General features: G+C 44.3%; 2 protein-coding genes across 3 annotated transcripts in view; both read right to left on the reverse strand.

Annotated features, from left to right (window-relative positions):
- The window catches only part of LOC120380559 (ubiquitin-conjugating enzyme E2 variant 1), a 20,309-nt gene extending 9,610 nt beyond the window's left edge, over positions 1-10,699 (reverse strand). Inside the window, exon 1 of one of the 2 annotated variants that reach the window (XM_039498372.1) lies at positions 10,556-10,699. In XM_039498372.1, coding sequence (XP_039354306.1) covers positions 10,556-10,577 — 22 coding nt within the window. In that variant the 5' untranslated portion in view covers positions 10,578-10,699. The remainder of the gene's footprint in view (positions 1-10,555) is intronic. The other variant, XM_039498373.1, reaches the window with a different exon arrangement.
- A 14,185-nt stretch (positions 10,700-24,884) lies between these two features.
- LOC120380558 (plasmanylethanolamine desaturase-like) lies at positions 24,885-58,008 on the reverse strand. Its single transcript, XM_039498370.1, has 6 exons — positions 57,670-58,008; positions 51,539-51,658; positions 28,372-28,463; positions 27,506-27,650; positions 26,489-26,701; positions 24,885-25,030 (listed from the first exon to the last, which is right to left on the reverse strand). The coding sequence occupies exons 1-6, from the start codon at positions 57,971-57,973 to the stop codon at positions 24,909-24,911; spliced, it is 996 nt and encodes a 331-aa protein (XP_039354304.1). The 5' UTR covers positions 57,974-58,008; the 3' UTR covers positions 24,885-24,908.
- Positions 58,009-72,089: the final 14,081 nt, after the last annotated feature.

Genomic DNA, 72,089 nt, shown 5'->3' on the forward strand with positions numbered 1-72,089 from the left:
TGTATTAAGAAAGAAAAATATGCTTCCAGGCAGATATACGAAAGTCCTAGTTTGAAAAAGGGTCTTAAAACATTCCAAAATTCAACTCCTAGCAAACCACTTAAATACAAAAAAATTAACAGGGCATATGTTAACTCTTAGACCTCTTGCATCTTGTCAGGCTGAGGTACAGTATTACAAGTTAGAGCACAGAAAGCCTTGATACTTTAAGGGCTGGTCTACACGGGGTGGGGGGGAAGGGGGAGAATTGATCTAAGATACGCAACTTTGCTGAAGTCGAAGTATCTTAGTTCGACTTGCCGCCGTGAGGATGGCCAGGTAAATCGACTGCCGCGGCTCCCCCATCGACTCCACTTACTCCTCCTGCCGAGGTGGAGTACGGACATCGATTCAGGGATCGATTTATCGCATCTAGATGAGACGCAATAAATCGATCCCCAATAGATCGATTACTACCCACCAATTCAGCGGGTAGTGTAGACATGGCTTAAGTGTTTTTAGTTTAATTAAAAACACTTAAAGTAGTTCAAATAAGTCACACAAACAAATGTATATTTGATGAAGAAAAAAAAAATAAAGTCCATTACTCTGCTTTTCTGAGCTTTCCCAACTTAAGAAATTTCAGTTATATAATTTAAATGATACCAGATTCAGAACTTGTACAACCAAATTGAAGCGCACAGTATGTTTTACAGAAGTAAAGACTTTTCAAAAACAGGGTGCATTTTGGAAGCACCAAAGTACTTTAGCAGCGCTACTAGGTTCTGATACAACGAAATGGTCAAAATACTTTGACGGACAGATGCTGTACCCTGAAAGTCAAAAGGCGTTTTACCATTGATTTCAATATGCACAGAATCAAACCTTCAGAGTAAAGAGTTAGTTTTACATTGGCATGACAATGAAAGATTACATCTCTGGCTTTTCTTTCTACAGAGGAGTTAAGATACAAGCATTTATCTTTTGGCACATACGGATTTATTTCAACTGTAAGGGATAAAGCACAAGAATTTATGGCTAATATATTTCAGTAATTAGGAACTCTAACAAAAACAAGTCCTTGTTCTGTCAAGGATAATTTTACGTAACTAATTTAAAAGAGGAAACCTATCAGATTCTGATCTCTCATACCAATTTTAACTTTGACATCAGTAATAACTCCAGATTTAAACTAGCCTAAGTGAAATCACATCTTTCAACCATAACTTATCTTTTGTACCTAAATACACAAAACAGCTAGCAAAAAAATGTTTTAAATTACTTTCCATGTTATGTTTGATATTACAGCCTTAATTATATCTGCTCCAAGTATTCTTTTGCAGTTCTTTTTTGGAACTATTTTTAAATGCTAGATTTTCCAACAATCACACAATTAAGTACTCTTTTAGATGCAGAAGTTTGTCCTCAGAATACTTTTGAAGTGATGCAATATTTAGTGTTTGATTAAAGGCTTTTGGTTATGACAAACTGTAAGAAGCCAGGAAATTTAAAGTTCATATGTTGCCCTTACATGTCATTGTACTCAAACAAGACAACAGAAACTGACTTGTACTGAGATATTTAACCAGTCCCCAAACCCTATGAAATACTTCTGAATAAGATAAAGTGCTAGTTGCATAATTTTATACTAAAGTGCATTCCTTGCAAATTAGACTAAGGACTAGCCCACACTAGAAGCGCTACAGTGGTGTAGCTACGCCGCTGTAGCGTGTCTGGTGAAGACGCTCTCTGCCGACAGCTCTCCTGGAGGCATAACAAAAGCACCTCCCTGAGAGCCACTAGCCCGCTGACGAAGGCCTGGTCTACACCGGGTGGGGGGTCGTGGTGTGTGTGTGTGTGTGTGTGAAAATCGATCTAAGATACACAACTTCAGCTACAAGAATAGCGTAGCTGAAGTCGACACCTCTTAGATCGACTTTGATTGACTTACTTCATGCCCTCACGGTGCGGGATCAACGGCCGCCGCTCCCCCGTCGACTCCACTTCCACCTCTCTCCCTGGTAGAGTTCGGGAGTCGACAGGGAGCACGTTCGGGGATCGATGTACTGTGTCTAGACGAGACGCGATACATCGATCCCCGACAGATCGATCACTACCCGCCAATCCGGTAGGTAGTGTAGACATACCCATACTGCTGTCTACCCCAGCGTTTGGGTTGGTGTAGCTTACGTCATTCTGGGGGATGGCTTACTGACACCCCTGAGCAACATAAGTTATATCGTAATAACCTGTAGTGTACACAAGCCCTAAAATTGCTTAGAGACTTGCATTTCCATTAAAGAGGTCTCAAACTAAAGAAAACTTTGTAGTACAAATTAGACAGTGGCAATGTCAACATTGTTTCTTAGTTTTTAAACTGTGAAACAAGCCATAACAGCTACAATTTATTATACTAAAAAAAGTCATTCAAAACTAATATTTTGGGGAAAATACTTACACCAACTCTTATGAGACAAAAATATTTGTTTTTAATATGCAACAAGAATATTGGTGATGTTGAGTTCAACATTCTCTCTCAAACTTCCACTTTCCAAAAAAATATATATATATTTCCTTAAGTACTGCTAGAATTTCTGAAATTAATCCCTTTGATTAAAAAAAAGCTTCTAAATAGCTGATCCTTTTGTACTCAATTATAAAATAAAATGCAAGTGTTATCTGGATATTAAGATTAATTTAAAACAGCAGGAAGTTCACGCCAGCAGATTAGAGCAAATATGATACAAAACTTAATTTTTAGCTAAAATCCTGTGTCAGTTTAATATCAGGTTTCTTATAAGCACACAGGAACTGCCATACTGGATCAGCCCAAGGTCCATCTAGTTCAGTAACGAACACCAAATGCTTCTGAAGAAGTTGTAAAAAACCTACTGTAGGTAGATGAGGGATAATTTGCTGTCCATGCTAGATCTCATCTTGCTTTCTAGTAGTTAGAGATTGGCTTAAACCATGAAGCTCAAAGTCACTTAGCATTAACTATAATAATTCTGGATATTCTTGTTATCCAGATACATGTCTAATCCCTTTTTGAATCTTACTAACTTCTTGGCATCAGCAACATCCAGCGCCAATGAATTCCACAGGCCAGTTATGCATTGCACAAAAAACTCACTCTCTTACCAGTTTTAAATTTGCCATCTTTGGATTTAATTGAATGGACCTTAGGTTCTTGTGTTACAAGACAGGAAGAACAGAAGCTACCAACCTACCTTCTCCACACCCCTTTTTTATGTACATTTATTGTGTCCCCTCTTATTCATTTCCTTTCTTTTCAATCTCTTCATATGAATTTTTCCACACCCGTATCACTTGTCATCCTTCACTAACTCTGCAAAATCCTTTTTTGAGATAGTATTCCTATCACACAGTACTCCAGATGAGGCCACACTATTGATTTATATGATAGCATAGTATTTTCGATATTATTCTCCATCCTATTCTTTATGCATCCTAACACTTTGATTTTAACTATAGCAGCGTATTAGGCAGAGATCTTAACTGCCTTAACTCATCTGCAACGAAGTCTAGAATCCCAAACTGTATTAACTCAGGAAAATCAGAACTTTGTAAGCTGTATGAGTAGTTTATTTTTTCCCCTCCAGTGTGTATTATTTTGTATTTAGCAATGCTGAACTTCATATGCAATCTTGGTGCCCATTCACCTAATCTGGTTAGCTCCCTCTGAAGTGCTGCACAGTCCTCTCTGGTCTTGACTAGACTAAGTAACTCTCTATTATCTGCAGATTACCTCCTTTCTCATCTCATTAATAAGTTTACTACATGACACTGGACCTAAAAATGGAACCTTGAGGTACCCTGCTGTTAAAATTTTTGCTATGATGAAAGTTGGCCAATTAATCCCAGTGTTTTCTGTCTAATAGCTAGTTTTTGATCCATTATAACACTTTGCTGTTCTCCTCATGACTTTTTCTGTAGTCTCTTATGAGGGACCTCGTCAGAGGCCTTTTGAAAGTCTAAAAATAAGTCTCTACGCAAAAGAATAAATGGACACAAATCTGACATCAGGAATCATAACATTCAAAAACCAGTGGGAGAACACTTCAACCTCTCTAACCACTCAGTGACAGACTTGAAGGTGGCAATTTTGCAACAAAAAAACTTCAAAAACAGACTCCAAAGAGAAACTGCTGAACTTGAATTAATATGCAAACTAGATACTATTAACTCTGGGTTAAACAAAGACTGGGAATGGTTGGGTCATTACACCAATTGAATCTATTTCCCTATGTTAAGTTCTCCTCACACCTTCTATGGGCCATCTTAATTATCACTTCAAAAAGTTTTTTTCCTCCTGCTAACGATAGCTCATCTCAATTGATTAGACTCTGCCTGTTGGTATGCATACTTCCACCTTTTCATGTTCTCTGTATGTATAAATATCCCCTGTCTGTGTGTTCCATTCTATGCATCCGAAAAGTGAGCTGTAGCTCACGAAAGCTCATGCTTAAATAAATTTGTTAGTCTTTAAGGTGCCACAAGTACTCCTGTTTTTTTTAAAAATAAGAAGTTCAACCAGTTATTCTTTATTCACACATTAAAAAAATTCTGAGATATAAAAGTGTGTCTTCCTTTGCAGAAACCATACTGGTTAGACCGTATTATATCAAGATATTTCAGAAACATTATTATTCAATTTTTAATTACTGTTTCAACCTATTTCTTAGATGTAGATGTAAGGCTCACTGGTCTGTAATTCTTTCAATCACCCCTGGAGCCTTTTTTAAATATTAGGTACAATTGCTACCATCCAATCCTCTGGAACAGTGCTGTCTTTAGATGAGAAATTGGGTATTTTTGTTAAAGAGGAAGTGGCTGGTCTCCTAAGTTCTTTTACTGAAACACTATATGCTACAGATATCATTCAAAGATATCCAAGTGCTTTACAAATAAACATGCATACCTCACAAGGATTTTGTGAAACAAGTACTAGTAAAGTAGATTTTGTAATAAGATATAAGTTGCTTGTCAAAAAGCCCCATGGTAAATCAAAAGGAAAAAAAAACAAACAGAAAACCCCAAGAGACTCATTTCCCAGGTCCTTGTTGTACCCTTAAGACTACACTTATGAAGCTTCCGGTATCAACTGTGTACATTACCAACAGTATTACAGTGTCACTGTAACATTACTGAAAATGAGTCTAAAAACTGCATTGTTGGCCACATGGCAGGATCTATTACCAGCAACAAACAGTTGCTTCATTTACCAACTGAACAAAGCCCAAAGTTGTATTTAAATTAAGTTGTTGGCCTATATTCCAAGGTTCCACAATTAGAGGTTAGGGCAAAGTCTCGGAATTCCCATACCATGTTAAAAAAGTTACATACGAATTTTAAGAGTTTTTGCCAAAAGTAGTTAAGGTACACAACATCCTACCAGCAGCAATTTAAACTTGAACATAACCATTAGTACATGCTCTTTACTGACATGCAAAGTTCCTGCACCGTTTTTTCCCCCTCTAGCCATATATTACCTAAAGTACAAGCGCTCCACTTTCAATACCACAAGAGCCAATAAAGCAGAGCTTTTAGAACAAACTACAGCTCCCTGACCCCATCCGGCCCACCAGCCGTTTTAATCTGGTCCTTAAGCTCCCGACTGGGAGCGGAGTCTGGGGCTTGCCCCGCTCCGGCACTCCAGCTGGGGAGCATGGTCGGAGGCCACTCCATATGGCTCCCAGAAGCAGCAGCATGTCCCTCTCCAGCCCTACGCATAGGGGCAGCCAGGGGGGTCCACTCGGCACGCTGTCCCCGCCTCAAGCACCACCCTTGCAGCTCCCATTGGCCAGGAATCACAATTGGGAGCTGCAGGGGCAGCACCTGTGGACGGGGCAGCGCGCAGCAGAAACACCTGGCTATGCCTCCGCGTAGGAGCCGGAGGGGGGACATGCTGCTGCTTCCAGAAGCTGCTTGAGGTAAGCATCGCTCAAAGCTTGCACCCCGAGCCACACCCCTGCGGCCCATCCCTGATCCCCCTCCTGCCCTCCAAACCCCTCGGTCCCAGCCCAGAACACCCTCCTGCACCCCAAACCCTTCATCTCCAGCCCCACCCCAGAGCCTGCACCCCCAGAGCCTACACCGCCCTGCCCCAACCCCAAACCCTCTCCCGCACCCTGAACTCCTCATTTCTGACCCCACCCCAGAGCCTGCACCCCAGAGCCAGAGCCCTCACACCCTCCCATACCCCAACCCCAATTTTGAGAGTATTTATGACCCGCCATACAATTTCCTTACCCAGATATGGCTCTCGGGCCGAAAAGGTTGTCCACCCCTGTTTTAGAATTACATGGAGATAGAACGTGATCCAGAAGAAGCAACATACCCATTATCAAAACACATTCTACTGGTTAGTTAAGATTGTTCAGGTCTGGCCTACAGTGCAATGCCATGTCATGTGGAAGCCAGGTACCAAGGAAAGTTTTAGACTTTGTTTCCATGAAATGTTGGTTGCATAGCTCCTACTGCATCTCTTCATGCACAACCCCTCATGTCCACACAGACAGTGAATTTATGGATCTGCACTTGCTTCAAAAGAAAGCCACTTGCCTTATTCTTCCAGATAAACATAAATTGAAAAGTCAGCAGCTGCAAAGGATTATTGGGAAAATATGGCTGCCAGAATGAAGTGACATGAGAGAGCCTGATGAGGTCATATCACAGTTTCATGTTTTATACTGAGTGTTCCAACATGGTCTCCTGAAATATACAGCACATTTGTGGCAGAACAGAGATATCATCAGGATTATGAGAACTTTTATATACAGATGCATAAAATACAAGCTTTATGGCAGTAGCTACTGCACTGCTATAACATCAGGGTTTTCCCCCCCTTTAAATCTTGATTCTTACAACCATTGTTCTTATAAACTTTAAACTGTCTTTGGAAATAGGCTACCCCAAGAGAAAGATCTTAAGATTTGTTCATTTGCTACTTCAAAGGGGAATGTCCTATGATTACATATCCTATGGATATGTAATTTTACATTTTAACAGAGATTTTAAACCAACTATTCTCATGCAACATTTGAAATCGAACACTGGAGCAAGAACCTGAAAGTGAAACTGACTTTATTATTCAACTTGAAGAAACTAAGTAGACAATGCCCGTAGAATCTGTAACTAGATTTTGAATATTCTTACAGTTTTAATGTAAGGCATTTAGTTACGGATGTAAAGAAGTTTATTTACACTAAGAGATAATGCTGGTAGAGTTTGTTTAGCCTTTCGAATCAGATTAACAACAAAATTAAAAGCCACAAAATCCTCAGTCTTTGAAATATATTAGGCCTGTAAAGGACATTATGTCAGGCCCTCCCTGTGAAGAGCTATGCGCTGCAAAAGTGAATACAAAGACATCTAATTTCATCTAGACAATACCAGTTTAGCCCAATAAGTGACCAAAATGATTTGGGGGTTTTCAGGTCTCACTACACAGCATTAGACAGAAAAAAAAGAGTGTTCAAATATGTAGCGACCTGCAAGACATTGCTTCATCAACAAAGAAAAAGCAGGGCCCAACTCACATTGTTATTTTATCCAGTTGCCAGTGTCTGAAGCCTCATTTTAAACTTTTACCCCAGAATTGAGATAATAAGTACCTGATAAGTGAGAACAGACAAAGGCTCAACCTTAGGAGAGATGCACTATTCTGGTAGGCATAACCAATGACAATATAGACAGCTTTTCCTTTATGAACTGCTGAAGAGATGTCTTCTTGAGTTTCCCCACAAAGATTTCAGCTGACTCAACATTCTCCCCCAAGTCAATTTATATAGCTTCTGTGAATCGAAGGGCTGAGCTACCTTAAAATGCTGCAGCAGCACCCATATAGCACTTCACTGAACATGCTACCTATGCCACATAGGTGGTACTCCTTCATGAGAAGTGGTAGTTATGTTGAGGGGAGAAGCTGTCTACACTGGGGGTTATGTCAGTTTAGCTGCATCACTCAAGTGTGTGGATTTTTTAAACCCCAATGCAATGTAGTTATACCGACCTAATTTCCTAGTGTAGATCTGGTCTCACTCATGGTTGTTCTTACTGCACCCAAATACACAGGATTCAGTTCAATTCAGCCAACACACATCTCCCTTCCTCTATTTCTCCCACCCCCTTCTGTGCTGTAATTTGTCATGTCTCAAAGTATATTTATACTTAAACCACTGTGGCTGCGCTACTGTAGAGCTTCAGGCCTAATCTACACTAAAACATTAGCTTGGTTTAGCTACGTCAGTCAGGGGTGGGAAAACTCCACACTGCTGAGTGGCATAGTTAAATCGACTTAAGTCCTCATATAGGCAGTGCTAGGTTGATGGAAGAATTCTTCTGTTGACATAGCTACTGTCTCTTGGAAAGGTGGATTAACTCCGCCAATGGGAGAATCCCTCCCATCAGTGTAGGTAGCGTCTACACTGAAGCACTATCGTGGCGCAGCTGTGCCACTGTAGCATCTTAAGTGTAGACAAGTCCCTAGTGTAGAAACTACCTACGCCAACAGGAGAGGTTCTCCCATGAGTGTAGGTAATCCACCTCCTAAGAGATGGTAGCTAGGCTGACAGAAGAATTCTCCGGTCAACCTAGCACTGTCTACACAGAGGGTTTGGTCAGCATAGCTAGGTCTCTTGGGGATATGGATTTTTTTTTTTTTTTTTTTACAAGCTGACCAATGTAGCTATGCCAATATAAATTCCCAATGTATACCCTCCCTTAGTAACTTCAGATTTACTCTAATAACCCTGTTAATCAGGGAACAATATCATACTCAGAAGTGATAAAAGAGTAGGATTGAATACTTGAGAAAGAGAAATCACGTTGAGGATAAAGGAGAAGCAGCCAAGAACATCCTCACAACTTGGAACAAGGCATCCCCATTCTCCTCCAGCCTGGTTTTATCAAGGGCATACCATCTTGACATCCCACAGCCTGGTACCCCCAGAACTCTACTCCCCCAAAGACACCCATCTTGGTACACAAGGCACCCCTCCTCTAGCCTACTAAACCCAGAATGCCCCTCCTCTCAACAACACCCCATCCTAGCACGCAAGGCAGCCCCTCCTCCAGCCCAGCACCCCCAGAACACCCTTCCCCCCCGGGACACACCCTAGCACACAAGGCACCCCTCCTCCAGCCCAGCACCCCCAGAACACCCTTCCCCCCAGGACACACAGCCTGGCACACAAGGCACCCCTCCTCCAGCCCAGCACCCCCAGAAACCCCCCCTCCCGGACACACACCCTAGCACGCAAGGCAGCCCCACCTCCAGTCCAGCACCCCAGAAACCCTCCCCCCCTCCCGGACACACACCCTGGCACACAAGGCACCCCTCCTCCAGCTCGGCACCCCCAGAACCCCTCCCCCCCAGGACACACAGCCTGGCACACAAGGCAGCCCCTCCTCCAGCCCGGCACCCCCAGAACCCTCCCCTCGGGACACACAGCCTGGCACACAAGGCACCCCTCCTCCAGCCCGGCACCCCCAGAAACCCCTCCCGGACACACACCCTAGCACACAAGGCACCCCCTCCTCCAGCCCGGCACCCCAAGAACCCCCCCTCCCAGACACACCCTAGCACACAAGGCAGCTCCTCCTCCAGCCTAGCACCCCAGAACCCCTCCCCCGGACACACAGCCTAGCACACAAGGCAGCCCCTCCTCCAGCCCAGCACCCCAGAAACCCCTCCCGGACACACAGCCTAGCACACAAGGCAGCCCCTCCTCCAGCCCGGCACCCCAGAACCCTTCCCCAGGACACACAGCCTGGCACACAAGGCACCCCTCCGCCAGCCCGGCACCCCAGAACCCCTCCCCCAGGACACACAGCCTGGCACACAAGGCAGCCCTCCTCCAGCCCGGCACCCCAGAAACCCCCTCCCGGACACACCCTAGCACACAAGGCAGCCCCTCCTCCAGCCCGGCACCCCCAGAACCCCTCCCCCCCAGGACACACAGCCTGGCACACAAGGCAGCCCCTCCTCCAGCCCGGCACCCCCAGAACCCCTCCCCTCCCGGACACACACCCTGGCACACAAGGCAGCCCCTCCTCCAGCCCAGCACCCCCAGAACGCGCCCCCCTCCCGGACACACCCTAGCACACAAGGCAGCCCCTCCTCCAGCCCGGCACCCCAGAACCCCCCCAGGACACCCACCCTAGCACACAAGGCAGCCCCTCCTCCAGCCCGGCACCCCCAGAACGTGTCCCCCCCAGGACACACAGCCTGGCACACAAGGCAGCCCCTCCTTCACCCCGCTACCCCTCCACCCCCCCCAGCGGCGGCTCCGCCTTAAGCCCCTCCCCCCGGAACCTCGCCCGCCAGCACGGGGGCCCCCAGCAGCAGCTCCCCTCACGCCGGGGCCCCCGGCCTAGCGCCCCCAGCCGCCGCCCCTCCAGCCCCAGACACGCCCCGCCGGCGAACCCCCGCTCACGGGAGCCCGCTGGGCCGAAGCCGGGCACCCCCGCGGCCTCCGGTACAAGCTGCTCCCCCCGCCTCCTGCGGCGGCGAGTCCCTCCTCCCCGGCCCGGCCACCCGATCCCCGCTTACCCGAGCCCGTGGTGGCCGCCATCTTGCGCCGCTGTCGCTCCGACTAGCCCGGCCCTGCCGCCCACGTCACCTTAACGCGGGAAGTGCGGCGGTAAGCGAGTCCGGGGGCTGGCGGACGGGACGCGGTGCAGGCGGGCGCAGTAAGAAAGGGCCTGAGGGCGGGGCTGACCAGGGGGACCTAGACAGAGAGATTTCTAGATGCAGATATCTTGTGTGGGAAATTAGACCCGCGGGCGGGCGGGCCGTGTGTGGGTTTCTGAACAATGGACGTTAGATGAGGAAGGGGAGATGAGAGCACTGACAGTAACTAGTACGAAAAAACAAAACAAAAGGAGGAGTCCTTGTGGCACCTTAGAGACTAACACATGTATTTGGGCATAAGCTTTCATGGGCTAGAACTCACTTCATCAGCTGTATGAAGTAAAAGATACAGGAGCAGGTATAAATACAGGAAAGGCTGTGGGTTGCTTTGCCAAGTGTTGTCAGTCTAACGAGCTAAATCAATCAACAGCAGGATACCAAGGGAGGAGAAATAACGTTTGAAGTGGCAAGGGAGTGCATAGGGCTACATTCAGTGCCTTGCATGGTGACAGGTTTCAGTGGTAGCCAGGGAGCCTGGAGCAAGTATAGAATCTATAGGGGAGATGACAGTACCACAGCAGTATACCTGGGATGAAAATAGTACCCCTAGTGGCATCTGTAGGCAGTGGTGCTGGAACTAGGGGTGCTGCTGCACCCCCGGCTTGAAGTAGTAACAAACACCAAATACACTGTTTCCATGGTTTCTGTCATCAGCACCCCCACTATAAAAACTATTCCCGCACCCCTGTCTATAGGGTAGTGAAGCTGGCACATATAGAGGAACAAAGCCTGTATCTATAGGGCACACTAGGTTATCACAGTGCCAGTATCTCTATCAAGAGAGTTAATGATGGTTATACTATTGTTATGTATTATTTTGCACCCCCCCCATGTGTCCTATGTGCCTATACCAGGGATTAAAAACATAAGCTCCCTGTCCGATAGTGCTTACAACTGAATTTTAGACACGACACAGCACAGGAGGAAGTAACAAACTAATAGGGTAGAAGACAGGTGGTAGCGATAAAAGGATTTGGTAGTCAGGTAAGCCATGTGCACATACATGATGCACTTCATATGGGAACAATGCTGGTATCTGGAAGCCAAATATGAGAGATGTGCAGGCCACACATCTGTAAGGTAGCAGTGACCTTACACAGCAAAAGAAGGAGAAGTTACAGCACCTCTGGAGGAGGAGCTAAAGCTGATCTATAGGAATAACATAGAGGGAACAATGTTAGTGTCTCTAATAACCATTCAGTATCTATCAGAGCACGTATTTTAGAGTTACACTATAGTCAACGTTGCAAAACAATTTCCATTATAATGCCTGTTTCCTTGCTTTCATAACTGCTGCAATATTGTGCCTTATGGGTGGATATTGTCCATGTCTCTACCCCAAGGAGAATGGTTCTGAAAAGTTTCAGCAAACGTGAACTTTAATGTCACACCCATCGACCCATGGCTTCTTCAATACACATCTTTTCCAGCAGGGGCCACCACACATCTATGGAAAGATACAGCTCCTTGTGCGTTTCATGGTTCACATTCAGGACCTGTTTCTAGGGAAAGGGCAAAACACCTAGATTGAATGCCAGGAAGGACCTATAAACATGACAGACCATTACTCTGCACTGGTGTGGTCCTGTTGCTGCTTTCTTCATGGTCATTCTTGCCTTTTTCAGAGCAGCTTGAAGGCTGCTCTAACATACACTGGGCTGCAAAGGGCACAAGGAACTGAAGACAGCTGAGGGTCAGCATGATGCAGAGCAATCTGGGCAGTGACCCCTTTTCCCAGTTATGCTAAGCTAGTAGCAGGGAAGGTGTGTAGCGTAAGCAAGCCCACCAGCAGCTCTACACCAGCCCTTCTCAGGCTGTCAGCAGGACAGGGTTTGGGTGGGTGCAGAAAACTCTGGCTTTAATTTGTTTATTATTTACATTATAAAAAATGCCTCTGGCTGGCTGGAATTTCCACCAGTGCTTCCTCCAACAGCCTTTCGGAGAGCCTGCAGCCACTGAGCAAGGCCTCCCAGTGATCTTCCAGCCACCAGGGCTCCAGCACGCAGGCCAGGGACACTGCTTTCTCCTCTGCCCTTACTGCTGTCCCCCTTCTGCCTTACCCAGCTTGCCTGGAGCTGCCAGCACCCATCTGCATACTCACCTAAATGCCTTGATGACATGGAGGTGAGGATATGCTTGGACAGGGCACCATAGGGGTTGAGCTGAAGGCTGAGCAGGGGCTCATAGTGGAACAGACTGAGGGGGACTGCAGACAGTAATGTGCTGGGGGAGGAGGGAAATGGACAGGGAGCTCAAGGGGTGGAACGCTGGGCTGGAAACATAAGACTGCTCCAGGTTGCCCCAAACAAATATTCTCCAAGGCTCCAGTATCCCACGCCCCAGCTGCCCCAAGCTCATCCCTTTCACTGCAATGTGTCAGGGAAAGGTTACTTATACCCTCACTCTAGCATTTCACTAGTATACATGAATATCATCTCCAGCACACATGAAATTGGGACCTGAGCTCATTTGCCTTGATTATAAAAGTAGAGCATGATGGTAAAATACTTGAGAACCTCTGACTCTATCCCACTGGACAGACAAGCTCTGGTCTAGCAGCCTGGGGTCAGTTATGCTCTCTCTATAGCTAGATTACACTGCTGGTGTAGCACAGAGCAGCCAACAGCAGTGGATGAGCTTGCCATCACGTACCAGGGGGATTCAGGTGCAAACTGGATTCTGCTTTCTCTAGGGTTCACTGGCCAAAAGCCATCACTAGATTTTACATTAATCAGAAAACACTCTGATTTTAGAAGGGATGTGTGTGTTTCCATTCCAGAACATTCACACCTAGGTTTTCCCATCACCACATATCACACTTGTCCAGTCAGAAAAACAAAGAGTGAAAATGTTTAAAAGTATATATTAGAAACCTGAAGTTTTTAAATCATGATTTGAAGACTTCGGTAACCCAGTCAGAGGTTAGGGGTCTATTACCAAGGCAGGTGGGTGAGTTTCTGTGGCCTGCAATGTGCAGCAGGTCAGACTAGATGATCACAGTGGTCCCTTCTGACCTTAAAGTCTATGACTCTAAACATACCTTTCCTCCAAGTGGTATACATGGCTGGATTATCTGAATTAATTTAATATCCAACCCACCCTTTCCTGAGGGCAATAATCACAGATGCTATAACATTGATATTTCTGATTATAAAGTTACGATGCACGAATCCAGAATTTTCATTGAGATCTTAATTTCCAAGACCATGCAAATGCTGTTTAGGTAGATTACATTGATTTGCTTTGTTCTTTCACATTTTGTTAGGGGAGGGGGGAGTTGTTGGTATCATTAAAACTCAGGAACATTGTCCATAATTTTTTGTTTGTTTTAGGCTGAGAAGGACTGTAAGATTTAAGGTAAAACAATACAAGCAAGAGTTAAACTGGGTTAAGTGGGTCTACATTATGGGCTTTCAACCGCTTAACTAGGTAGTTTTAAATCAATGTAGTTAAACCAGTGCATTTGTCTAAAATAGGCAAGAGCCGAAGTCTATATGCTGATATGTAGGGATGAGTTACAGCACTCTTGGGTTCTGGCCCTAGCCCTGCTACTGACACTTTGAGACCTTCTGTAGGCCATTTAACCTTAATACACCTCACTAACTATTTGTAAATGTATGTAACCCTCACAAAGGTATTGTGAGGCTCAGTTAATTGGCTTTAAACTGTTTTGAACTCATCAAATAAAAGTGCTATAGAAGATTGCAGTGTTGATGGAGCTGTAGCCTGTGTTGGTCCCAGGATAGTAGAGAGGGTGGATGAGGTAATGTCTTTTATTAGACCAACTTCTGGTAGTGTAAAAGACAAGCTTTTGAGCTACCCCAAGCTCTTCTTCAGGTCAGACCTTGTCCCACTGCTAGAGAAGTGAAAGGGACTAATAAATCCAGAGAGACCTAGGATTTCATTGTTGCCAGCACACTATGCATCTTCACCACTTATAACTTCACGCTAACAACAGTAGGGATGAAACTTGGATCCAAACTACTCCAAGAGCACAGGCCTATGACACACAGCTGTAATTCCATCCTGGAGAGGGCAGCAGTAGACAGGCCTTAGCCCGTTCAGACTACACAACACAATGGCTTGGGATCAAAGTACTTGCAGCAATGTGGAATGGCTTTAGATTCTTGGCAGTAATTATCATTGATTTTAAAGTCTTGCTCCTATATTGTATAATGCAATTTAGGTGAATAGATAAGGAATTCACTATTGGACATGTCAAGGATAGGGAAGGTAATTATCCATCCCTCTGACCGCTACCCTCTATGCTGCTCATCCACATGGGCACGAATGATACAGCTGGTATGACCCTGAGCAGATCAGCAGTGACTACAGGGCTCTGGGAGCAAGGGTGAAGGAGGCGGTGGCACTGGTTGTGTTCCCATCCATCCTCCCAGTCAAGGGTAAAGGCCCAGACAGGGACACACACATCTTGGAGATTAATTCAGGGCTACGCAGATGATGTAAACAGAAGGCCTTCTGCTTCCTCACCTGAGATGCTGTTCCAGTAAGGACAACATCTGGGAAGAGGAGCATCTTTGTTCATTGACTCCCCAGCCTCGTGAGAAGAGTTTTAAACTAGGCTCCAAGGGGGCAGGTGAAAAAAGCTCACAGGTAAGCATAAAATAAAAGGTTACAGATGACTAGATGTTGGGGGTGGTGAGAGGTACATGGAAAATTACAAGAGGATCATAGAAGCAACAAGAGGAAAACCATTAGGTGAATTTGCTCAATATCTTATATGTCTACACATAAATGCAAGGAATATAGGGAATAAATAGGAGGAATTAGAAGTAAACAATGAGCTAAATTATGATTTAACTGGCATTACAACTTGGAGGGATAAATCTCATGACTGGACTATTGGTCCAGAGTGGCAAGAAAGAGTATGCAAGGTGAAAAAAGGGAGGAGGTGTTGCATTATACATCAGGAGAATGTCTCTGAAAAGATAAAAGGGGGAAAAACAGGGGTGAACTCATTGTAAGGGGCCTACTGTAAACAAACAAGAAGAGGAGGGGGATGAGACATGTCTAGAACAAACAACAAATAGCCAAAACACAAGGCCTGGTAGTAATAGGGGACTTCAAATACCCAGACAGCTGTTGGAAAAGTAAATATGGCAAAACACAAAATTTCCATAAGTTCTTGGAATGTATCGGGGATAACTTTTTGTTTCAGAAAAATGGAGGCCATAACCAGGGGGACAACTATTTAGACTTGATTCTGACCAACAGAAGTCTTAAGGTGGAGGGCCATTTGGTTGAAAGATCATCAGATGATAGATTTCATTACTGTAAGGAAAGGAAGGAGTCAGAGCAGCAAAACAAGGACAGTAGACTTCAAAAGAGCAGAGAACTGGTAGGTAAGCTCCCTTGGATAAAGGAAAGCTGGCAGTTGCTCAAGGTGCAAACTATCCTGATGTGAAGGAAAAATTGTCAGAGGTCAATATGGCTCTATGTGGAGCTCTTCAGGGACCTGGAAATCAAGAACAAATATGGACAACTTGTTGAGGAGCATAAATGAATAGCAAAATCAAAATCAGAAAGGTTTGTCATTTTGTGCCTTAGCCTATCAAGGGACATAAGGTAACAAGGTTCTTTATACACATCAGGAGCAAGAGAAGGATAAACAATACGGGTCCTCTATTTGGCAGAGAAGGTGAGCAAATAACTGGTGGCATCACAAAGGTTGAGGTGTTCAATACCGGTTGTGCTTCAGTCTTCCCTAAAAGGGTTAATGGTAACCAGACACTCACTGTAAATATTAACAACAAGGGGGAAAGAAACACAAGCCAATGTAGAGGAAGAGCAGCTAATGAATATTTAGATAAGTTTGGTGTATTTAAGTCAGCAGGGCCAGATAAAATTCATCCTAGGGTATTTAGGGGTGTATTAATAGGAGTGTCAAATGTAAGACACCGGAGGTAACTCTCCCACCCTACTTGGCATTGGTGAGGCCTCAGCTGGAGAACTATGTCCAGTTTGGGGCCCCACACTTTAGAAAAGATGTAGGAAATTGGAGAATGTCCAGAGGAGAGCCACAAAAATTATGTTTAGAAAACTTGACCTAGAAGGCAAGGTTAAAGACACTGGGCATGTTTAGTCTTGAGACTGAGGGGAACCTGATAACAGCCTTCAAATATGTTAAGTACTGTTCTAAAGAGGATGATCAGTTGTTCTCCACATCCACTGAAGGTAGAACAAGAAGTAATGGGCTGAATCTGCAGCAAGGGAGATTTGGTTAGATATTAAGAAAAGCTAACTAGAAAGGTAGTTAAGTTCTGGAATAGGCTTCCAAGGGATGTTGTGGAATCAGTGTCACTGGAGAGTTTTAAAAATAGGTTAGACAAACACCTGTCTGGGATGGTAGGTTTACTTGGTTCTACCTCAGCACAGGGAACTGGACTTGATGACCTCCTGAGTCCTACATTTTTAATGTAAGCATAAGATGGCCAATTTGACTATGCTTTTTGTGATCTAAAAGTACCAACTCATTTCACATAGGTCAAACAATTGCTAGCTGATACAGACAGTCATTACTGCTCTGTAAAGGCAGAAAAAAAAAGTTAGCAAAGCCCTTTAGTATTTTTAGGGTTAAGATCCTCAGCTGGTGTAAACTGTCATAGCTCCACTGAAGTCATTTTTGTATTGGTTTCAATGGAGCTATGACAGTTTACACCAGCTGAGGAACTGCTCCCCAAGGTGCTGCTCCCTAGAAATGTTAATCCTATTATAAACAGCAGAAGGATTGTGTTGTTGCCATCTCTATGAGCACATATATCCACATACCAAAATAAAATCCCACAACTGTCTATGGGTTGTTTAATTCCACTGGGACTCGTTCACTTCCATTATTTTATTACAGAGAGATTGTGTGTGGTTCCCAATAGAGGGAGGAAATGGTATATTCCAGTCAGGTCTAGCCAACAAGCAAAGTGTGTGTCTAAATCTTGAAAGTTATCCGCCACTGTTAGTTTGAACTACTTAGCTTCAAAAACGGACAACAGGTTTTGTTCATGTTACCCAGCTACTCAAGCCTATGAACATAAATACACCCCCCCACACACACACTTTTATGTTAAATTGCTGCAGAACAGAACATTTCTAGTTGGTAAAGATGAGTGAAAAAAGAACCTCAGTCCCACCTTCAAACTGGGATTTGAATCCTTGCCTCATTCAAAGCCCCTTTTAGAGACTTGGTTCCATGTCAGATGCAGAACTGGAAGAAGTCTGTTTTGCAGATTCTGTATGGATCCAGCCACTATATCATGAGAACAAGTATCTACAGGCAAGATTTCTGCCCTAAATGGCACACAACTGCCACCATTAGCAGCTGAAATAATGTGAGAAGAGCGAGAGATTTTGGTACCCAGGCCCAAGTTAGTCTGGAACTGTTTCCAGGTTGTCTCCTCTTCAGCACCTCTCTATTAATAGAAAGCTTACTACTAGGACATAGCATGAGACCAAGATAACACTGCTTCCTGTACCAAAACGTCAAAGCAATGCTCACATTCTTAAGAAAAATAATTGTTGAGATGAACCCAAGACTTGTTCATACAAGTAATGCTTAGCATAGTGATTTTTATCTTCAAAAGTACTGTTCAAACATTAACCACCTCTGAAGCAGCAAAGCAATGGAGGTGCTCATTCTATTTGTTCTTTCAGACAGCCCAGTTTGTTCCTTCTATAAAGTGCCTACCACACGCAGCTCGTGATCTAGGGCCCGATGACTAGAGTCCTCTTGAGTTTTACCTTTTCCAACTGAAACACTTGGTTTTATGTAACTTCACGTTTAGAGAGATGTTTGTTTTTAACTGGAGGAACCTGTAAAACTCGTTAGGGAATAAACAGCCAGTATCAACTGACAACCTGCTTGGCTGCAAACCTTTCATAAATTGTAATGATAAATACCTAGATTTAAAGTATTTCTGCTATAAGGCTAAATAGATACCAGAGTAATTGTAGAGCTTCAGCTCTAAAGCAGCTAATTAATCTTGCTCTCGCAAGTCTGTTTACACAGGAACGTGACTATGTCAACCCATTTTTACAATATCCTAATGCACTAGTGGACAGTACAACCCTACTTAACTCACTACTACAGGAAAGAGAAGAGAAAAAAAAGGCAGGAAAACTCAAAAGTTTTAGGGCTCATTTCTGCTCACATGGTCATGTGTGGAAGCAGGACATGATTGAAATTTTGTCTGTACACACAAGTCTCTCTCAGGTTTAATTCAAATAGCTTTTTTAACTGATTTAGTTAAACTGAAATTGATTTAAAGGGAGTGGCTTCTTCCAATTCAGCATTATCTTAAATTGATTAGAGACAGGATAAACAGATAAGCTATTTATATTGATTTAGGAGCACCCTCACAGCCCCATTTTGCACTGGTGAAACTAAATTGATTTTTAAACCCATGTGTATTTAATCTGGTGCAACCATTTGTAGACAGGCCAAAAGGAAAGAGACTTGAGAACAGAACCCATTTATTAACTGACATGTAGGGAGTGGCATACCACCAGACATCACTAGTTTACTCTGCACTTATTACTCCTGGGGGCATTCTGCACCAAACAATTAAAAATTCTGCACATATTTTAAAATTCTGCAAATTTTGTGGGTCAGTCACTCCAGTTTCAATTATTTTGGTAATTTCTTTTAAAATATCAGCAAGTATGTCTGTAACAATACGGACACACACAAATGTTCCCCCAGGAGTAGAGATAAAGAAACCCCACAACCCAATTCCTGTTTCTCTACCCCTTTCCTCTCCACCCCCCACCCAGAGCCAAACCGGGTGAGGAGCAGACACCCATAACCCCCCTCAGGGCCCACCTGTGAGATCCTCCCAGCCAAGACACCCAACCCCCTTCCACCCCAGACCCCAGCCACACCAATCCCAGCCCACATACCCGCATCCCTTCCCCGCTCAGTTCCTAGGGATCCAGAGGGAGAAATAGCCTGATCCTCGGTCCCAGGCTTGCACAGAGTTTCCTGCACAATGTGCTCTCCCTTCCCTCAGGGCATGCTGGGAACTGCAGCTGCCTGGACCCCAGAAGCTCAGCCGTTTTCAAATTGCAGGTCGTGACCCAGTCCTGGGTCACAGAATGGAAGGCACTGGGTCGCGGTGGCTCTGGTCAGCACTCCTGACAAGGCTGTTAGAAGTCCCATCAGCGGTGCTACCTGGTTAAGGCAGGCTAGTCCCTACCTGTTCTGACACTGTGCTGTGCCCAGGAAGCAGCCAGCAGCAGGTTCGGCTCCTAGGTGGGGGGGCTACGGGTTCCACACACTACCCCTACCCCAGGGCCGGCTTTATGACCCGCGGGGCCCGATTAGAATACTTGGCGGCAGGGCATCCGCTCTAGGTTTTCCATGGCACTGAAGGACCCCCTGCCGCCGAAATGCTGCCGAAGACCCCTGGAGCGGGGCCCCCTTAGGCGCAGGGCCCAATTCCGGGGAATCGGCTTAAAGCCGGTCCTGCCTGCCCCGAGCACCAGCCAATGGGAGCTGGGATGGTGGTGGTGGTGGTCACAGGCAAGAGCCGCGCACCTTCACCTAGGAGCCGGATATGCTACTGGCCGTTCCAGGGCACAGCATGGTCTGAGGTGCCAGGACAGGCGGGAAGCCTGCCTCTGCACCCCAGCTGCACCGCTGTCCGGGAGCCGCCGGAGGTAAGACTGTGCCCCAATCCCCAGCACTGAGCCCTCCCCCAACCCAGAGCCCCTTCCTGCACCCCCAACCCCTCATCCCCAGCCCCAAAGAACCTGCATCCCAGCCCTGACCCCCTCCTGCACCCCAACCCCCTGCCCCAGCCCAGAGCCTCCTCCTACACCCTGGGCCCCTCATTCCTGGCCTCACCTCTATACCCCAGCCCTCTGGCCCAGCTTTAGCCCCTCCCACACCTGAAACCCCTCATCTCCAGCTCCATTGGGTCATGGGCAGCAACAATTTTCTTCAACTGGGTCGCCAGAAAAAAAAGAAAGTTTGGAAACCACTGCTCTAGCTCCCTCTCCCCAGCAGTATCTTCTCTGTGCAAGCTGGACTCTGCCGAGTCCAGTGCCCCCTAATGGCGGCTAGCAGCACTATAGCCCACTTCTCGGAGGGAAGGAAATTCTGCAAACCCATTAATTTCTGCAAAATTCTGCATTGTGCAGTGGTGCAGGATTCCCCCCCGGAGTAATTTATGTTGTGTTTTTCACCCATTTATCCTGACAGATTGGTAAGCATCCCCATTAACAAAGAGGTTAATAAACTTGTCCAAGATCACACAGCAGTCAGGTGAAGAACAAGGACTACAACAACAAAAAGCTCAGGGCTCGTTGGCTATGCCTCCCACTGTCCCACACTGCCTCTTCCTCTGCAAGAGGAGTTATCATGGTCCTACAAACATTCAGACATCAGTAACATCCCCCAAACATGCTAGAGTGCCATTTATCTGTGAGTTACATCAACAATTGAACACGATTGTAACCCAGGAATGTATGGTTTTGGAGTATGTCAACAGGTGCTGCCTGGATGCTACAGCCAGAGCCTAACCTTGTCCCTCTTTTTTACATTCTAAGCAGAAGGAAAGTGGCGGGTAGGAAGTAACAGTAGCCCATGCTGCTCTTCTCTTAAAGACACACCAATTGTTTTTAAGTGGAATGTAAGTTGCTGAAATGAGTGGGAGCAGGTGACCAGATGTTGTTGCAGTCAATACCAGCAACTTCTGCTCATTTATATGTCAGCCCAAATGCTCTTTTCATCTATTTTCAATGTCCATTCTCAATAAAGGAGTTTTCTGTTAGAGACATCTGCCTCAAATGAGGTTTTTTATTTCAGAGGCAAGGAGTGTTATGCAGTGGATAGAGCCTGGGAGTCAGGCTCCTGGTCTCTATAGCCAGCTCTGTCCCACAAGTTAGTGGCCCTGGAAAAGTAAACTCATGAGCCACACGGTAGAAGGCGGCATGAGTCATGACGTTTGCAAAGTTGAGAAATCCAGAAGAAAGATGCTATCAATGTGCAAAGTATCACACAGTTACTGGGTTCTATTCAGGAAGCAACATTTGTATTCACATACCCGAGGCATACACATTTCAACTCCAAGAAACATCAGAGTGTCCTTTACCTGTAACACAAGGACAACTTCAATTCCACTCCAATGTAAGTGTTCTTGTTTCACTAGCTATTCAGCAGAACAGATGGAAGGAACTTATTTCCTGAAGGGTATTGCCCCCGGTACTATTAGAGTCAATAAAGTTAGAACCAGCAATCTACGAGTAACACACACACTGCTGGTTAAAACTATTGTAGAGAAATCATCCCTGTAGGCGCCTGGCATAACTTAAGACAGTACTGTGGGGCTGCTAAATTATGGCAGCCTCCCCTGGCTGCCCAGCATCTCCCAGTATTGTGCTTAAGCCATGCTTCAACATGACCCTCCCATCCCCTTCCCCATCCTTGCTCCCACAACACCCTACACAGGGTGTGCTCATAATGCTGCCTTTCACAGTGCCTGTACTGGGGGAATCCCTCCCCTAGTCTGGATGCAGGGTGTTTGGGGCCTTTTTACACTGCTCTGGCCCTTCCTTTATTAGGAGTAAAGGCCCCAAAGTGAGGTGTGTTCCCATCCAAGTCTGTTTAAAGAGACCCAAACTTTTGCATGGGTACATTGCTCCAAATTCTTCCGTCAAGCAGATAATCACGTTTCATTAGCTTGTTAAAATACAGGCCCTGAAATGCCTAAAAACAAGGCACCGACTGCAACATGAATCTCTAGGACCACATTTTCAAAATTCAGCCCTTCCATTCTCAGTGGGAGGTGACATGCCACATCCTGAGCAATTCTGAAAAGTGTAGCTCATGATATTCAAAAATTTAGACTCAAAATCAAAACATGGCCAGAATTCTCACACCAAGGCTATGCATGAGCCTCGATTTACACATGACCTAATACTTGACTTTTAAAATGAACCTTCCTATTAAAGTGACAAACTTTAAAGCCAATGCAACTTATTTACCACCCCAAAATTAAGTGTACCCATTTTATATTGAGTTACAAAGAGTTTACAACTGAGAAAGAAAAGAATCAAAACACTCAATCTATTTCATAGTGGTTCACTTCTTGGAAGAAAGGGAAAAAATAGTTACCATGCTAATCATCTTCACTTGAATGAGGGACTGCTAGCAACAGAAATGTAGCAATTTAAGGGCATTTCTCTCAGGCATTCAGCCCAGGGGTAGGGGTCCACCCTACGTCAGGGGTTGGCAACTACAGCAGGGGCTGCATCCAGCCCTTGAACTCCTGCCAGAGAGCGGGGTCTGGGGCTTGCCCCACTCCAACCAGGGAGCAGGGTCATGGGCTTGCCCCACTCCGCACAGCTCCTGGAAATAGTGGCATGTCCCCCCTCTGGCTTCTATGCCTAGGGCTCCACACGCTGCCCCCACCCCAAGTGCTGCCCCTGCAGCTCCCATTGGCCAGGAACCATGGCCAATGGGAACTGCGGGGGTGGCACTTGCGGACAGGGCAGTGTGCAGAGCTGCCTGGCTGCACCTCTGAATAGGAGCCGGAGGGGGGGACATGCTGCTGCTTCTGGGAGCTGCTTGAGGTAAGCACCTCCCAGAACCTGCACTCTTGACCCCTTCCCATGCCCCAACCCTCTGCCCCAGTCCTGATCCCCCTCCCACCCTCCAAACCCCTCAGTCCCAGCCCAGAACACCCTATTGCACCCCCAACCCCTCATCCCCAGCCCCACCCAAGAACCTGCACCCCCCTCCCACATCTCAACCCCCAATTACATGAGCATTCATGGCCCACCATACAATTTCCATACCCAGATGTGGCCCTCGAGCCAAAAAGTTTGCCCATCCCTGCCCTACGTTGAGCTCGCTGTAGGATCTGGGTGTAAAGCTTTTCTGCAGGGTGGTAGAAACTGGAATAGTCCTTTGTTATAATGTCAGATGCTTATATACTGAAAGAGTAAAATACACTGTTATAGTATAAGCAAAGGAAATGCAAGGTTTACTTACACCCCCCCACCAACCCACCCCTGCTGGGAGACTCATGCATTAATCCTGTGAATGCTAGATATTTCAGACTAAGTGTTGAGGATGAAGTGTGATTTTATACCATCGAATAAATGAAGAACTGCAACAAGACTTAACAAATGTGATTAGTATTATCCAACTGCTGTTATAAATTATATACATTCAGAACATCACGTTAAAATATTATTCCATGTTACACCAGAATAGATTAAGGCTTTATATTATTTACAGAAACCAACAAGCACCTTAAAAAACACCAACCATTAACATTTCTGTGCTAAAAAGACTCAATTTTGATGTATTTTGCTCTCAAAAAGAGAACAATTTGCAGATGTGCCCAATGCTACACCTACTTTAAACATTGATTATTGGAACAGGAAACATACTGGCAAGATCCCATCAGTGAGCACTCCGAATCAATTAACGCAAGCATGTGGGATACACATATACAAAGTGCCCTCCAGATACTCAGACGTTTATTAATGTAAAGCTGAACGCTTATACAGAAATGGTTGGTTCAAATTCCTCAAAAATTTGAACCGATTTATTTTATTTTAAGAGAAACTGAAAACATTTAAGAATTCTTTGCCCATTGATAGAGTCAAAATTTCTAAGTCTGCTCCACACCACGTTAACAAGACTTAATGCAATAGCAAAGATGGAATTGATTTATCAACCACTAAACGCACTGAAACGGTGACAATTTTACTGGCTTCGATCACTCTGACACGCTGTTTTCATGCAGCATATCTGGATGGGATTTCTTAAAATGCCGTGACAAGTTATCTTCACTATTCTCCATATTGGTCTTAGACAACAAGCTACTTTTAAAAGTTAAATAATGTTGATACAACACATGTTTACTGTGCCACCAATGTATTAGAAGTGATGGTGCATCGTCTTCCTCTCTGGCTCACCTGATGGCTTTTATGAGACTCAGTGATGAAATATTTTCTAAGACATCAGCAGACATGGCTAAAGAAAGGTGCTCGGTACAAACGGAAAGTAACCATTCGCATTTCAAGTATTGTTTTAAAAAGAATGAGTTTTTAATTGCAGTCGATGTTAGCACTTTTTAGCTTGTGCTTTAGTCTGTTATTTCTTTGTAAGTCTTGCATTTGGCTGATGGCTTTTTTTTAAAAAAAGGTTGGCAACAAAGATAAGAACTGTAGAAGGCTGGTAAGAGTTTTATTTAACTTTCTGAGCCCACTTCATGTCATCTGCTCTAGGCTTTTGCCCAGTCACTCCTTGGATAATATTCTCCAAGCATCTCCAAAATCCAATCTTCTCTAATGGATAGTTCAGCCAACCTGAAAGACCAGAGGGGTGAAGGGAGGGGAATTAAGTATTGAGCATTAGCTTAAACCATAGCAGTAGAACCTCAAGTTTGCATTGCTTTTCTTCCCTACTTAACAGCGTTATTCACTTTAAATAGCAAACAAAAATGTGTTAGAGAAAAGTTCAGTGGTAGTGCGCTATGGGCAAACAATGAAGAATGGTCACTACACAAAGCTAAAAGGAGACTATTAGGGTAAAAGAGAAAATTAAACAAAAGTAATTTGTAAATAAAACAGAAATATCTAAATTCAAGTGGTGTAAAATTTCTAGCTAGTTATTTAGATTACAAATTGCCCTTCACTCAGACCAGTGAGTTTCACTTGTTCGGATGGTTTCCCTTTCTGGTTCCTGAGCCCTAGCGCACAGATGCAATGCCTCATTTGCAAGCAGTGCAAGAGAATATTCAAATCAAACAAAGTAACTGGTCACTGACATTTAGACAGATTTATTAACTCACCAGATTTTGTAAAATTTCAGACAAACCTAAATTTTGGGTCTACACTACTTACATGTGAATTAGATCTACCAGCTATACATCTAGATATTTGAGAGAGGATCCTATGTAGAATAGAGACTGTTTTCTGACAGATGACAGGAACAAGTTATAAAGCTTTACACAGGGCACACAGTATTGCATGACTAATACAAATCTATAGATTTTTTATTTATTTCATGGTCCATTTGTCAGAGCAGGAAATGGAGTCAGGTATCTAGAATTGTATTTCCAGCTGTGCCTTCCCTCACTATGTGAGGTTGAGCAAGTTATTAGCACTCTGGTTTAGCTTGCCCATCTGCAAAATGGACATAACCAGAATGACTTTAGTTGAGGTGAATATCATGATTTATAAATCCAAGGAGAATCAGATGCCAAAAATACCTTGATAAAGAAGTTACACATGTTCTGAAGGCCGTTATTAGAAGTATTTGGAAATACTCATTATGGCCATGAATTTCAGAAGTCTAAGAACTTGTTTTGGAAACTAACATTCAAGGAGAGATGCCAGTGTAGATTAAGAAAATGATATAATTCCCTTTGTATGAGAACAGCAGCTTTCACAGAATTCACTGCATTGAATAAAGATGCACTAATCTGCATGCAAGATCAGACTGCTTGACCTTACCCAAGCCTCAGCATCACTGACCTGAAGTCAGCAATAGAAAGTTACTGATTTTCAGCCAATCACAAACTTGATTTTTCTTCTTTTTTGGGATTGGGATTTTTCTTATTTATGTAACAATACCAAGTCAAGAGCCTCAGTTGACTTGTACAGTAAAAGCTAATACTGCAAGTTGTAGCACATAGCATCTTCCACGTTTTATAGACTGCTAAACAGTAATATCATATATACAATCAGACTACATTCTTGCCACATGTATGCTTTCTGGCTCAGTGAAAAAAGCTCAGTCCAGGAATATATAGTTTACTTTACCTGTGGTAATACAAAAATAAGTCTCATGGGGAGACACATGATGGATTCGGTGGTGTTTCCGTGGCAGGATAACATGCCAGTCCTGCAGAAAGATGACCCACCGAGGAAGACCAAAGTACGTATGAGACCATTTGTGAATCTGGTTTGTCAAGGTTACAAAGATAGCCAGGGCAAAGACATAACATTCCCAAGGGCATGTCTGGTATAACGCTTCTACAAAAAATAATAAAAAAAGCATTAAAAACCCAGACCTTTTCTTTCCTTTCTTTTATTGAAGAAGCAGATTCCTACCAGTTTCTAATAATGCCTGCCCTGTTTAGAAGTTGCCCCTCAATTCTGACACTATTCTAGCAGTTGCTGACACTTCAGATGTTAACAAGGCCCATGACCAAATTGCTTCAGCAATAGACTGTGACAGCAGAGTCGCTGAGTCATGAACTCCTCATCTCATATGACATTCTGAAATGCCACAAAGTAATAGGGTTGCAAGACTAGTATGCACCACACCAAATTAGTCAAAATAAATTCAGTCTAATGGATAGTGAGAACCTGAGCTATGGATTTACTGGCTATTGTAATTAAACAGGAGAATGTAATGCTGCATTATTAGTCTTTATATTTATTGAACTATTTCTGCAAAAGAGCAAATTTCAATGGTTTTTAATCTTAAGCTTTCTTCCTTAATTGCCTGAATTTAAAATCCTTTGTGAAAGAATGAGGTGCTAGTTCTTCTGCAGAATTTATATTTTAAGGCTTCTTTACTGAATTCTTCAGTAAGACACTTTCCTGGAGATGGGAGATCCTTGACATGGGAAAGGTTAATCACCCATTATCAAACAGTGGAAATTTTTTTCCCCTCTCTCCTCCAAACATCTGCTTCCAACATAAATTAAACCCGTTGACATGCATCACAGATTCAATTTTTAATCCCTTCCCCACACAAGGACAAGCACTTATTCAATTTATCCAGTGATGAAGATTCTAAATACATATACATAGTCACTGCAAATAGCTTACCTGGGGAAAGAGAAACAAATTTGTAGGCCATGTTTGCCAATGGCACTAGTGTCATCATGCAGTTATCTCCATTGGTCTCTATAAAATCATGTCTAGTAATTGCCGTGGGGTCAATGTGATGTTCTCTAAAAGGTCTGATGAAAGCCTGAAAGAACAAAGCCAAAAGTGCCAGGCCATTACTCGTAAGAATGAATGGATCAGAAACAGAATGACAGCATCAAATCCAAGAGTGATAGAAGGGCTTCCATACTATCATGCACCTAGGAATTAAGGTTCAAGCTTTTAGAAGTAGTGTTTGAAATTATTCAACCATCTGTTGCTTTACACTTGGAAATCTTCATACAATGCTTATATTTCAGCCCAGTTTTTGCCTCTTTAAGCAACGCATTAATATTGTTAACACATACGTAGCACTTTTCATCTCAAAGTGCTTTATAAAGGTGGATATGCATTATCACAATTTTACAGATGAGGGAGAAGCACAAAAAGTTAAGTGACTTGTTAAAGGTCACATAGCTAGGCAACAGCAGATCTGGGAACAGAGACACTTATTCTGTTACTTCTGCTTGTTAATACTCCCAGTCGGAACAGGGCACATTAGAGAGTCACCTCAAACTTCCTGGCTGTTATCAGTCTAGAAGAAGTTTAACACTGTATGTCATAGCTCTACCGCCAATATACCAGGCCAATTAGCATGGGATAAAGAGAGGGTGAGGAGGACACAAGCAGGCCAAATCAGTAGGAGAGACAAGACAAGACAAAAAGAAACAAGTTCCTATATAGTGCATAGCACATTTAAGATGGTGGCAGCTTCCCCCAAAGTGATTTTTATTTGAAATTTTAAAAATTAAAAAAAAGTCTCAAACCTTTCCAACTATGGGCAGCTCCACAGATCCCCAGGTGTCCGCTCCCCAGTGCACTAATCCTGACAGAAAGTCAGCAGTAATAACTCCTGCAACTTTAAGAAAACAGAGTTAGGAATCCAGAAGTATTGTTTCAATGTCCACAATCTCTCCCCCCGCACCTCCCCACGAAAAAAAAATATCACTACTACTATTTTCTGGACAGATGCACACTCCCAAACACAAGAGCGATCTGGCCACTCTGAATGCACAAAAGTCAACTCTTCAAATGAAAGGTGGGTGATCATGACAGAGGCCATTAAAAGATTACACCTTCTCTTAGCTAACAATAAGATCTTGGATCTGAACTACAATCCTATTGTTATCAAATAATTTCCATACTAGTAAATCTAGATTTGTCAGAAATTAATTTATACTGGATAGTCAATCAGTGAAACCAATTACTTCTAAAATATCTCTCTACTCTGAATAGGATCCTCTCTCAAATATCTAGATGTATAGCTGGTAGATCTAATTCACATATTTAACAGCCAACATAAAGGGACAGTTTGGTTTTACCTAGTACGTACTCGGTTTAGACCACCCGTGTCCAGATCTCCACAGATATTCATTGCATTGGTGTGTAGCACTACCCACAATGTGGTGGTTATTCTTTTTGCACTCAGCAGAGACCTCCTACCAGCAGACCTGCCCCCCCCCCCCACCCCATTACCACCACACTCTTGGACCTCAAAGCTTTCTAAGGGCTTGGCTACACTTGCAAGTTGCAGCACTGGTGGAGGCTTTCCAGCACTGCAATTAGTAACGGTCCACACCTGCAAGGCACATCTAGCACTGCAACTCCCTGGCTGCAGCGCTGGCTGAACACCTGGTCTGCTTGGGGAATAAGCATTGCAGCGCTGGTGATCCAGCGCTGCTCGTCAAGTGTGGCCACACACCAGCGCTTTAATTGGCCTCCAGGGTATTATGAGATATCCCAGAATGCTTTTAACTAAATTACTCTTTGTTTTGTTATGCAGCCTCTCTTTGTTTTGTTGTGAACGAGCTCCTTTGCCGGTGCTGCTTATCTAAAAAACAAACAGAGCTCCTGTTTGCTGTGATCAATCTGTACCTGGCTGTAAACAATCAAATGAGAGGCAGGCAGGCAGGGAGTGAAACAGCGGGGAGTCGTGTTGGCTGCAGGCTGTTTGCAATTAAGAGTTAAGACTAAGGGGTTGGAAACATTCTGATTTTTTCAAGGCAGGAAGCTAAACACACAGTGTTGGCTCCAAAAATCCACTCTCTCTCTCCCCCCTCGCTCCCTGTCACACTAGACTCCACTCCACCCCCCTCTTTTGAAAAGCACGTTGCTGCCACTTGAACACTGGGATAGCTGCCCATAATGCATCACTCCCAACAGCGCTGCAAATGCTGCAAATGTGGCCACACACCAGCGCTGTTCCTGCACAGCTGCACAACCAGCGCTGTAACTCCCAGCGCTGCAACTTTCAAGTGTAGCCAAGCCCTAAGCATGAAACAGAGAACTCTCTCAGCTTACTACTAAATAATATCAGCTACAGATGCATACTTGAATACCTGGAAGGGGCTTCCCGACATGGTTCTTTACAGCAAGGCTATTTACAAAGTAAGGTTGAAAGCCTAGCAGCCAGCTAGAGGGGGAGCCACCTACAATAATGCAATGAGGAGCAGAGTCCATATTGATGATTCACTGCAGAAAGTGTTCTATGCTGAAGCGTTATTACAGTGGCATGGTAAATGTATAAGAATGTGTGTCAATCTGTAGACCAACATGGACAGTTTGTAAAGGAGAATATATATTTTTAAACTGCCAGCCAGGTGCACTACGTTTGCAATTTAAAATTTAAGCTGTGTTCTGTTCCTGCAGATAACTAGATTTATTTAAATTTTAGTTTTATATAAACTTCGCCAAAAGCACCTGTTCAAAAGCTCAGGGCAACTTTGGCACATTTAAAGAGAAATAAAACTTGATTGAAGCAACAGCACATCTTCCCGTCAGACATCATCTGATCAGTTGTGTGACCAATGCATCTGAAGATGACCCTATCATACTTCCTCACTACATTGAAATTCTACCATCAGCTGCCTCAGCTCTTCACCAGACAGGATTTACAGCATGCCCAGAACCTCAACCCACTGGAGGGCGATAATTAGCAGGAAAGTCCTTAGAGAGAAGGCTCTGCCAGCAGCCACTTTATAGGGGCAAGATAGGGGGAGGGGGCAGTCAAGCTCAAAGGCCTCTGCTGATCACAGCTGTGGCAGCATGGCACAGGGAGACACACAATCTCTCAAGTAGGCAAGTCCCAAGGCATTTAGGGCCTTATAGGTCAAAAACCAACACCACTTTAACCATCACATGGCCAGCAATAGGTACCAAAAAAAAATAAAATAAAAAAATAATTAGTAATAGATTCTACAGATCCAACTTTGCCCTTATTGCTCTGAATGGAGTTTCTGAAGTGTCACCAAGGGCAGGATTTGGTTACAATTTTGTTGATACGTAAGCAGGAATAGAATCCAACTCCCTTGTGGAGCTGTGTTGGCTCTGCAGGTATAATAGAATTAGTTTTCTGTGCATTTAAAGTCTTGTCTGCTGAATTCGGCCACAGAGAAGAACTGTACTGAGTAAAAAGGTGCATTAGTTTCTCAGTGTATAACTGCACTTAAAACTGTCAAGAACAGCAGTACTCTCCTCCCCCACACCCACTCCTTCTGCAGCTCTATTTAAAGCCATTCAGTAGACACTCACCTAAATTTCCACATCTGTGAAGTGTAATATGCAAATAAAGTATTCCTGGAAACTGATTAGGGCTTTTATCCTGGAGGGAGTCACATGGAAACTATACACAACTCCTGCCAAGCTAAGCATCACACTGATCTTTCAATCCATTGTCAAAGGGCACCTTGGGATCAGAGAAGTAAATAAATGAGGGGTGTGTGTGTTTGTGTGTAACACATTTCAATAAAGAGATTGGCTAGCAACCAGTATAAAACCTAATGAACCACACCCATATCTGACCCTTGGAATGTAATTCACAAGGCAGAGGCCTGCAGTCTAGCAATACGTGTACTAAAGGCAGGTGCATGCTGTATTTGAGGAGCTGGTTAACTGCTCATAGGAAGCCACATAATAGAACTAGCCGTATAGCTACGGTCAGAGTTGTTGGAAGTTTTTTTAGTTCTCCATTTTTTACAGTCACATTAACGTTTTAAAACCGGCTTGGTTACAAAAATCACAGATGTCAGACATTCTGACTTTTTAACTCTAGAAACACCAGCTAGTTTTTAAAACAAGGTAAGAACAGTTGAATTTTATTTTTGCTGTATATAACTGGAGGGTAATACCCAAACTGCCTCACTGATTCTTCCTTGGTCTGCCACTCCAAGAAAACAGGGGGCTCCTGGCTTTCTACTCAGCAGGCAAGCATCTTCTGTTCCAGATGCCTTAGGGTATGTCTACACTGCAATTAGATACCCACAGCAGGCCCAAGTCAGCTGACTTGGGTTCATGGGCTTAGGCGTGGTTAACCGTGGTGATGACATTCCGGCTTGGGCTGCAGCCTGAGCTCTAGGACCCTCCCAACTCGCAGGTCCTAGAGCCTGGGCTTCAACCTGAGCCCAGAAGTCTACACTGCAATCAAACAGTCCAGTAGCCCAAGCCAGCTGGCATGCGCCAGTCACAGGTGTCTAGTTGCAGTGTAGACATACCTTTAGACCTCCCCTCCACCTCAGCTCCCCATAGGAGGTGGTGCTTTTGTCATGTGGGTCTGCTAGGGTTTAGGCAGAGACAAGCAGACCCATGTCACTACTTGTGACCCAAACCCCAGAAATTAATGGTTACATCGTTAGCTTGCCTGGCTATGCTATCCTGGCATCTCATTGCTGCTCTAAAGAGAGCCTCAAACACCTCCTTCCAGGATGCACCATTTTAGTAAATTACCTCTGCATTTTTATCCAGCAGAGGGACAGGCTGGGTTTCTCCTAGTCATGAGTTGATGTTAACATGCTTTTTACTATGGGGTTATGGAGCCACACCCCCTGTTGCAATCAGGATGCTTAGATCATCTCTCTTGGGACTGTTGTTAGCAAGATTTTGTTTGACATTAGCAGGATTCCCAAAATGCAGATACTTTTATGAAACAAGGGAAGACTAGTCTTTTTCTTGTTAATATGACAAAGTACTGCAGGAATTCTCTTCGTCTGCATGCGGTGCAGAGATAGTGCAGCTCACCCACTCCCCGCCTCACATAGTATATTCTGAGGGTTCCCCTCACTCTTTGCCCTTCCCTTTGTCTTTGTTTAGCTAATCCCAGACATGTGTCTCTCTGCCCCCAACAATAATAATGGAACTAACAAGTTATATTCCTTTTCTCTGTCCTTTGTGTTGCCTTGTCAATTTAGACTGTAGGCTCTTCAGAGAAGGAACTGTCCACTGCTGTTCTTGTATGGTGCCTGTCACAATGAAGCCCGGATTTGGCTAGTACGTACCTACCTACTTACCCACCCACCCACATTTTTAGAACAAGACTGTCTTGTTCTAAGATAGATGGATATGCTAGAGATACAGCTAGCCAGTGTGGGACAGCATTCAGCCTTTGGAATCACCCCACATCATGAATCTGAAAGAATGTGTGGCTTCTACTTAAAGGGGAAAAGGAATAGGTGGAGTTTATTTAAAAAACCTGGGCTACGGCTACACTAGAGAGCTTACAGCTGCATCAATACAGCTGCATCACTATAAGCTCTCTGTGTAGCTGCTCTAAGCTGACAGGAGCGAGCTCTCTGGTTGGCTTAATTATTCCAGCCCCGCCGTGAGTGGCGTAGCTATGTTGATGGGGAAAGCTCTCCCGCGACCTAGTGCTGTCCACACCAGTGCTTACATCAGCATAAAATTATGTTGCTCAAGGGGGTGCCTAATTCACATGCCTGAGCAACGTAACTTAGTCAACTTAATCTGTAGTGTAGCCATAGCCTCAAATACTATGAATACGGAGGCTGTAGCAGCCGTGTACCCAATTCTCTCTCACCTGACCTCACACAGACTGAAGTATGTTCTGTGAGGATCATGTGGCCTTGAAACTTTCAAGATAATTGAAAAAGGAAGAGAAGAAAAGCAGAAATAAAAGTCTCGGTGGAAGGGTCTGAGATAATATTTTACACAGTGTTTCAGAAGCAGTCACTATCAAACACCAAGATCAGGGGAAGAGTGAAGAGTTTGGTAAGATAGGTCTTATTCTAAGGCTGTTTGAAATCCCAGCAAATGCTAGAAGCTACTTTCTAGCAAACAGCATTGCAAGGTAGGTTTCACTTACAATCTAGCCGATTCGCAGGTGGGTAATTCTGGCAGAAAGGAGTATGGAAAGAGGATGCGGGATTATACCTGGCATTTGTGGTGGGGATAATACTTTGCACTTTATAACACTTGGATTCAAGGATCTCAAAGCATCTTACAAACATTAATGAATGTAGCCTCATTTTCCTCATGAGGCAGGCATTCTCCCATTTTAAATGAGGAAACGGAGGCATAGATGCTAAGTGACTTGTTTAAAGTCACACAGGAAGCCTATACCAACACATGGGATAGAACTAAGGCCTCTGGACTCCTACGCCTGTGTGACTATAAAGAACTTCCTTCCTTTCTGAGTGAGATGTAGTGAGGTCTGGAGAGAAAAACATAGACCAATTGTGAGTGATAACATTAGGGAGGGCCAGTCACAGATCCAGTAAAGATGGAAGCCTAAAGTTTGTAATTCAGGGATGCATGAGTTTCGTGCTGATCAGAAGCAAGGCCACTGTAGAACAGCAGAGAAAGGGACTTTTGCTGAACTTGATCTTATTCAATCCAATCAATAGGAACTCTGAACATTTATTTCATGATGGATTAGAAAGATCTCAGAAAATATCATGGCCAAGAATAATGGACATTGACTACCATCATTGAATGTAATTATTATATTTCTAATGTTTTAATTTTTTTGATTAATGCTTTTTTTTTAAAAATCAGTTCTGAACTAGGTGTCTAATGAAAGCTTTCATTTGTTATTTGATATATAGACCAATGTGGTGTTAAAAAAAACACTTGATTTCAATAAACAGAATCGGTACTAGCTCAATAAAAATATTTGTCTAGTTTTTTTGCTTCTTTTTAAGCGACTTTAGACTATTAAAGCAGAATGTTGTTCCACTGAAAAGAAGAAATGGAAACAGAGGCCTGGAACACACAGAAGGGCGTTTCTTTCAAAAGCAGCCTACTGATCATGAATTGAATAAAACTGACAGGCCTCAACAGAAGGTGAAACCAGATTTCACAGGCAGAGAGTTTAATCAGGCATTTTAACTAGAGCAAAGAACAGCAACAGAGGTGGTTTCAATATCCAGAGGCATAACCCTCATATCATTGGCATGCAAGGGAGGAAGTTTTGATAAAGAGGCTAAGCCCTGGTTTTGCCAGAAAGGCTGTGGCTGGGTTTTGCCCTCAGATACATACAGGGTTTTGAAATACAGAAACAAGAGGCTGCAAGGGACCTCAGCAGAGGCAAAGGCGTGATGGCTAGCGGAGCAAGATCTTGAGCTGGCGGTTATTGTTACAAAATGAGCATCATTGCAGAGAACTCAGTAAAGAGTTTCTAGGTATACAGGTGAGATACAGCCAGTGAATGTGACTGACCCTTAAAAGAACTGAGATGTGTTAAGAAGCTTGGAGCTTTTATATCATGCATCAAAAGAAGCAGAAGCCTAGGGAACAGCAGCTTCTGATGTTTTTGGGCTGTTTAGCAACAGATGGCAGGCAGGAGAGGGCAGGGAAAACCAAAAACTGCAACAGCAAGAGAACAGAATGTAACCAAGGACGTTGCATTAGAGCAAGTTACACAACACTGACAATTCTCTAGTGACCTGAGCTCCCAAACTCTATAGGAGGGGTCAGCAACCTTTCAGAAGTGGTGTGCCAAGCCTTCATTTATTCACTCTAATTTAAGGTTTCGCATGCCAGTAATACATTTTAACATTTTTAGAACATCTCTTTCTATGTCTTTAAAAACCTTATTTACTTATATATTAAAATGTTTAAGAAGCTTCATTTAAAAATTAAATTAAAATGCAGAGCCCCCTAGACTGGTGGCCAGGACCTGGGCAGTGAGAGTGTCACAAAAAAAAAAAAAAAAAAAAAAATCAGCTCGTGTGCTGCCTTCGGCACGCATGCCATAGGTTGCCTACCCCTGCTCTATAGGAAAGGGCCAGAGAGCAGTGCACCTCATATGCCTGGGAGCTCCACAGATAAAGTTTTTTTTTTCCTTTTTGGATTTGTGACAAATCAGATATATTAATGGGGATAATGCCAATGTCATGCTAAATATAACTGTACCTTCCCTTGGTTGTGATTTGCAAGTGAATTCCACCAACAGAGCAGTCTTATACTGAGTAGAGTGAAGTTTCACTCCTAGGGTACATATACACTACCCGCCAGATCGGTGGGTGGCGATTGATCTATCGGGGATCTATTTATCACATGTAGTGTAGACACAATAAAATCAATCCTCGATCTCTCTCCTGTCAACTGCTGAACTCCAGCAGTACGAGAGGCGGAAGCAAAGTCGACAGGGGAGCTGCAGCCATCAATCCAGCACCGCAAGGACGTGAAGTAAGTAATTTTAATTCGATCCAAGATATCTCGACTTCAGCTATGCTATTCTCATAGCTGAAGTTGCCTATCTTAGATAGATTTCCTCCCCTGTGTAGACCACGGTCTACTCACAGAGTTCCTACTCAGGAGATTTTTTGGGAATAGGTGTGTTGGACTGAGGAGTGTCACATGTATTGAAGTGTTTTATTTTTCCCTAGGTTGTGTACTTAACCACAATTGCTGTTTAAAGTGAATGAGCGAACATTTGCAAGTGGAGGGGTTTAGGAGGCAAAAGTTGGAAGGGAAAAAACTCAAGCCAAGTTCCCCAAACAGATAGAAATATACATATGTTTACTGCTAACACATCTTTACTCCTAGAAGCACTTGTTTTAGGTATTCCCATAACAGTAACACCCATCTACATTCCATATAAATTTGTCGCCCCCTCACTTTTGTCAAAAATTATTTACATGACAAATAAGGACTAATGACATTGATGTTTTAGAAAACAATTAACCATAGAGGAAGGAATCCTGCAACACTAAGTTTCCTGCAATTAAAAAAAAATTAAGAACCACTCATTTTAGCTCTGTCACATATATGGGCCCTGGCAGGCCATTACAGATAAACACCAAGTAAATCAATCAAGATTGGAGCTGGATGTATAGCCTACAAAAGCAGCTAACTGTATCAACAGGACAGCAAAGTCCCAATGGCTGGTAGGAACGTGGTCCCTAAAGGATTTAGCTAGAAGAAGCTTAAGGTTTTTTCCTTTTGCGACTGCATGTGTCCCACAGGTTGGCAACACCTAACCTAATCTGCAGGGAACATTAAAACAAACAAACAAAGGTGAAGCAAGCACAAGACAATGATAAACTTTGTAGCTACTGGTCACATGCCCACCGGGGTAGTTGGGGCAGCACAGAGGGTGTGGTGACAAGACAATGTGACTGTCTCAAGTAGAAAGGGCCTGCTGAACACGTTAACCTTGGCTGCATTGCCCCCAAAACGAACACTGCACAAAGTTTACTCAAAAGTGAGTATAGTTTAATGATAAAAATCTACTTATATATAGTATTGTCTGAAAATTTAAACAGAAATCCTGAAACAAACATTGGTCAATGTATTTGAATATTAGGGCACTGAATGACTATTCTGCCAAGTGTAATTACTAATATTTTGCCATTCTACAGCACCTGTCAGCCAAAGATCTCAAAGCACTTTACAAATTTAAGCCACAAGTATTCCTGAGAGGCAAGAGGAGGAGAGTGAGGAACAGCTGTTAATCACCTCACCCAAGGTCACATGGCGAGTCAGTGGCAAGGCTGGATGGAACCATATGCCATCTAGTCACTGTATTACACTTCTTTCAGAAACGTTTTATTAGAGTACAGCAGTATCTCTTGCCTGGCCTCCCACTATTGTAGCTCACATCTGAACACAATGTAAGAGTCCACCAAAAAGCCAGAAACAGTATGTGGTCTAGAGGAGAAAGTGCAGGAGTCTCAGCCTTTTACTTTACACCTGAAGGTAAGATGCTTATGGGAGAAACAAACTAATAGGTTATTTTGGTTAAACTACCAAAGTGTGAGGGGAAGAGAGTTAGATGCAAAACAGCAGCAGCAATTCAAAGTGAACATGATAGGCTGTCTGAGGAGAGCCTGACACATTCTCTGTTAAGCTAAGGAAACAAATGACTCATCTGGCCTCTTGCAGTTCTGGGACACCTGTGCTGGGTAGCCTTACACATTGGGAGTCTCATTCAGTTCAGTCCAAAAGATTCAAAAAGCAAGTACTGGAAGGATGGAAACATCTCCTGAGATGCTCTCTGTTCCTTTAGAGAGGAACTGACAGAAGTTGGCTGCATTAAAGTTGTGTCTCTTAAGGCGTTTCTAAATTCTCCAATACACAAGAGTTACATCTAAGAAGGTACCAAAGGTAAGAAGTGCCCAGAAAGATGGAAAAAAGCCTGTTAGACACTGTAGCTTGAGTTACAGTTAGAAACTGCCAGTAAAATCAGCAGGGGAGCCAGACACTAAACACAAGGATAGGCCACAGGAATTGGCTTTTAAGCAAACATCTATCAGATAGACTTAAGCAAAACAACCCATCCCCAATTCAGCAAAATAAAGAACCAAGTTTCAACTAAAGGAAAAAAAAAAAAAACAGCAACAAAACTAGTTTGCTTTGGATGCACCCAGCTAGCTGGCGAGCCAGACGTTCTTCCTATCACACTTACACATGCACTAGTCTAGAATTCTGTTTAGAACTGAAAATTGATGGTTATACAGAGGATACTGACATAGGAACTCTTCTGCTCTGTCTCTTCAGAAAAATGATGGCAGCATGCTGAACTCCAGCAGTACGAGAGGCAGCATGCGGACCCCAGAGCAGGCTGGTATAGTAGAGGATGCTGCAGGAGAACCAAAAGGGAGACTTCCTCCTTTGCTAAAAAACCCTTCCCCCAGCAGTTCACCTCCTGGGGTGACATAGTGAGCAAATCCTCTTGCCACACACTGACTCTGAAGTCTCTGGTTCCAGTCAAGCAGGATCAATGCAGCCCTTTGCAGAACCACACAGTTTACTCTGGAGGTCCCTTTTGGAGGGAAACATAATACTCAAATATACCTTAAGGATCCTATGGTGCGCTTCGTACAAGGCCTGTGTCTGCCCCTAGTGTGGCTGTTCAACACTCCCTCCGGCAGCACTAGCTAGCACCTCTACCCCAAAGGTGTCAGCAGCATTTCAATAGTGCAGTATGCGTAGGGTTCAAGGTAAAGGGCCCAGTTTTATAAAATAACATACATTTCACTCTGAGGGATCCCAGAGCATTCAGCTACATACTTATAAGAATCATTGCACCCTTCTGCAATGCAGCTGCAATAGTAGTGAATGTGGGATTTTCTAACCAAGATATCTATTCTTTCAGAACAGGCTATTGTACATATATGTTTACACTGGTGCGATTCCCAGCTTGGGTTAGACACACTTGTGCTAGCTCTAATTGAGTTAGTGTGCTCACATGGGTATGTACTCAAGACAGCGTGGAATTCAATGCATCTACCTCAAAAGATGAAGGGATAAATTTCCTGTCTACCAAGAGTTATACTACGCTCATCACTTGGCTATCCAAGCACCTTCTATTCTAAAATAGACATCAAAGATAACACCAAATACCACAAGCCAGCCCTAAAGGTACAAAAGATTAAGTTTCATCTGCATTTGTTGTTTTTTGTGGGGGTTTTTTAGCTGCTTTATGACATTTACTGAAGGCCTGAAAAACAAGGGAGAAAACCCATTTAAAATGTCAAGACCAGCAAGTCTCGTCTTCTCTAGTTTTGCAGTAGGGCTTCTTACATGGAGAATGGCTGGGGCGAGGGGGGGGTAGAGAGGGGAGGTACTGTCTCACAATGTAGCCCAAGGTCTCACTTTAACTGAGGGCTGGTCTACACTACACAGTTAGGTAGACATAATGCAGCTTACATTGACCTAATAATGTCAGTTCCTACAATCTTCCTCCTGCGGATGTAATTGCCCTGCTACACCAACATAATCACTCCACCTCCATGAGAGGCGTAAGGCTTACAACGACCTAGTTAAGGCAATGCAGTGTCTGTGTAGACACTGCGTCCCTTTCATTGGCGGTTGGCTGTCTTGTCAATTCCATCGCAGGAGCTGTGAAATTGACAAGTAGGCCCGACAACTAGAACTCAGCCTCCTCCTCTCCCTGGTTGACTTACTTTTCTAGTGTAGACATACCCAGAGAGGGCAGGTGTATTAAGTATTTGGCAAAGACATCCATGCCAGTATGCAATGGAGTTAAATAAAAGTGTTAAAAACCCCAGAGTTTTAAACAGTCTTACTCAATATCACTTCCTCTTCAAACGGCTCAGCTTTGTCTCACAATGAGACTTTCTACAGCTCTCCAGTCACTAGAGAGCCACAGCAAACAAGACATGAACTTCTAACATAAAAGCAAGCAGAAGCCCCCCACACACAACCCCCACCCTTTAAAACAAAACAAAAATACAAGCCTGTCAGGCCATCTGTGCACATCAGGAAAGGCCAGGATTAGGCACATTCCCAATTCTCCTTTCCTCTCCAGGTCACCTTTGAGCAAACAAATACAGAATCTTTAATTCAGAAATCGTCTGAAACCAAAACAAAGTTCTTGGCCAGCCTCTCTCCCTGCATGAAACTCACATAGCATATGATTTGGCACAGCACATTACAACATGCCAAGTCAGATGATATCTAATAAAAGAATCTGTTCACATCACCCAGGCAAATGACTGCCTTAATGTCAGCCTGCACACACAGGATCCAGGCCCCTAGAGTTGGAAGCGTTTCTGGAGTCAGTGAATGTCACTAAATACATTTTAAGTAAATCAACAGCAAAAAATAAAGGATTTTTTCCTATCCTGTAAGGCACTTGCAGAGAGGGAGTGTAATGTGGCCATGTCTGCACCGCAGCTGGGAGCATGCCTCCCAGCCTGGGGAGACAGACACTTTCTAGCTGCACATGAGCTAGAGTGCCAAAGCGTGGATGCTGTGTCTCAGTCTCGTCCTGAGCTCGGACCCAGGAACTGAACAGGCTTGGACTTGGGTGGTCAGCCTGAACCACTGAGAGTGCTGCAACATCCGTACTGTGATTTTTAGCATGCTGTTTTAAGGGGAGTTAGCACATCTGTCTCATCTCCAGGCACTCTGAACCTCATGCTCAAACACACACTTTGCAAAGGAGCCCGAAGAAGGGGCACCAGAAAACTAATGACAAGAAAACCACTAGTTACTACTGCAGCAGCTGTTCTGGATCTTTAATATTTTACAGTTGAACAGATTTTTGCTAGTTTCCCCATGTTTTCACCTTCACACGGAGTAATTCCTCCCACTTTTGTTTTTACATTGAAAAATGTAGCGCTAGTGAATGGAATGGAATCTGCAGCCAGAACTCCAGTTTACCCATAGAACAGATACAGCACAGGCAGCAGCACTTCCTGCTTCCCACAGAGCCAATCAATTCATCTCACCCTTGAAAGACCCTCCCCCATCTCCAAAACCCATGCAATTTCATTAGCAAGAAAGGAGGCAAATAACTCAGTCAGTGGATGTTGTAATGCAACAGCCATCCACTAGAAATGGACTGAATGGACTGAAACCCCACAATTCATTTCACAGGCTAGACTGATCAGTGGTGGATTCAAACAAATGACAGGTAATATTGAATCTAGCTCAGGATTCTCAAACATTGAAGACCTTCAGTGACACAGCAGTAATAATAATGGAGCTTTCCACTGTTACTAGTTGCTTCAATCATTACAAAAAAATTAGAGCTTTAAATTAAAAAACTTTTAAACACAACAGCAGGTTCATAACATTAACACACCAAATCCATGCCACCTTTTGCAATAAGGTAATGAGAACTCCTGCTCTTGAGCTCAAAGCCCTTTGGGTTTTGCCAAAATGACCCCTGGGGTAACCCTTTAGCAGGGACAGAGATCATCTAAAGCAGGGATTCAGGAACCCAGGGGAGTGTCAGACCAGTCATTTGTGCAGGGACGAATAATTTTCTACATTCCCATACTCTGAATGACATTATTCAGAAATAGAACAACTATAAAAAAGTCAAAGAATCCTTGACTATGGACCAAAAGCAACCTCAGGATCAGCAGGTGCACTTATTTAAATCAATATAAGATACACCTGCTTACTGCAGGGCTGAATTTGGCCTTAAGTGTTTAATGTTTTTTTTTGTTTGTTTTTTTTTTTTAAAAGACAAGGTTGGGGAAAGCATATGAGGGAAATTAAGTAACCCTGGATCAAATGAAACACTGGTATAATATTATTCCTCTGGAGAGGGAGATTAGAGCATAGCATCTTGTTTGTTGCTGTGTGACATTTATATTACTTTATTGCACTCATTTTTGAATAGTTTATCAGCTATTTCCACACTACTATATTTACACAGAAACCAAATTCTGCTACTTTAATCATTCACTGCTACTTAAACACTGTTATCAGTGAATTGGCTACCTTATCAGTTAAGCTCGTAACTGGGACAACCAAGGGCTCAGTCTTTCATCACTGTTCCCTCGGAGAAGAAAACTGTTCCCAGCTGGCTACTATGGGTTAAAACACAGAGTGGATTTGATTTAAATCACTAGTCAAGACAACTCGATTTAATTATGGGATTTCTATATAAAAGTGCATTCTTGTTGGTTGTTATAACCTTAATACATATTCTTCACAACTCAGATAGATGTAGGTTTCATTTTTAGAAGGTACACACTATACATTTTTAAGTGATTTATATTGAAAACTTTTCAGATTAGTTTTACAGCTATATCAGAAAATGAACGATTGTTTGGTTATTTCATTTAGCAAAGGTAATTGAAGCAGGTATTTATGAAGTCATTGGGAGTGAATGATCTCCAATTCAACAGGTTAATCATTAAAATTTGGAGGATTTTCTTGCCATGCTGTATTAGGAGGACATCACCAGACAGACGTTTAAATTGTTTTAGTTATGTATTCTGGATTTTTTTCCTTCAACAGCAAACATTTTAACAAAACAAGAATATGAATTTTTAAATTTAGTTAAACATTCAAGTTTTTTAGTCAGGTTTGTTTTTGTTAAAATTGTTTAACTAAAAAAGTTAAATGAAATATTAAAAAAATCAAATCGACAACATTAGCCAGGTCAATATGAGAAACTTAAAATATTGGCTTCTGCATCTAACTCAGTCATCTTTTCTTTCATTTTCCTGTTTGTTCTTAATGTGGCAAAGAAAAACTAAGCTTTCCTGCTTTTACAGGTCCCAAATGATTTCTCAATTTGGAATGAATTAGTCCAAAGAAAGAAAATATTCTTTCTACACCAGCAGAATCAGATTATTAGGGCTGGAAGGGACCTCAGGAGGTCATCTAGTCCAACCCCCTGCTCAAAGCAGGACCAATCCCCAACTAAATCCCCAAATCCCTAAATGGCCCCCTCAAGGATTGAACTCACAACTCTGGGTTTAGAAGCTACTGCTGTTAAAACTGAGATTAACACTTCAACAGTCTCTGAATCTGAGGCCTGGTCTACACTACGCATTTATACCGAATTTAGCAGCGTTAAACCGATTTTATGCTGCACCCGTCCACACAACCAAGTCCTTTATATCGATATAAAGGGCTCTTAAAACCGATATCTGTACTCCTCCCCGACGAGGGGAGTAGCGCTCAAATCGGTATTGCCATGTCGGATTAGGGTTAGTGTGGCCACAATTCGACGGTATTGGCCTCCAGGAGCTATCCCACAGTGCACCATTGTGACCACTCTGGAAAGCCATCTGAACTCTGATGCACTGGCCAGGTAGACAGGAAAAGCCCCGCGAACTTTTGAATTTCATTTCCTGTTTGGCCAGCGTGGAGAGCTCACCAGCACAGGTGACCACGCAGAGCTCATCAGCACTGGTAACAATGCAGTCTCCTGAGAATCAAAGAAGAGCTCCAGCATGCACTGCACGGGAGGTACTGGATCTGATAGCATGGAATCCTCTCCCCATACAGCGAACAGAACTCCATTCCAAAAGATGAAATGAAAAAACATTTGAAAAAATTTCCAAGGCCATGATGCAGAGAGGCCACACCAGGGACTCAGTACAGTGCCGTGTGAAAGTTAAGGAGCTCAGACAAGCCTACCAGAAAACCAAAGAAGCAAACGGACAGTCCGGGGCAGGGCCAAAAACATGCCGCTTCTATGCTGAGCTGCATGCAATTCTAGGGGGGGTCCGCCACCACTACCCCACCCCTGTCCGTGGATTCCGAGGTGGGGGTGGTAATCGCAGCCATGGCTGAGGATTCTGCGGACGGGGAAGATGAGGAGGATGAGCTTGTAGAGGGCACACAGCACTCCGTTCTCCCCAACAGCCAGGAGCTTTTTCTCACCCTGACGGAATTACCCTCCCAAGCAACTATCCCAGACAATGAAGCCATGGAAGGGACCTCTGGTGAGTGTACCTTGTAAATAAAAGACATGGTTTAAAAGCAAGCGTTTAATGATTAATTTGCCCTGAGGATTTGGGATGCATTTGCAGCCAGTACAGTTACTGGAAGAGTCTGTTAACATGTCTGGGGATGGAGCGGAAATTCTCCAGGGACATCTCCATGAAGCTCTCCTGGAGGTACTCCAAAAGCCTTTGCAGAAGGTTTCTGGGCAGCGCTGCTTTATTCCATCCTCCATGGTAGGACACTTGACCACGCCATGCATGTAGCAAGTAATCTGGTATCATTGCATGACAAAGCCTAGCTGTGTATGGTCCTGGTGATTGCTGGCATTCAAGCAACATCCGTTCTTTATCTTGCTGTGTTATCCACAGGAGAGTGATATCGTTCATGGTAACCTGGTTGAAATTCAGGAATTTAAGTAAAGGGACAGAGATGGCCATTTCTACTGGGCTGTTTGCCTGTGGCTTAAAAGAAATCCTTCCCTGCAGGTAGCCAAGCGGGGGGAGGGGGGGCACGCAATTGGCGCTGAGCTTTTCCGCATTTGGCTAGCAGGGATCTTTCCTGCTACCAGCCACGTGGTTGGGGGGCAAGGGGGGTGTTTAGCAGTGATCTTCCATGATGCCAGCCACAGGGTGGTTTCTGCTGCTGCACATTAACAGGAAAGATGCAGCACTCAACGGTAACACCAAAGCTGCAGGCACTCAATATTAAGATGCAAAATGCGACCTTGTAGTGAAGGCACATGTGCTACGTAAGGTGAATAGTGTTGTTCACCGTGAAAGAGTATGACCATTGTTCTCTAAAATGTATCTTTTTAAATACTTCTCTATTTTTTCCCCTCCTTCATGCATCTGCAAATTTTTCAAGCCTCCCTACTCCGTCCCGAAGGCCATCTCAGATAAGGCGGCGGGAAAAAAAAAGACGCGAGAAGAAATGTTTTCTGAAATCATGGAAGTGACCCGCAATGAAAGAGCTCATCTGAATGAGTGGAAGGACGTGGTAGCAAAGTACAGGAAAGATGCCAGTGACCGTGAGAACAGGAGAGATGCTCGAGATGAGAGGTGGCGGCAGAAAGATCAGCGGTGGCGGGACAACTCTGGGGCTGCTGCGTGATCAAACTGACATGCTCCGGCATATGGTGGAGCTTCAGGAACGGCAGCAGGATCACAGAGTGCCACTGCAGCCCCTTTATAACCACCCTCCCCCCTCACCATGTTCCTTAGCCTCCTCACCCGCCAGACGAGTAAGAACTCATGGGAGTAGGCTCCATGCACCCACCCACTCCACCCCACCCCAGTGGACAGCCCAACCAAAAGGCTCTCATTATGAAATTTTTTTAGTGGCCTTTTCCTTCCCTACTATTCTCCTCCCAAACCCCACCCGGGCTACCTTGTCAGTTCTCTCCCTCTTTTTATAATTAAGTAATAAAGAATACATGATTTTTAAACGAGAGTGACTATTTCCATAGAAAGCAAGCTGTGATCGAAGGGGGGGTGAGGATGGGTGGCTTACAGGGAATGAGTCAATCAAGGGGGGGGTTCATCAAGGAGAAACAAAACACAACAGTCACACTGTACCCTGGCCAGTGATGAAACTGGTTTTCAAAGCTTCTCTAATGCGCACCGCTTCCTGGTGTGCTCTTCTAATCGCCCTGGTGTCTGGCTGTGCGTAATCGGTGGCCAGGTGATTTGCCTCAGCCTCCCACCCCGCCATAAAGGTCTCCCCCTTACTCTCACAGAGATTGTGGAGCACACAACAAGCAGCAACAACAATGGGGACATTGGTTTGGCTGAGGTCTGAGCGAGTCAGTAATGTGCGCCAGCGCACCTTTAAACGGCCAAATGCACATTCTACCACCATTCTGCACTTGCTCAGCCTGTAGTTGAACAGCTCCTGACCACTGTCCAGGCTGCCTGTGTATGGCTTCATGAGCCATGGTATCAAGGGGTAGGCTGGGTCCCCCAGGATAACAACAGGCATTTCAACATCCCCAACTGTTATTTTCTGGTCTGGGAAGTAAATCCCTTGCTGCAGCCGTTTAAACAGAGTAGTGTTCCTGAAGACGCGAGCGTCATGAACCCTTTCCGGCCATCCCACGTGGATGTTGGTGAAACGTCCCTTGTGATCCACCAGTGCTTGCAGCACCATGGAAGAGTACTCCTTGAGGTTTATGTAGTGGGTGCCCTGGTGCTCCGGTGCCAAGATAGGAATATGGGGTCCCTCTATCACCCCACCACAGTTAGGGAATCCCATTGCAGCAAAGCCATCCACGATGACCTGCACATTTCCCAGAGTCACTACCTTTCGTAGCAGCAGCTTAGTGATTGCTTTGGCTACTTGCATCACAGCAGCCCCCACAGTAGATTTGCCCATTCCACAGAGCTATCGCCACTCGCTTCTCAACTGTGAGGGCTGCTCTCATCTTTGTATTCTGGCGCTTCAGGGCAGGGAAAAGCAAGTCAAAGTTCCATGAAAGTGCCCTTACGCATGCGAAAGTTTCGCAGCCACTGGGAATCGTCCCACACCTGCAACACTATGCGGTCCCACCAGTCTGTGCTTGTTTCCCGGGCCCAAACTCAGTGTTCAATGGCTAGAACCTGCCCCATTACCAGCAGGATCTCCAAAGCGCAGGGGCCCGCAGTTTGACAGAATTCTGTGTCCATGTCCTCATCACTCTCGTTGCCGCACTGCCATAGCCGCTGCCTCCTTGCCTGGCTTTGCAGGTCCCGGTTCAGCATTGACTGCACGAGAATACGCAAGATGTTTAAAATGTCCACGATTGCTGTGTTGAGCTCCGCAGGGTCCATGCTTGCTGTGGAATGGCGTCTGCACAGTTCACCCAGGAAAAAAGGCGCAAAACGGTTGGCTGCTGCTGCTTTCACGGAGAGAGGGGTGAGGCTGTACCCAGAAGCACCCGCGAGAATGTTTTTTGCCCCATCAGGCACTGGGATCTCAACCCAGCATTCCAATGGGTGGGGGAGACTGCGGGAACTATGGGATAGCTACCCACAGTGCAACGCTCAGGAAATCGACGCTAACCTCGGTACATGGACGCACACCGCCGAATTAATGTGCTTAGTGTGGCCGCGTGCACTCGACTTTATACGATCTGTTTTAAAAAACGGTTTCTGTAAAATCGGAATAATCCGATAGTGTGGATGTACCCCAAGTGCTTAAGTGACTTCTACCAGTTCACTGATGTGACTTTCTTTAAAGCATCAGCAGCAGCAAACATATTTCTTGAATGGTTCTTATTTCCAAACTGGGTGTCTTTTACAGCCTGCTGCCATTATGGGGTTTCCCTTCTAGTGAGAGAATGGTATGGTAGATCTCAAATCAATGAAGGCTACACTCAAAGACCTCAAGACTTCTGGAATATGCCGCTCAAACAGTTTCACTTTTGTTTCCAATGCCTGTCCTTCCCTTTTTACTTTTATCTCCAGACTTCTTGTCCAGACCTATTCCGCCCCCAACATTCTTCTATTCATGTAACTTTTTGAAACTTTGCCCTTTTAGAGAGAGGTGAGGGATTGACTTTGTGTACACAAATTTGAGGTCTGATATATATATATATATATATATATATATATACACACACACACACACACAAAATATATATATTTATTTTAAAACATTTTTGCTGTTAACAAGCATGTTATGTCTGGAGACACAAATCCACAGTCTGAGAACTGCAAAACTAAGCATCTCTGATGGTATCTTCTAGACTGAGCACATGAGAGTCTATTGGGTAGATAGAAAGATTAACCTAAATAATCTATACAGAAGCCCCTGGAAGCCCATAAAATTGGGTCCCTAATCCATGAACTATTGGAACTCATTCATGTAATGTTTTTAAGAAACATTTTGTAAATATATTGTCTCATACTATAGAATTAGAATTTATAATCCCTATTCCATGATGAGATATCTTTGAGCTATAACTTATCTATCTTTAGATTTGATTTTTTGTTAAAATGCTTTGAGGAAAAAACCTATTTAAATAAAAAACGTGGGTTTGTTTTTTTTTTTTAAATCATTGACTTTTAATCCACCCTAGTTAAAAATAATTGCTGACTTCTTCCCCTACTGTCTCTTGATTATGAGATAATTCCCAGGCAAGATGTCATTCGCTCTTCATCACCATCCCATAAATGGGAAACAGAGAAGGGAAGAGGGGACAACATTCTAAAATTCAAGTAAATCAGGTGGAATAATTCATAGTGAAAGGAGGGGAAAAAAAACAAAAAAAAAAAAACACAAACCACCACACACCGAAATGAGCAAAACACAAGTTTAAGAGCCACTGAGAACTGGCCAAGCAGTCTTACTGCTCAGGTTCAAGGAACAAGCTCAGGCAAGCGATATCCAATAGCTGTCACTGTCATACTTGCTTGGTATCCTGTAATAAGTAACACTGCTCACACTGAACAGGGATTTAGATTCCCATCCGCCACCCACAGGAACAATGTGAAACATATAGCTCACATTACATTTATTCAAGGCTCCTTCTCAGAGAACAAGCATATTAGAAAGCATAGAGGCTGAGAAGAGTTTAGGGCAGCGGGTCTCAAACTTTTTTTTACTGGCAATCCCTTTCACATAGCAAGCCTCTGAGTGTGAGCCCCCCCCAATAAATTAAACACACTTTAATATATTTAACACCATTATAAATGCTGGAGGCAAGCAAGGTTTGAGGTGGAGGTTGACAGCTCATGACCCCTTCCGTAATGACCTCACGACCCCGAGGGGTCCCGACTCCCAGTTTGAGAACCCCTGGTTTAGGGTATTCATCTGCAAATATATTCTTTTCTATTAAATTAATAAAGCAGTTACTGTAAAGCTCATGTTTATATTTTTCCCTTACCATTCATCCTTAGTACATGGTACAAAAGTCACATATACTAGAGGAGGCAGAAAGTTAGCATTTTAGGGATGTTTGTATGTTCTAACTATCTGACAAAACCTGCCAGCATATAATTTCATTAGTCCTTTTTTTGTGAACTAAGCCAAAAATAAGGAGAAACTTTCCACAAAACACTTGAACAATGGACTCTCAGTCACTTAACATTACAAAAAAGCATGTGCACATACACATGATAGCGAGGGGCTTCCAAACTTCATCATAGTGTGGACAACATTTGAATAATGAGACTGACATGTGGACACCTGCCCTCCTGTTAACAATAGCACTGACCACCTCTCTGGCCATTCAGAAGTCCTACAACAACCTGGGGCCAATCATAGCAACAGCCAGTAACTGTCATTGAAACCAATATGGCTAACACTCATCTCTTACATAAAAATAAACTGTAGGTTAAATACTTGTTTCTCAACAAAGCATGATGCTAACAATCTAAGCCAAGCACTATGCCAAGCTAGCATGCTCTCTCTAATCCTTTCTCTGCCGATTCCCATTACAGTCTCCGTGCAACACGGAATCACAGTGGCGTTCTTTTGAAGCAATGTAATTTCACTAAAATGCTGACTCTTCAAAGCAGATATATTTGGCACCTGGGGATGCTTTTTGCCCTCTGTACATTGGGCAGCATTTCAAGTTGTTAAGAGTGCAACTTGTTACATGGAACCCAATTCTATTAATATACCAGAACCACCTTCAACTCAGTTTTGTGTTCTATTAAATCCACACAATATGCATTCTATCTATAATATGGTATAATTTGGGATTGAATCGGTCCCTATAAATTGAGGGTTGCCATAAACAAGATTATGGGATTGAAATACTTGATTTCTTGTTCTGATTCACAATAGGCAGAATTACTATAGCAGGGGTTCACTACAAACATCTGATGTGTTGGAAGCTATTAAAAATAATTGCTATTCAGATTCATAAATCCTGTATGCTACGAACCCTGAAAAGAGACAGTGAAGTAGCACAGCATATAACTTGTGTTGATAAGAACACATTTTACAGTCTTCCATACTGTATTCGCTTTCCCTACCATTTTTAGTAACTTCTTTGGTGGTAGTTTTTTTTTTTTTTCCAATTTGAGGACTCACACTTAATAGTGGGTTTTTTCATAATTTCTTTTCCCCTCTGAATCTCGCCACAATTTATCAGTAAAATTGTATTGATGATTGTACAGAAAATAAAACAAAGTGTGCAAGTTTTGCCAGTAGATCTCAGAGCACTTTAGTAAGGTGGATACGCATCACTGTCACTGGTGTAACATCATGTGATACAATGTGAATGAAGAAAGTCTGGAAAAAAGGCAAGCAGTAGTTCCAAACACAAATTTTCCCCATAAATTCCCAAACTAGTCCACAATAGGTACAGAAAGTGATCAGGCCAGATTCTCTGCGGTGCTGCCTGTGGGAGGGGTGCCCCAAAGGAGGAACAAATTTGGCTCCCTGATTCTCAGGCAGGCTCTTCATCAGCTCCAGTATAATTCAGAGCAGCCAAAGAACCCTCCATTCCTGCTGATAATATCAGGATGCAACAACACTATCAGCCACAAGCCTCCCCTCCCAACACTTTCCCCCATTTCAGTGCAGGGACAAGGCCACAGAGTAAGAGCCTACTATTCATTCCCTTAAGCAGAAGTACCTCTCTGCTCAAGCAATCCAGTCAGCTTTCAACCCCTTTGTACCACCAGAGCGAGGCAAAAGGACTAGACTGTCCCTGGCAATCTGGACACCCATAAATGCAAATTGGGAAGATAAAGTAAACAGACTAGATTTTGCCTGGCAATCTGATCTGTTTACTTTATCTTTCCAATTTGCATTTATGGGTTTCCAGTCCAACAGACTAATAACCAATCAAAAGTCACTTCTTTATGGCTTACTTACAACAAGGAGATTGCAGATCTTTTCTGCTACCTCAGTTAAATGATAGAGTAAACATTTTGAAGGTGAAGGCCACGTCTCAGATTCTGATACTCCTGACATGTCTTTATTTCCACATTTGTAATATAATCAGAGACACTAAAGAGCAGCGTACATCTCCAAAAGCCCAAATTTTACAGGTGTCTGACAATTCAGAACCAAGATCTTTCTTTGTACCCACCTTTATGGTGCAATCCTAAAGACTTTCTATAGCAGGCATTTATTTAATGGATAAATATCCATAATAGTTTTGTAACTCAGTTATTTATCTTTTGAACAATTCTCATGTAATTATTTTAAAGAAATTAAAAAAACAGGGGAAAAAATATCAGAACAGTTAGTGATCCTTCTGACCTCCTTTGTAAAATTCTTTGAGGTCCACTGATGAAAAGCACATACAGAGGTGAGCATTATTCTACAAGGCAAAGCCATTTTATCTGAGACAAGGGCACATAAATGGTTGAAACACCACCCAGAGTAGTGATTAACTTCAATTTGAAGTGGCACCCTACACTGAATATTTAGTTGCAGATACTCCATTACCTATCTCCTCAAATTAGGAGACAAGCAACTGAACAAATGCTTATGATCATGCATATACTTCCAGCTTCACAAAATGCATTTCAGTGACCAGGGAAAGATGAACACTTATGTTATTACAATTCAGTTACTGTCTTGTGAATAGCTTCTACTTACATATCCCAACAATAACTGAGAGAGTATGGTCCAGGCTCAAGTAGGAAAGGAGACTGCAGAAGTTGAAAGAGATCAGACAGAAGCATAAGATGACACTGATCCATTCTTGCAGTCTTTTCCCTGTTGAACAAAAGAGGGCACATTAACAGTAATATTTGAAACACTTTGTATTAAAAGCCAGGGTACTATAGTAATCTACTGCCTGTATGATTTGCTCAGTTTCTCCTCTTTCACGTTGTTTAGAAATGATGAGGCAGAAACTTATTTAGTGGTGGGAACAGCATATTTTGTCTCATGTCAGAGACACTCCTCCACTATGCACCATTATTTAATAATAAATAATAATAAATTATTAAAAAACCCACCAAGGACAGAAAAAACATCTTTCCGCATAGTTTTCAGTTTCCTTCTTGCAGTGTTCACTGTCAAGCCCTTCAGCAGCTTTGGTCTTGCTTTTGTAGCTGCCACACCTTTTCTATGCAGCAACAGGAAGCAGCACACCACTTCACTGCTAATGACATATTTTCACTATTGTCAGCAGGAGTGAAGTTCAGCCACAAAGTGCTGATTTTCCTTCAGCAGGCTTCTTACCTTTCAGTCTTATGAGTCTCAGACAGAGTGACTGAAGTACCCTTTGTCCCCCATATCCATGTACAGAGGCTATTTTAGAACTGGTCATGAAAAGCTTCCATCATATTAGGGAAATGAACAGAAACTGTTTATGTTTCATTTTCAAACAAGTACATGAATGAACAAGAAAATGTGTTCTCTAGTATTCCTGTGCCCCATCAGAGCTGCTTTCATAGCATCTTTATATGTGGCTCTCAAAGCTCTTTAGGCATTAACACCCCCACCCCCAAAACCTTCATGGCCTTATCTTTACTAGGAAAAAAACCCCTTAACCTGAGTTAGTTAAAACAAGGGTGTTTATTGTTTTCACACAAGTTAGCAAGTAATATTAAAGACTAGCCTCCCTGACAGCCTATAACTGAGCCTGCTAACTTGTGTGAAAATGATAAAATCCTAGGGAAGATTAGGCAGTTTACCTCAAATTAGCCATCTCAAATTAAGAACACCTTTCCCCCCCCACAGGGAATGTCTGTGAGGCATGATAATTCTCAGAGTGTTAACCAGAGGCACAGACAGGTTAAATTGTTTAACCAAGGCAGGTCTGTGACAGAGCTGGGAATAAAGCCCAGGAGTCTTGACTCCCAGTCACATGCAGAACTTTGTATACAATAGAACCTCAGAGTTACAAACACCAGTCAACCATACACCTCATTTGGAACTGGAAGTACGCAGTCAGGCAGCAGCAGAGACAGAAAAAACAGTACAAACTACTAAAAAAAATAAAAGGAAAGCAATATTTTTCTTATACATAATACAACTTTGAAACTTTACTAAGTCAACATTCAGTTGTAAACTTTTGAAAGAACAACCATATTGTTTTGTTCAGAGTTATGAACGTGTCAGTTATGAACAACCTCCACTCAAGTTTTTCATAACTCTGAGGTTCTACTGTACTGTGAAATAACAGGGCATATAGCTATGACAAGATACTCTGAGACACTTGGGAAGACACAAGAAAGTGCAGTGTTAAGAATCAGTCATTTCAGTTGAATCTTGCTACAGTTCTTCACAGTTCAACAAATGCACTCACTCCTTACTTTTACAAAGAGGAAGCATGTGTTTCAGGATAGAATTACACTCTAGGAAGGTTCTGATTTGCAGGCAATCAGAGATAGATAGCATCCACTACTGTCTAATCAAGAGATAGGACAGTGAGATCTGACATGCCTTTGCTTCCTTAGACAAAATAAAAAAGTGAATTTACAATCTTTTAAAGTGGCCAGTAAGAATAACAGTTGATGTAGTTACTGGTCATGAATATTCTGAATATTCTATCAGATGTGAGAAGTCCCAATCACTCCTCCTTCTTAGATCTCATCTGCTCTAGCAACTCTCTCACTGCTGACAACAGACGTCAGCAGCAACAGAGCTGATCTGGTGCTGAACACAGTTTAACTGTAAGCATTGTCAAGTACAAGTTATCAAAAGTTAACTCTTTCCTGAAAAGGTGCTGAACATAGTTAGCCACTACTTTTACAGGTAAATCATGTTCAGCACAAGTTCAAATGTTCCTGTTGCAGATATCAACCATCAGTATGGGATACTTTTTGTAGTGTAGAAAACAATCAGTGCCAACTTATGTTGAATACCTATTTCCAAGCGTTAGGGAAAACCTTGCTGAGTTGTATAGGGAGGAGCAAAAGAAAATCATGGTGATCAAGGGTGTGGTCTGAGGAGCAGGGCATTTTGTTATTCTCCAGTATGCTGAGTAAAATGGCATGCCCAGAAAGCATTGCTTTAATAAGTCAGAAATAGAACTGGACAGGAATAAGAATCTTAAAAGGTAAACATGTCCTAATCTCACCACTGCAGAATTTTGTTCTGAGAAGGATGGACGTATCTAAATTGCATAGATGAATCCTGGGATAGCAGATGACTTTGTAAGAAGAGCAAAAGTGATTAAAGGAACAACAAAGAGAACAGGTTTTCAGAGAGCAGAGGGTAACAATATGAAAGACTGCTCTAAAAAGGCCTCCAAGGTGCCCGAAGTTAAAGTTAATTAACACCCACATTCCGCAAGGAGAAGCAGCACCCTGATTAGAAGAGTTAACTTGAGAGGTCCACCAGGAGCAATTAGTTGACAATGTGGGAAAGACCAAGGCACTTCTTCACATGTCCGAAGGTGTGTTACTAGAGCCCTGGAACTCTGCATATTAGGGATACTAAGACCACTTTCTTCATACTGACATCTGAAACCAGGAATATGGCCCCAATTTTGGCCAGACTTGCAATGGATTGACCAGAGAGCAAGTCAGCACTAATTATCTGATATTTATGGAACATTTGAACTTTAACAGTTGCCAAACAGAGAGGATCAACAAAATACAAAATACCATTTTAAAAAAGGATTATGGAAATAAGCCAAAGTGGCATGAGCTGAAATGGAAAAAGGCACTCTTATTCCAGAATGAAAATGTCTACTTGTGAAGTTATAGCAGTATAGTTACACCAGTAAGTTTCTCCATGTAGACATTCGACGTACCTAGGAACTATTACTCTAGCTTCATATTTGGACCCCCAAAGTATCAGAATATGCTTACTTATGGAACTTGCAGTGTGTTCCCACCAGTGCATAAAGAGTTTGCACATTTAATTCCTACTAGCATTAGTGAGTTACTGGTATAAAACCCCCTACAAAATCCACAACATGCACTGCTCCCTAATTTTTATCTGTAGCTGAAAGTAAAGGTAGTAGTCTGATACTTCAGAGAGTAAACAGACCACTAGAGAGACCAAGGAAGAAGTTCTTGCGCTATAAACCATGACAAAGTCAGCAAGGTAAATTATTGGCCACCTTCCTTTGAAGCCTAGGCAGTCACTGCTGGGATTAAATTAGCATACTTGGATTAATGGTCTGACAAATATTACATACCTGATTTTTCAGCACAGCTGTGGTGTGACCAACATAGAGAAACAAGTTCAAGTGGGTATGTCACTTGAAATAAACAATCCAGAAAACTGAAAAGCTAAGAAACTTAAATGCATTCACTGATATTCATGTTCTGCCTGTATGTTAAGTTTATTTTTCCTAATCACCTCAAATCTATGAGCTAAGCTGTTTTAGCTGAACTGCCGTTTATGGCTGTTTTGCTGGAAACAGCAATAATAGGCACAGTTTCACTGAGTGCTGAAATATGTATTTTTCCTCTTTCTGAAGATTTAAGCTCTCATCTTAGGAGGAATCTGTTGGAAATGACAAAGGCATCAAAAATTACTCTCTACCCTTCATTCCAAAGAAAGAATATATTTTTTCACTCATAGAAAGGGATATTAGGATGAGTTTCTGCAGCTATTTCCACTGCATGATTGCACATTAATGGTTAGAGCTAAAAAAATGACACGCAGCAAAGTTTGATAATGGGTATGAAAAAAAAATTAACCACCCCGCCCCAATCTCAAAGCACTGTATCACTAGTACATGCCAATGCCATGAATATTTCTGTTAATATTGCCTTGCCTGGACACAAGACTTGAACTGCAAGACTAGGGTGCGGGAAGGGAAACAGTTTATCTTGCTAAGCAACAGGGAAGGCTGCATGCTCTAGGGGCTGGAACACTGGGTTGGAGTCAGGGGACCTGGATTCCAGTCTGTCTGACTCAACTATTTGGCCTAGAGAGCAAGTCATTTAGCTTCTCCATACCTCACTTTCCCCATCTGTAAAATAGGGATGCAATCTCTTTTTGAAAACTGATATGCAAGTGCTGGGTATTACTGATAAAAATAAATTCAAACAATTAAAATTCATCTAAAGAGTACAGAAAAACCATGGAGTGCTTCGTATTAAGTGTATATTATTGCAGTTCTGCTTCAGATGAGTTCATTCCAGATATCTTCACAAGACACACATCACACTGAACACAGATACCAAGTGTGGGACATTGCTGTTTCACTGTGTTCCCAAGAAGGATGACATTGATATGGGAAGTTCACAGTAACTTCCATGTCTAGATCTCGAGGGGTGAGGGTTGTGTTAGTAGTCTGAAGAATAAAAAGCTCTCTCCTGTCAGCCTTTTCCCTCCGCAGACCTGAGAGAGACAACTAAGCTAGGTAGCTGATTTGCCGCATGCTGCAGCCCTATGCCTCTCTTGGCATGCACAGGCCTTGCTGTCTGGAGCCAAGGAAGGTGGCATTTTGCCTTTCCAGGCAGTCAGGAAATTGCCTAAAGCTCACTTAGCTTTGGAAAGTGGATCTCTCAGGTTCCCAGCTTCACCCTGACTCTGCAGTCTTCTGTTGCCTCCCTTCCACTCGCTTTTTCTTCCCAAACCCTGTTCATTACCGAGCTTCCTAATAACTTTCCTTCCTGCCCATCTCCCTCTTGGTCTTCTCAAAGGGCCCTGTTGCTGTCACTGCACTTTCCTCAGACCGCCCTTCTACCCAAGCATCTGTTCTTCTCCCATCATGGGTCCCAGACTACTGCACTTACTACCCCACACATCCAACTGTCCATTCCACAACCATTACAGATCTCCATCACTGGACTTTTCCTGGTCCAAACACCCTAGCCTACGGTTTGACTTGACCAGTTGTGTGCCACATGGCCATGCCCCCTATGGAGTATACTTCCCTGCCTGTGGTGTGAATTACAAGAAAACTGACAGGTAGCAGCTTGGTTTCAGCACCACCCTCCACTCAAACACACTCCTCAGTCCTGACATGTTAAGTTCAGCTCAAATCATCAACTGCTCCACAGAGACCATGAGGGTCGAGGCCAGGCCCAGCCCTCCCCCCACAGCCCATCCCCAAGGGATTCACTTCAAGCAAGATTCCCTCCCTGGCTACACAGGCATCAAGGCCATGGGACTTTCTCCTCAGGTCTCAAATTGAGAAGTCAGACCCGTTGGACAAGTCCCTTCAAATGAATGCTACCATTTCATTCAAATGAATGCCCTAGCCCAAGGAAGGAAGGAAGGGTTCATACCTAGTTACCTGTTTGATCCAAGGGGGAAAAGAAACCCCACTCAACTCTGGGGGTGCAGGAACAACTGAGGCTGCTCCCTCCAACATCTGCCTGGCCTAGGGGAGGGGGCTTGAAGTTGTAGCTTAGTCCCGGGGGGGGTGGGGGGAGAGGAGGAGGAGAGGCAAGAGGGTGTTTTCCTGCCTGGGCATTGCTTGGGGAAGAACAGGCCTGCCTTCCCCCCCCCCCCCATGCAGACCCCCCCCCCCACTTCTACAACCCCCAGAGCACAGCCCCCCCCATTCTCCGCTCCCCTCAGTTCCCCTTATGCCCCCAGAGCAGAGCCCCCCGTTCCCCCACCCCACACCCCCCAGTTCCCCCTTATGCCCCCAGAGCAGAGCCCCCATTCTCCCACACCCCCAGTTCCCTTATGCCCCCAGGCCAGAGCCCCCATTCTCCCACCCCACACCCCCAGTTCCCCTTATGCCCCCAGAGCAGAGCCCCCCGTTCCCCCACCCCACCCCCAGTTCCCTTATGCCCCCGTTCCCCGACCCCACCGCGCCCCTGTTCAGCGGGGCAGAGCCCCTGCCCGGCCCCCCCGCGCACCTGGGGAGTAGAGCTCCGCCAGCTCCCGGGCCCCGACGTGCTGGGCTCCCCAGCGCCGGCTGCTGCACTCGGACTCCTCCTGCGCGTAGACAGCCTCGGCCTCCAGCTCCGCGCCGGCCCCGTTCGCCTGGAGCCGGGCGCACTCGGCCCCGCCGCTCGCCATGGCCCGGCCTGTCCCCTCCGCCGCCGCCGCCTGCTCCCGGGGCCCGGCCTGAGGCCGCGTGTCGGCTGCGGGCTGCGGCCCGGGCAACAGGGCTCCAGGGCCGCGGGAACCGCCCACTGCGAGCGCTCGCGCCCCGGGCATCGACACGAGCTGGGGCCAGCCGCACGCACTCGCCTGCCTCAAGTCGCCGGCCAGAGAGGCGGGGGGAGCGGGCGGCTACGCCCCGGAACGGCTCGTCCAATCACCTCCGCTCCCGCACCGCCTTTCGGCCAATGGAAACCAGCGGTTGCTATGTCTCAGCCAATGGCAAGACAGCAGAGGCTTTCGCGTCTGGAGCACATCCTCTGCTCGCTGCGTTGAACAGGGGGCGGGGTATCACATCTGGAGAAGCGCCATTGCACGGACGGCCTTAAGGGGGAGGGGTTCCAACATCTGCAGCAGCAGCAGATTAACACCGTGAAAGGAGCACATCTGGAGAAGCACCATTGCATAGATGCATTAATGGGGAGGGGTTTCATATATGGAGCAGCATCTCTGCCACCTATATTAATGGGGGAGGAGCATCACAGCTGAAAGCAGAACCTCTGCCAGCTGTATGAACAGGAGAGGGGCAGCACAGGGCCATAACTGGGGCCAGAGGGGCAACTCCCCAGGGTGCAGAGTGGGCGGGGATGCAAAAATGGGGCAGCGCAGGATAGGGCCCAATGGCATCACCCCGCCCCCCCCCACAGGATTGGGGCCAGCAGCATAAGCTGGAGTCCATGGATGGGCATAGTTTGGGGCAGGGGGTGGCATTGTCCCCGCCCATAAAAAGGCCGGTGCTGGGAGTGGAGGGGGTGGTATAGAGTTGCTTGTTCTCCTGCCAATACCTTTGCAGCTGGACACTGTCTCCTGGTGCCGAATGTTTTCCCCTTCTCTGTTTGCTGGGTACCCTATATGGCAGGGCTGGCCAAACTTACTGACCCTGCAAGCCGCATATGACAGTCTTCAGAAGTTCGAGACCCAGGGCGCACCTGACAGGGCTTGGGCCTTCAACCCTGCTCTTGCTGAAGCCCTGAGCCGGGGCAGGTGCACCCCGCAGGGCTGAATTCCCGAGACTCCCCCTTCCCGCTGGGCAGAAGCCCTTACCCTCCTACAAGGCAGAGGTCCCAAGCTTCCCCCACCCCAGTCTGGTAGGAGGGGAGGACATGGGGTCTCTGCAAGCCATACTTTAATGGTAAAGGAGCCGCATGTGGCTCATGAGCCACAGTTTAGCAACCCCTGCTATATGGCCAGCATCCTGTTTCCTATACAAGGGTGAGTACCCAGGGGGGTAGGAGCTATAGGGGAGGGGGGGTGAGGTGGGGGAAAGAAGAAGTGGGGCTCCCCTGTTAAGTCAGCCCATCCTCCCCAGCACTGGCATCCCACCTCCAGTCAGTTCCCCTGCTGCAGGTACCCCCTCCAGTACCCTCCAAATATCCTCTCCAGCACTCCCCAAGTAACCTCCACAGTACACAGACACCCCTCTGACACCTCCCAAGTGCTCCCCTGGCTCCTCTTCCCCCTCTTCCTGGCAGTGTCCTCTTTTTGGGAACTTGAAATATGGCAACCCTAGGGGTTGCTCCGTTCTCACAACCTTTGTTTCCAGAGCTGACGGGAGCAAGTCCACCATGCCAGCAGCCACCTGCCCCCAATGCCTGGTCTGGGCACTGGGCTTGTATGGCCAAGCTCAGAGCTCGGGCTGTGTGACCACGAGTCCAGAAACCATGGAGCTGGGGAAGGGCAGCTAAGGGGAGCAAGGGGCGGTTCCGCTCTGTGCACAGGGAGTGTGGGGAGAGCGACCCAGCTGCAATGACAGGTCCCTGGGCAGTGACCAGATGACCAGGCAGCTGAGAGACAGGTGCCCAAGGGGAATGAGTACTGCAGGCCACACCTCAGGAGGAAGTATCTCATGCCAGCCAGGCTCCATGATCAGGGGCCAGCTCCAGGGGGTGTCACTGGCCGGCACCAGGCACCTTCTGGGCAGAGGCAAGAACATGTCAGGGGCACAGCTCAGAGCTCCCACCCTGCCTCGGGAGCATCCGCCTGTGCAAAAGCAGCCGGCTTGGGGAGCAGGGCAGGGAGGGCTGCCAGGCAGCCAGCCTGTGCCCTGGCTCCCACAGCACAGAGAACCACAGGGCCGAGCAGCTCCCACCAGCTTCCAATCTGCCAGCTCCTGGCAGGTGGCATGTCCCCCAGTTTGAAAACCTCTGTGATAAATAGGCAGAAATCTGGGGGCGGGCACATGACACCTCACATCACCGCTAAAGGGCGCAGATACGATTGCTTGCCTCAGGTGCTAAAATGCTTAGGTACGGCTCTGGGGCCAGATCTTCTAAGGAGGACAACCTCACAGCCAAAGACAAAAATCACCTCTTACACGCAAAACCAGAGCTTCGTGCACACCTGTACCACCCTCATACCGGTATTACCAGGGACAATATCCACCGCAGCTCCATCTTGTGGCCCACTTGGTCTATGACAGTCCAAAGAGTGATTCACACATATTTCATGGTTACCTAGCACATGAATATGAGTTCTCAATGGACCTATCTGATGCTCTGTAAAGCTCATTCTAACCAGGAAAAGTATCATACGTGTTAAAAATAAAATCAGATTCTCAAGTGTGTTTTGTTTAGGTTGCATCTTATACAGAGTCTCACACAGGTTGTGGTGGCTGTAATAATTTTAAGGCCCAATCCTGCAACAAACACAGTGAATCAGCGGCAGCTAAGGACACTCAGCATTTCCCCATGGGTATTTAGCACCTTGCACGATTGGGCCCCACTACAAGACTTACTTCAGTTTTTCATTGCTAGATCCCAGATCCCAGTGTTGAGAATTACATTATTTTAAGTTGAAGACACCTTTAACTTCTTAATAATACAAGCCCCCTGCCTAAAAGACTTTTTTGTTTGTTTGTATGTTTCATAATGGTATCTGATGAATTGATGCTTACGGACAGAGTTCTGACTTGTTTTTTGTTTGGGACTGATCCCAGAGGTTCCAACTAGAGCCAAGGGGTGTGTTGCTATTAATTTAAATGATAGCAGAATTAGGCCTTTGTTTGGTTTATAACAGAAAAGCCTCCATTTCAGTGCTGGAGAAAGGTGGTGATTGACAGCCTGGAGATCAAAGTCCTCTATTTATCCACAAGATGGGTACAGAACAGGGGCTAACAGTGCCCACTTCCTACACACACTGCCCAGCAAGTCACCTCAAACCTGACCCAAGGAACAGCCCACGGGGTCTCAAACTGGGGGTCATGACCCCTCAGGGGGTCACAAGGTTATAATGTGAGGGGTCACGAGCTGTCAGCCTCCACCCCAAGCCCTGCTTTGCCTCCAGCAGTTATAATAGGGTTAAATATTTTTAAAGTGTTTTTAATTTATAAGGGGTGGGGTCACATTCAGAGGCTTTCTGTGTGAAAGGTGTCACCAGTACAAAAGTTTGAGAACCACTGGAATAGCCTTTAGTGGTGAAAGGGGAGTTTAGTCTCTATGGCATTTTCTGTACTTGGCCCGATGGCCTCTCTGCCGAGACTGATGACAAGTACCAGTTATAATGTTGGGTTTTGTGATGTGATTTGAACTGGGAAATGGACAAAGAGCCACCAAATACAATTAATAGATGGATTTTTTGCTAATCATTATCTCTGGTTTTGGAATTAATTAGGGCTCTTGAAGTCTCTATGTTTACTATATCAAACCTTGTGACAAATGGGGAATTTTGGTAAAGGTTTTACAATGCCTATACATGCCTCAGTTTCCCTCTGTGTATTGCATTGCTATGCACAGAGTGTAAAGGGTTAAAAAGCTGCTCTTGGGGCAGATCAGTTGACATGAGGTGTTTGTGTCACAAAACTGTCTGTTGTGGTATGAACGAGTCGTTAAAGATTTGTCTGAAACCAACCCAGATCAATGGAGGTTCCAGAACTGACTGATCAATTGACACTTATCCACAACAAATTCGGGTGGGTAGAACATGTGACCTCAGCATGGGTCTGCAGAACAATGGACCAAGAGGTGACAGGAGGCTGGGATAAGATCTGGCCCTTGGGCAGACATGTGGGCTCACCTGGGACTGGAAGACAAAGGGACAGGGACTGAGAGAGGAAACCAAGATGTTTTCTTGATGGCACCACCCAGGGCTCAAGGAAGTTCTGGCTTGTCCAAAATGGACTATGTTTTAACCTTTGCTTCTTGATGCAAGGACTTTCTGATGCTGTATTCCAGTTGACTAATTAAACCGACTGTGTTTTGAAACAGCTGCCAGATGTCACTGCAAAAACTTGTTGAGGTGCACTGATCCCTGAAAAGCGTAAAAGTCTCTGACCAGGCATCCATCTGAGTTGGACTTGCCAGGAAGAGCTCATGGTGTGGGAAACAGGAGTGCTAGAGCCCAGAGACTCAGTTTCAGAGGCATTGTAGGACCCGAGGCAGAAGCCTGACTCTTTTGGCCAGGGGATACTTTGACAGGAAGTACACAGACTTCAGCCACAATTGCAAGGGCCTCAGACGAAGTCTGGCAAGCAACATCAGGCATGTGCCTGCTGACAAGTGGCTCAGCAGCTGCAGACATGAGCACTCCATCATTGTCAGGTTCGAACTTTGGTGCTTTGCCAGCAACTGAATCCTACAATGAGAGCTGACAGTCCTTTCAGTGATGTTTATCCCAGATCTCAAAGGGCAGGTGTCTGAGTGTGAATTACCTACCAGCACCCCCAACACCTCCGTGGCTGGTGCCATGTAGCAGGCTCTCCTCCTTTTGCACCCCCTGGTGATGGATGCGCCAGCCCGATGGTGGCTTGCTTCTTTTGCAACCTGGCCCTCCATCTGGGTCATATATAGTCCCCACATCTTTCAAAGTAAACCACAAGTCTCATAAACAGTACTCTGTCAACCTCACATAGTCCTTATCCCTGGTATCAGGGAATTTTAATGGTCTGTACCCCTTGTTAGGGAGTTTCCATTCCACCTTCCTTGGTGGGTCAGCACTTCAGAGTCACTTGCCTGATAGATGGCGTACTGCAGGGGTTCTCAAACTGGGGGTTGGGACCCCTCAGGGGATCACAATGTTATTACATGGGGGTAGTGAGCTGTCAGCTTCCACCCCAGACCCCACTTTGCCTCCAGTATTTATAATAGTGTTAAATATATTTTAAAGTGTTTTTAATTTATAAGGGGGGGGTCGCACTCAGGGGCTTGCTATGTGAAAGGGGTCACTGGTAAGTTTGAGAACCACTGGCGTACTGGGTGAAGCTGGATTGTCTGCTGTCTGGACCCTGGAGTTCATTGCCTCAGGGATCTGAGGAGCCCTTCAAAGATTGCTCCAGGAGATAAAGCTTCAGCTGCATATCCCACAACATACGCATTCTTGTGGAGAATGAAAGGCACACAGAGCATCTGCTCACTACATGGGACTTTCCTAAACAGAAGAGGGTCCTGCTGCGTCCATCTTTCAATGCAACCAGCTCATCACCGGATCACTTGCAGGTTTCAAATCCGCACATGTTGAGAAGCCCTGTACAGGGATGTCTGTACAGAGGGGCCTGACTATAAATAGTCCTGATGGGTTGACAGAGATCATATGTCAGAGAATCAGAAAAGTTCTTGTGATTTTATGAAGAGTCTGAAGAAAATTAGCTAAATCTAAGGACTAGTAAGTAAGCCAGGCAGTCGTCAGGTTCCATCTTCCTGCCATGAGCAGTAAGAGGGACCTGAGGAAATGTTGCAGCCGCTCTGTGATTTATGCCCTTGAGGAGGCACAGAATTCATGTGTGGCCCCAACGGACACTTGATCTTCCAAGGAATCCAATTTTGCGTGCATGAGGTGCATGCAAACCTGCAACAGGATCCACACTGATACATACATGAAGAAGAACTCTTAGAATTTCGGGCACAAATACTCACGATGACAAGTTTGAAATCCATTTCCCAAAAATATTCTATAACGGTCACTTCAAATTCACTCTTCCCACAAACATTTCCGCCAGTGAGCTGATTTGCTAGAGCAGTCATGTAAAACAAATACCAACAGGGAGTCAAATTGAGAAAATATTTGTTATGGATATCCCGTTGAGATATTCACCTCGCTTTGGTTATATCTATCCTCCTGTAATCATTGTCTCATCCTAGCTGCTAAGCTTGCAATAGCTTCCCACTACCCAGGCCCCAAATGCCCTCCCACTCTGCCTTCACATCCCTCTTTAAAACTCGCTTCTTTTGTGAAGCCCTTCCATGTAGATTTACCTCTACGGACACAGGCCTGATTCTCCGTTGCCTTGCACCGTGTGTCATTTACCACTGGGCAAAGTGCTTGAAACTTCTGCTGTTCTGATCTGGCAGATTTAACACCACTTTGCATTCACTTGACACAAATATATATGATGATCCCAGGGGCCAGGCGGTGGAGATTCAGGCCCCGTGCCTCCAAAGGCTTGAGTCGGAATGGACGTTCTCCAGGGCAATGATTTTGGGTGAAGTTCTGATTCTATTGACAACAATGGCAAAAATGATTTCAATGGGGCCAGGATTTCACTCTTTGGCTTTTCATAAGTTTGCCAAGTGGCATGCTCACTTTATGAATGTGGTAGACTGTGCAGCTGTTGGTCAGGGCAGTGCCTGGCATCCATCTTCCACCTGCATAATCTCAACCTTCCATTTGGTTCAAGGCGAAGAACCAAATGCTGGTATCTGTAGTCTATCCATTTTAAAGAGGAGGCATGGCCCTTGGACTCCTGACAAGCTGCTATCATTTGGACAAAATTCGGGTACCCTTGCTCAAATGTTGCTCTGAAGAGTAATGGCACACAGGCTAAAATATAGAAGGTCCTTCAACTCATGCCTGTGGAGTTTCTTCTTTTGAACAGATTCCTCTCCTCAAAATATCCTGTTTTAATAAAGCAACCCACACAGCATGTGATATTCAGATTTAATTTGCCTTAAGGTGGGTGTCAGGCAAAGTAGTTGTTGGGTTTATTTACCATCCACAAGATTTTTAGGAAAACTAGCTATATAAAGTCAATGAGTTAATATGTGTACTGCACTTTGACATGCTAAATAAGGACTGCATTTTCAGAAAATCCAGCCATCCTTTTTTGAAAGCACATTTTGTGTCTGAATCCGTGATTCATTTTGCTAGCACAAATCCACACACCTATTTCATGAGTCCAAATGGAGGCAAGGCCTTAGCCCTTTTGAAAAATTTAGTCATAAATGTTCTTTCTGCAGCTAGTCACTAGGTGGCAGTATGAGCTCAGCCACTGCACTTTAAAAGCACATGCACTCAGTGAGAAAAAAAAAAAAAAAGTCGCGGAATCCTGCAGTTCACTAAGGGCTTGTTTACACAGGGACAGTGAGGAATGTTAAGGCGAATCAGCTAAAGGTGTGGAGTCAATGCAATGACTTTGCTTGTGCTTAATGTGATTCTACTCCAAGAAGATTGTTCAGATTCCACCCAATCACAGCACGAATATTAACTGGAAACCAACCTCTTCATTATATGTATGCAATGGTATAAAGTGTATATATTTCAGTAAAAAGGACATACCTTGCTAGACCTATGGGGACCAAAATCAGTCTTGGACTAAGTAAGAGGCAACTTCTCTGGGCTTCAACTGAAGTCGCACCCACTTACACGAGGGAATGAATTTCAGCAGCAAATTGTAATTTTTTAGCCCAAATCTTACTTTTTCTTTCAGTTGTCAAACTCCGTATAATTCTTTATATGTATTTCAGATATATATATGGCTCTTTGAAAATGACAGCTCCATTCTGTCAGTCCTGATCAATGCCAAACTAGTTTGCACATAAAGTAGAGAGTAAAAAATTCAGTTAAAAAAAAAACAGATTTCAGCTTCTAGCCTCTCTGTGGGTGTGAATTATTTATTATAAACATTGCCAAAATAACAGGATTCTAAACACTTTGTAGAATGCCTTGACAGCATCCTTTTAAAATACTTTATCTAGCCCTCTGTAGCTGTCTATTAACAACTGTGAAAGCACTGACAATGTGCTCAGCTCTGTGTAAGGCTTTATAAAGCACCCAATCATAATGGTATCATATCATTCAGCAGAGTGGCACCAGCTATATATGGTCACGTTTCTCTTCCTTATGCGCCCGTGCTGAGAGGTGAGCACTGGAAGGGTAAGAGAATTTCATTCAAAAACCAGTGGGAGAACACTTCAACCTCTCTAACCACTCAGTGACAGACTTGAAGGTGACAGTTTTGCAACAAAAAAACTTCAAAAACAGACTCCAAAGAGAGACTGCTGAACTCGAATTAATATGCAAATTAGATACAATTAACTCAGGCCTAAACAGAGACTGGGAATGGTTGGGTCATTACACTAACTGAATCTATTTCCCTATGTTAAGTTCTCCTCACACCTTCTATGGGTCATCTTAATTATCACTTCAAAAGTTTTTTTCTTCTCCTCCAGATGATAGCTCATCTCAATTGATTAGACTCTTCCTGTTGGTATGCATACTTCCACCTTTTCATGTTCTCTGTATGTATAAATATCTCATGTCTGTGTGTTCCATTCTATGCATCCGAAGAAGTGAGCTGTAGCTCATGAAAGCTCATGCTGAAATAAATTTGTTAGTCTCTAAGGTGCCACAAGTACTCCTGTTCTTTTTGCGGATACAGACTAACACGGCTGCTACTCTGAAACCAGTCAGAATGAGGTTCACTGCTGGCTTGTCATGATTATTGTGATGCGAAGGTGAACATGATGGCAGACATAGCTGTTCGCTGGTCAAGATGTGGAAGTGCTAGAGCTTGGAGGCCACTTTCTCTGGCTCATTCCACTCATTTGTACCATCTCTGCGGGCCTCTCAGTCTGAGAGCAGAGACAGCCCCCAACTCCCTAGCTGGGGATATCCCAAGCCTGGGGGAGGCTCCAGAGGGAGTAGAACCAGTATAGGCAGCTCTTACACTTCCCTCCTCAAAGCAGGGCCAGCCAGAGGATTCAGGGGGCCTGGGGCAAAGCAATTTCAGAGGCCCCTTCCATAAAAAAAAAAGTTGCAATACTATAGAATACTATATTCTCATGGGGGCCCCTGTGGGGCCCAGGGCAAATTGCCCCCCCCGGGCAGCCCTGCCTCAAAGCCCAGTGCAGGGGGTGTTTTGGGGATGGGGAAGGTCATGTCCAGGAAAGGGTTGGCTGGAGCACAATATGCTCTGGCTATCTCCAGTTGGTGTATAGTCCATAAGGAACAGTTGCCAGCTGACACCAGTTAGAACAGTCTGAAGGCTCCTGTAACCTGCTGGGACAGCCCACCCTCTCTGCTGCATTCAGCAGAAGCCAACAGCTGTTGAGAACCCGGCCTTTGATTTTCAGGTGAAAAAAAAATGACTTGCAAAGGCAAGAGGATAGCACACCAGCTTCACCCACAGCTCAGCTATTTGTTTGTAATGGGAAAACTGGGGGGAATCTCCAACTATTAATCTTCTGTGACTTTCCAGCCAAGGACTGGATTCCCCTCCCTTTTCCTCTCCCTCTGCCATCCTCGAGATCGTTTCCATGCTTTGTGCTATCACTTCCAGCGTCTATAGTGATGTACTATCTACCTGGGTCAGGAACTTCAAGGCCTTTGTGTGGCTTTCCTGCATTAGGAATTTCCCAAACTAATCACTGCCAGAGTCCATTGATACCAGGAAGTGATACTTGCAGTGGTTTCCCACTAATATCAGCTTCCCATTCATCTAACTGGATCATTTCAGAACCTGCATAAAACAGAGAGGAGTGTCAATATCGCACTGTCTGCATTTTCCAGGATCTAGGAGAAATTCACCAGTTTAGGAGACCAAAGGAAAGATGACAATTCCCTGAGCAGGAGTAAAAAGAACAGGAGTACTTGTGGCACCTTAAAGACTAACAAATTTATTTTAGCATAAGCTTTCGTGAGCTACAGCTCACTTCTTCGGATGCAAGGAGTGACATCAGATGGGTATAACTGTCAAGATCATAACCTCTAACCTAATACTGAGCTGGGACTTCTCAAGAATTGTCTTTGGCAAGCAATTAAATCTCTTTCAGTAATAAAACATAAACATAAACAACCAGGCCAAATCCTGCAGTCCTCAATGAGGCAAAATTGCCATTGGGCTACATCCTGAGAGGTGCTGAGCACCCGACACGCCCATTGACATCAACAGGAACTTTGCCTGTGATATAGGAGTGAAGACCGAATGATTTGACTCATCATTGTTAGCTGGCCCCTTCCCTCTGTGCCTTTGTGCTCTCTCTCTTTTTCTTCCACAGAGGCCAGAGAGCAGCTGATTTGACCCTGGAGTTTCACTGGAAATTTTTCAGAGCCATCTGTTAGAAGAAGGTATTATGGTCATGTTGTCCCACAGGCTATAGAGTCCAGGTATCATTTCTTCAGCACACTGTAGGGCAAAGAGCAACACGCAGACAGATAACGCAGTGATTGAGCAATCTAACACTGCAGAGGCTGGGTGTGCCAGGTCAGACGTTAGCAGAAAATAAGCGGGGGAGGGGGGAAGCCTAAAGAATACCTAAGCATCACCAGTTCACAAGGGAGAGAAGGGGTTGGCAACCAATCACTGATACATGCTCTATAATGAGAGAGTTGAATGAGGCCAGCTTCAGTGTGCAGTCAGCCTGTGAAACTCACTGCTGCAGGAGACTACAAAGTTAAATACTGTAGCTGGGTGTTGAAAGGGGAAGGAAATTTTATGCCCAACAACAAGATTTGTAGATTTGTATATGAAGATTAGGGTAACGATCGGGGGAGGGTAAATTGGAATGGGATCCAACTCCCTCAAACTTCAGGTATTGACCACCCCCTGAAGCAGGAAGTTAGACACATGCTGTTTGTAGTGTGGCAGCTTATGAGTGCAAAACATTCCACTGCAGGTGTGTGATTTAAAGCGATGTTAGTGGAGAGTTATGTGTACATAACTAAGGACCAGTGTGCCTGGTGAGGGAGCAAGGGCTACAGTAGGGGACAAAACAGAGTGAACATGCTGCACTGTATCCAAATATGATAAAGATACACATTTTAGTTCAGCGTGTGGCAGCCTGTGTTACAATGACCCTCCAGCTAGCCTTACCAGAAAAGCTTACCTACCTCCCATCCACCCGATTTTTTCAGAAGCACTTTTGCACTTTCTCCCATGCTGCACAATATGCATAGAAAAAACTCCCCTATAGAATCTATACAGCCATTACCTTCTCTTCCTTCAAATACCATCTTAACTCACCTCTGTTATGCTGCCTACAAAACCCACCCAGCTGATAATGTTTAGGCAGGTGGCGAGTTAATGTTACAGCTACTGATCGGCTTATTACATCTCCAAATTGTGGTAACAACTTGTTCCTGCTCCTCCTCCTCCTGTTTGTTTGAAATTATGTCTTGTCTTTGATACTGCAACTTTTTGCGACTGAACCTGTCTCTTACTATATGTCTGTACAGTGCCCAGCACAATGGAGATCACGCTGAGATCTCTAGTGACTAATTGCAATACAAATAATAAAAAACAAGTTAACAATTTGCAGTGGGAAGTATTTTCAGGTTTTATCCAAATGCAGTCTGACTAGAGAGCAGCTAACAGTGTAATTTCAGCAGGCAGATCTTATGAACACTTCACTCTTTGATCTGTTGGCATTATACAGATGTCCTCTGCCCAAAGCTAACACCAGCTCTTTCTGGACTGTAGAAAGAGGTGGGTGCAGAACTGGAGATCCTGGAACCACTGAAAGAGAGGGAGAGCTTCTGCAATGCTTTGGTATAGGTCTGAGCCTGGGAAAAGAGCACATTGGGAAACAAGGTGCTACTGTGATGCTACCGGGGAGTTGTGAATCTGGGAGCAGAATCCAAGACATGATGGGAGTGATTTCTGTAAAACAGATCTGACTAGGCTGTTCTTTTTTCCTTTGACACTAATTTTGTTTCCCTCTTTCACTGTTCACATCTTTCTTCTTGTTCAAGCAAAGCAGTAAGAATTTGTGTTTTATTGCATTAGAAATAGAGCTGGTTGGAAATTGGGGAATTTTTCCAAGCGAAAAAAAATATTTTTTTTGAGAAAATGAAATGCTTTGAACAAAAACAAAATATAACAATATTCAGGCCTCCCTCAACAACAAAAATATTCTAGAAAAGCAGACACTTTGTGCAAAAAATGTCATGTTGTCAATAACCCAATTGTCAAAATGTTTTGACAGAAAATTTTGGATCAGCATTAATAAAAAGTGCTGCTACTCTCAATTGCTTCTTGGAGAAAGAACCAGAGCTCAGCTCCCTTTAATAGGAATGTCTACATCTCAATACCTACACAGAGCAGCTTTCCAGAGCAAAAACTCTTTAGGAGGATGAAGACACAGAATGGGAGTGTAAATAGCCATAAGAGCAAGCCCTGGCTCACCGCAACTTACCAATATTTGCATTCTGTAGAGATGTTTGGATCTATAGACATTCTGGATCCAGAATTCTTTGTCCAAGCCCAACTCCACAACTAAATATCCTTATTAACAAATGTAATTCACCAAAGACTACTGCATAAAGACAGAAATATTAGAAGTCTACAAACCTGTTAGTGTACATTTGCTACTGAAGTTTAAAACTTTTGAAGAAAGAAAGAAAGAAAGAAAGAAAGAAAGAAAGAAAGAAAGAAAGAAAGAAAGAAAGAAAGAAAGAAAGAAAGAAAGAAAAAGCGAGCTTCATAGGCTGATTTTTTAATTCTTCCTCTTTTCAAAGTCTGAGGTTTGAACATTCATGAACAGTTGACTGTTTGAATCGTATAATGCAATACCTGTTCCTCTGGCTTAACGTTGCAATATTTCCCACACCGCAGGATTGCTTCACATTATTCTATGAGGCAGTGTCATTTTCTCTGCAGTGTTGGTCTTCTTTACTGAAACGAAGGACACTCCTACTTCCTTTAATTATATGTTTTGTTTTAAATTGATGTCTTTTATTCTGAGCATGAATCACCAGCTTGTAAACAGGTAAATCTGGGAGTAAAAGGGAAAACATAAGTTTGATTCCCAAGGTGGGTGTCTTTAATTAAAATGGACTTAAGAATTTATTCTTATTTCCCAAATTTACCATGGCCCCTCCAAGTCAATTCTGCTTAATAAATTAATAAATCATAGCATCCCATGCCTTTACGTGTATATATCTCACTTTTTTCCATTAATTTTAAATACAACTCCCAGAGCACAAACTCCATAGCACTTGTGTACTCTGACAATTGCAACATACCATATAAGGCAAACATACCAGGCCAAACTTTAAGGCCATCGGCCCTGCACACAGAGGTGGGAAGGGGAGTTTTGGATTTGCCTGGCACTTCTAATCACGGCCAGATACAGAAAGGGTCTTCTGAGGCAGTGCCTTACGCTGGTTTGAGCCCAACACAGTATGCTTTTTACACCCACGGTGGCAACCTGGTTCTGAGTGCGTCTGTATGGGACAATTTTGCCTGCCAGCATGATAAAACTCATAGGGCACTGAATTGGTATTAAGATCTGGCTTCTATTCCTGGCTCCAGGGCTGTCTCTAGGGGGGTACGGGCCCAGGGTGGAAGTAACGAATCTGTCACTTCTGGGACTGACCCGTCCCTTATGGGACCGACCACACCAGCCAATTGCATTGGCCTGCAGGGCCTACCAAAGCGTGGGGCCCAGAGTGGTCGCCCCAATTCGCCGTACCCAAGGGATGGCTCTGCCTGGCTTTACCCCTGACTGGATGAGCTACCTTGGGTAAATCACTTAACCTCTGTGCCTTAATATGTAAAATGAGAATACCGACACTCTCCGGAGCCTTTGTACAACACTTTAAGAACTACAGATGAAATCTACAGACATCACAAGCCTCAGCGGCAATGGATCCAGCCCATACTTGTCTCTATTAGCCACATCTGGCCACTTGCTGTCCCCACAGCTGGACGCTGCTGAGTGGTTTGGGATGGGGACGGAGAAGAAAAGGGCTGAAATCTGGGGAAGAAGGATGGATCTGGGTGGCTGCTTTTTCCTCCTCTCTGAGGACAGATTGGATCGGGCAGGGGAGAGACTCAAGGGTTTATGCCCATACTGGTACATGGGCAGAGGCAGTGTCCCACTGTGCGTGCAGTTGTGTCCATGTCCTCAGGTCACACCAGGGTTGATTACCATCCAGTGACATCTCCTGGAGATTTGACAACAGCTGGAGAGAAGAAAGGAGAAGGCTGCGCTCCCTTTCTCCGGCTCAGATCTTTCCCTCCCTT

Source organism: Mauremys reevesii, linkage group 13, assembly GCF_016161935.1.
Source record: "Mauremys reevesii isolate NIE-2019 linkage group 13, ASM1616193v1, whole genome shotgun sequence".
NCBI classification, from domain to species: Eukaryota; Metazoa; Chordata; order Testudines; family Geoemydidae; genus Mauremys; species Mauremys reevesii.

Bases quoted from the DNA above. Each gene is read 5' to 3' on its own strand.
- LOC120380558 (XM_039498370.1), bottom strand. From the start codon at position 57,973: ATGCCCGGGGCGCGAGCGCTCGCAGTGGGCGGTTCCCGCGGCCCTGGA. The intron at 28,464-51,538 runs GTAAGTAGAAGC...GTTTTCTTAAAG, and splicing joins CTCAGTTATTGTTGGGATAT to TTGCAGGAGTTATTACTGCT. The intron at 26,702-27,505 runs GTAAGCTATTTG...TATTTTTTGTAG, and splicing joins ATTTGTTTCTCTTTCCCCAG to AAGCGTTATACCAGACATGC.